The 72,089-nt window shown below is 36.5% G+C and overlaps 1 protein-coding gene and 1 long non-coding RNA gene across 3 annotated transcripts; both read left to right on the top strand.

Annotated features, from left to right (window-relative positions):
- The first annotated feature begins 5,887 nt into the window (after nt 1-5,887).
- Nucleotides 5,888-20,389, top strand: LOC139148244 (uncharacterized). The gene is made up of 3 exons (XR_011555903.1): nt 5,888-6,302; nt 8,133-8,323; nt 20,226-20,389. It is a non-coding gene; the product is annotated as an uncharacterized lncRNA (long non-coding RNA).
- A 32,022-nt stretch (nt 20,390-52,411) lies between these two features.
- On the top strand, nt 52,412-59,789 carry LOC139148240 (BMP-binding endothelial regulator protein-like). 2 transcript variants are annotated; one of them, XM_070719567.1, is made up of 6 exons: nt 52,412-52,581; nt 52,882-52,929; nt 55,270-55,548; nt 57,504-57,745; nt 58,369-58,661; nt 59,202-59,789. In XM_070719567.1, exons 3-6 carry the CDS (start codon nt 55,425-55,427, stop codon nt 59,209-59,211), a joined length of 669 nt encoding a protein of 222 aa, XP_070575668.1. In that variant the 5' UTR covers nt 52,412-52,581; nt 52,882-52,929; nt 55,270-55,424; the 3' UTR covers nt 59,212-59,789. The 2 variants fall into 2 exon arrangements, with proteins under 2 accessions (XP_070575668.1, XP_070575657.1); XM_070719556.1 differs by having other exon boundaries at nt 52,882-52,946.
- Nucleotides 59,790-72,089: the final 12,300 nt, after the last annotated feature.

The raw sequence follows: 72,089 nt of genomic DNA, 5'->3' as shown, positions 1-72,089 counted from the left end.
TAAACTCATCTCCTAGGGTATTCTTTGCGTACAATTACTGATCAGAAGGGAATGACCATGCAAGGTCCACGAATATTGTAGTTGCTGCTAAGGTTGGATATTTGCACTTCTAAACGTACTTTGAACGTCAAACGTTATGTTGACTCTTTCAATTTTTTACTTCACTCGAGAAGTCAGCTTTCTCTAGGGTACATCAGTCTTAAGGACGCTCGTGACCGCAGGCTGGTGAACGTCCTATTAGTCCTGTTTCAAAATATCCTCCGATTTCTGTCCTAGGTAATATACCGGAAACAGTGATTGGTGTTTGCGGTCCTATAAGATCCGTTTACTGCTCACTGATTGGCTGGACCCTTTCTCTTCCGTCTCATTATCATGTAATGATCACCTCGCTGCACTGTGATTGGTTACCTTGTGTCCTCGTCTTAGCCTCTTTCTGTAGTGTTCCATGCCTCGTAATGTAATGTCCCATGTACTTCGTGTATACAGAATAGTACCCGACATAATGAAACTGTAGAAGTGCGATGCAGCCTCGCATTTCATGACCCTGATTATTCATCACTGACATGTGACGACGGAGAATGGCACCCAAGACCAAATCCGAAATGTTCAGGTAGGCTTTCAACGTTAACGATTTATTTTAATAAAGTAAGACTTTCGTCGACATTCTTCAGGGCGGCGATAGTTGATATGGAAAACATAATCATATCAACATTGCGAGGACATCTTGTCACTAGCTGATTTATTAACGAAAATACCACTTCAACTCAATTGCTAGAATAGCTTTCCAACTCACAAACGTATGTACACTGCTAAATCTCGTTGAACTTGACATTTGAGTTGATATCGACATTTCACTTTCCGCCAAAGATGAAAGATACGTGATTGCAACTAAACAACGGTCAAGACCGGAACCTTTGGGTTGACATGCGCTACGGCCAGCGTGGCTTTCAATACCCATGTGTACTTGACTGAAAATATATATGAGCTGTAGAACTCGTTAGGAATACTGTTACTGCAAAAGTTTACCATAAAACCTTACATTTTACTCAAAATTGAACTTAATAGCATTTGATTACGGTAAACAACATTTTTTCCTTTCAAGTATCCCCTGCTTGTCGCGATATCTTTGACATCGGGCCGGTTACAATCTGTTTCAGCGCATCTAGGTACGAATGGCAGGATGCGCAACGTTTCTGCGCAGCGTTCAGCCTTCATTAATCAAGTACGGTAGTGCAGTCGTCCTGGCAACAGTCACGACAGAGATAATCGCTACCCATACTGGATTGGCCTTAGTGACACAAAGGTACGTGCAACGTGTAGTTCAGACCAAATTTTGGTAAAGAGGAAAGTTTATACATTGTATTGGTGATCTCCAAATTAACTAGGATCTCATCAAATCTTTTCGCAGATGCCAATTTTTCATCCGTTGCTGGTGTTAAATCAACGCAATATTCATATATCAAAGAATGTGGCGACTGTAATGTAACGATTTACGAGCTTTTTCACCAAATTAACAGAAAACCTGGAAACTGAATTATGGAATTTCATTATTCTCGCATTTCATATTTAAAAAAAGTCAAATGTACTTCTTTGCGATAGGCATTCTCTGATCCCATGAGGAATAACCAATGTTAACTGGAGTCATACGTTTCCTTTTAGGGATGCATATGACGGTGATATTTTCCACTATATTCCACACACAGAGTATTTCTTTCTTCTCGTTGCATTTTCTGTCTTCAACTTCCCGCCACTCTTTATCATGTGAAGGTAGCCGGAACCTCTTGGATGGCCTGGAACCCATTTCTTGTAACCCATTTTGTCTCCGTCAATCCATCGGAACGAACGCCTTTGCTTTGAGAAAGAAAAAAAAAACAAATTAAAGACAAAAACCAAGATTTTATAAGGTTAAGTTGGTGATGAAACTGTGTGCTGAGTGAAGACATCAATCAGTTTTATCGTGGAAAGTAAGAATGCTCGTAATTTCTACTATAATTTATCTGACCAGCATACTGCAAGTTTTATTGAAGTTAAAATTATTGAATAAGAAAACGTATCCTTTGTAAAGTGAACCCAGTAATAAACATAATATATCACAGTATTGTCTTTCTATCAAACATAATTTGCTCATTTTATATGGAAGATGACATCGCATTATTTTTGAATTTTCATGACTGTTGTCATGGAAACTTAAAGATATTGCACACACAATGAATTACGACCATTTAATTTTTAATGACCTCATTCTTGGAATTAAAAAAAGGCAGATAAATAATACTTGTGTAAGATTATTCATTTTACTTTCACTACCACTATCTACAGTAATATTTGATAGCATCGTGAAAAACATAGCAATGGTGTAGCTTTCACAAGAACATGTTCTCGGTCACGTCATAAATGAGTCGAATTTTTTGTGCCGGAAAACTTCCTGGTTCACTTCCTATAGTCATTAGATAAAAAATATAATCATTCCACGAGTGGCTGCTTGATTTTGTGCTACCGGATACGCAGAATATACGATGTGAAAATTTTATTAAGTATGTGATTATTCAAATACTTGAAACTAATTGCCACCTTATTGAAGATTTCTTTCAACTATCTAACCCTCAACCATCAGCCTTCCACAACACTTACAAATAGTTGTAATGCAAATAATTACCACCAGCCAACATCTGACAAAATCTAGCGACAGCTTCCGTCTTACATTTCTGCAATATGTGCAATTAGCTTCCCATTTGCTTTTACGATACAAATGTCTTACGTGGCACTGCACCTGAAATTGCTTGCTTGCTGTCAAACTATTAGCACTTCTACTGCAGATGACGTCACAAATATAAATCTTCACATCTCTCTAATGCATCATGTGGCAACCTTATCTGCATAATTATTCAGGCGGAGACATTACGAGTAGAGAAACCTGACGGTCAAGCGCGGCGGGATGCGTACGAGAAGGGCGTTCCCTGTCGTATGACTATTTTCAAAAAACTATGTTTATAAATTACAAAGCTACAAGGCCCCTGAATCTGTCCATGCATAGTCACTGTTCACATATACTTCGGTATTGGCATTCAGTCGAATACCGTATATGATACAATCAAATAGTTATATAATTCGACGGAATGGAAATTTGAAACGTACTTCTCCTTTGGACGAGAATTAACACTATCTTCATGGTAAAAATTCCCCCATAAAGTCGTCAAAGGAAGGAAAGAGAGGGAACACTGCGGTTACGTCGATTGAAAGGTCAACTCAAGTCATCTCAACTCAAAGCATGCTTCCACATGCAAATTTGGGGAAAAAAATCAACGTAGCGTGACTGGTCTACGCTATTGTTCAGGCTATTCAAAAGAATGATGTTCGGTGAACCAGATATGGCCTATGAAAGCCTTTAGTTCAATCTAGCCAAACCCTGGGTCATCTCACCTCAGGTATGCTTTCACATGTAAATCTGGCTACTTAATCCAGTGGCCTTGGCTACAGACTTACAAATACCTAGGGCGACTGCGAAATGTCCGTGTCCAGGGAACAATTCGCTTTTGTTGACATCAGATTTAAGAATGTGGCAGTTATCTTGACTTTGAGCTAGCGTGACAGAAAGAGAGTGTTTTGCCCCGACAAGGTAGGAATTATTATATTAAGCAGTCGTAATTAGGTCATTTAAGGTCAAATTGCAAATGTAATTGTGTGTGTAATTTTCCATGTCAACGTGATACGAATAATTTAAAGATGGAGGAAACTGCCCATGTCCAGTTTGCTCCAAATACCGGTTCAAGCGTTGACAAAATCCGTGATGAATTTGCATGAATGCACCATCGTTTTAAGGTGCATATCATTTATGTGGTAGAACGTGACATTATCTACTAATCCCTGATAATATCAAAACAGCCAATTTGAAACTCAAGGAGTTTTGACGTGGGTAAAGCATGTTCAGAGTCATTGAAAGAATGATTACTCTGAAATTCACTTTTACCAAGTTAATGAATCTAAAAATATGAAATTTTCAGCTCATCTTTCTTCTCATGTACGTGTGTGTGATTGTTTACACAAACACCCGCGCATTTACATTTGAGATGTCAACAAATTCACCGAAGTATGACGGAACGTGTCTTCAATCCGTACTAATAAAATCCAGACCTAGTACATATCTACGCTGCAGTGCTAATGAATGATGCTTCATTCTGCGCTCAGTTTGATATGTTCATTTTTATGATAATGGTTATGGCTGAAAACTTCTCACATTAATTAGTCATAAAGAAGAGATCTACCGTGAACAATGCAATTAATTATGTACGGCGAAAACGCTTGTGAATATGGACGTACTTTCAACCAATGATACAATGACTCTATGGTATAATTTCATCTATGGCAGTATTACGTTTAAACTTTAATAAAAGTTAATTTCAAACAAGAGATAACGAAGTTACCAGTGAACATACTACTGGTACAAATGGTAGAAGACACTCCACGATTTTTCATAAAAGCGAGTATGGTTTTTGTTCATTTCAATAGTCTATGAAACATGCTATTAATATCATAAATGGAATAAAATATTGTTTGTAAAATTTCTCTCGTGTTTCATTTTGAAACAAATGCAACTTGCAATGTCATAAATCTCCTCAGCTGTTTTACTAATGAACAATCGAGTGAACGCGCGTCTCAAAATTGAATTGAAAGTGCAAAATTTAAAATATGTTTAATATTTACTTTAACATTTGAATTTTGTAGTATCTTACGTTTTGACGCATTTTTGTCACAGGTGCAACGCGTCATAAGGTTTCATACATTCACATGTCGATTCAGACTGCAATTTATGATATCTCTGAGTTTATGGGGACATTGATGCTAATTCATGCTAAATACAAAATAGAGTTGCATTAGGCGCATATTGATTCAACTCAAATATTCCAACATATTTGTTTTAAACTTAGAAATGCAAAATATCTTATCATGATACTACCACAGTTACAAAAAAGACACTAGCTAAAGTCTTTGGAATGCTATCCAACAGATGAAATTGTCATCTATAAGCGGAGAAGAAGGAAATGATATGTGACTACAATCTTAATTTGCCTCCGTGTCTCCCAGATTTCTTTGATTTCTTCTCCAAAAAGAATTAATAAAATTATTCCTTTACACGATTTGAGGACAAACCTTTAAAACCTCGCAATGTCTTTAATCTCCTTTGCTGTTTCCACCAGACAAATTCAATTTTAAGGACAGATAAATTGTAATGATAACCTATTTTTAAGAATATTTCATGATGTCCAATGACTGTGATGTTATTACATTTCATATTTTATAAGCAAGACCACGAACTGGAGCTAAAGAATGTCATAAATTACTTTTTATCAATTTTTAAAGTGATAAAGTGATTTAAAGTGACGTTATTTACTAAAATAGCCAAATGGTGCTCGCCCATGGAGAACTGCTTTAAAACTGTGACTGAATTGATATGTTTGATCCCCTTTTCCTGTGCACTTCCCAACAAGTGCACACTACCTTGGTCCTATAGGGGTTGTGGAAAAGGCCAATGACACAGATCTTCAAAATGACGACATCAATCCTTCTTAGTCCTTCTTAACCTTCGCTTGCCGTTAAAACAATTGATACAGAAACTGGTATTGGCGGTGGCCTACTTCCATTAGTTTTTTAACTTTATGAAGACAACATCGTTAACAAAGTTTAGTTTATAAATTCTGTAAGGTTTTCCATAAAGTCTTGTTCATGGCAGGTCTGTGATCACCTGTCAACGAGCTGCCCACATAATGATTCATCTGCGCACATAATGATTCATCTGCGCAGAAAAAAAACGTTCTTTGTTCATTGTAGTAAACAACGGCTAGGTGCCTGGTGCCACCCAGGTCCTTTAGCCACTGCTAAGTGTCGCAGTTCCTGTCCGACATGTTTGTTGATGGTACCGTTTACAAATGATTTCTCTGGTCGTAAAATAGCAGTTTTCGCGAAAACAGACCAAGATGTCCGGAATCAACCCTCTACGTAGGTTGTACAACTATTTGTCTGAACGATTATCAGGAGATGATGAAAGGCAATTGCGAAACCTGGTACACAATAAGCAGATCGTAATTCGTCAACTGACAAACTGAAAAGCCCGGCTGATATGTTCATCAAGCTAGAGGAATCAGGTCATATAAGTGAAACAAACTTGGGGTTCCTGAAAGACTTGTTAAAAGAAATCGACCGCCTTCCATTGGTCAGTGAAGTTGAAAGGGTGGAGAAGGAGGAGTTGCGAGTACGCCGTTTGGAACGTGTCGACGTCAGCGATGAATCGAATGTCCAAACCACAGGTATGTTTGTCCAGTTGTTGAGCGAGTTCCGAGTTTCATGAATCAGTAGAACTTTAAATATGTCCTACATTTGATTTTACCGTCTCAAGCATACATCTAAGAAATTTGAAAATAACAGTTGTCATGCAATTCATTTTCCTTCTCTTTTGGATAAGACAGCCTTAAATATCCATTCGGCTCTGTAGAATTCGATAGTGCATTTGTGGGTAGACTGCACCTGAGGTTTCATATGGTAAACCGCTGTCAAGCTTTTTAAAATTGTCAACAAGATGCTTTGCAGAACCCTGCTGAATGAAATAGCTCCCGATTATGTTGTGTATGAGCTTTATGCGCTACCAAAATGAGTGAGAAGTGGATATGTTAGAGCACACCAAAGCACTGCTATTGAAGTATTCACATCAGATTCTGCAATTTTGACATCATGAATTAATGAAAATGTTCACGTTTTCCTTTTTTGTCGGCTTGATCTTTGACTGACATTGACACATTGCAAGTGGTTGCCTAGCCTAAAACATACGGCAAGTTGGCCACAAAGTTGCATATTCACAAAAAAATCATATACGGAAAAAATGTTTTACAGAATTTGATTGGAGACAATGCTCTTTTTTTACAGTTATTTTGTTTTTGATATACAGCAAGATTTGGGGATTTCAAAATGATCTCTTAATCCATTCGACGGTGATCTTTATTTAATTGTCCAGGGGAGGTAGGAAAAAATTATCATATAAATCAAATTTTTGTTCCCCGGCATCTTGTGTCTAATGTGTCTCTGCCATTGGAGGGGCTCAGGTAACTCGTGACTAGAAGGTTTAGATTTTCTTACTATTATCTCGCATTACTTGTTTTGCGGACATTTTGTAAATCACACATTTCCAATCGCGTAAATAATAAGCTTAGGCTCCATGCACTGAGAATAAACCAAGGTTCATGTTTGTTTGCACAGGCAAAACATGGTCGGGGGTGCGACTCCGCGGCTTGTCCGGAGTGTTTGTTTGATGTCGCTAATTCACATTAAATCAAACCCATTCACAATTTTAAAGACAGGACGAGTAAACAAAGGTATGGCTGGAGTAAATTAACATGTTTCGGGACATTATACGCGTAAAGATACTTGAAATTAGCGGTTTTCGTTTGTGCAGAATATGTTCCGTTAGAACATAGGGTAAGCGACGGGGTCACGTATAGCAGTCGGGCGCACTTACAAACAAAAAGTCGGTCGCGAGCCCCCCATCGGAGACGGGATATTATATTTATTAATCGCAAACACGGAGATAATTTAAGCAGAAAAATTAAACCAGGTGAATGTCAGAATAATCCGCAAGAAACTTACTAAAATGTACCTCATTAAATGCGATTGTGTTTGTTTATATTCACCTTTAGTACAATTTCTCGCGCGGGGGCACCGTCATTGTTAGGGTAAGCGAGAGTACACGGGATTTTGCGGGAGATTTTAAAAAATCGCATTTTTTATCAAAATTATGAATTTTTATCAACATATTTCTGTACTAACCGTGTTCCAGAATGTAAAGAGAACGTGTGGCCACAAAACAGGGTCTCTTTACGATCTGTGCTTGGAGAACGGGGCGAAAAAAAAGATCCGGGCGTAAATAGGTCAACCTGAATTCTTTTACTATATAGTAGTAACTGGTGCCTTTATAGTTAGAGATTTACAAAGGAAATGACAAAATCAAACATGAGTTACAGAGATCATGATTGGTCATTACAGCGGATCACAGACAAGCAGATATAACATTTCTAGAAACTAATTGTTCTCTCAAAAACCTGTAATCGTCAATCAATAATGTATTGGTTTTCTATCACTGACAACAGATTTGCGATTCTCGGTCGGTGGCGATATTACAGCCAGCAGTGAAATGAGTTCAAAAGCTGTACGCAAAGAGATGGACAGAACGATGCAAGATACTAAAGGTGACTGACAAGTCTACAACATCACATAGATAAGCACAGTTTGCAGCCAAGTCTTCAGCCACAAGCACAAGAACAAGCTGGTGACAATACAGGTATGGAAAACTGCTGAAATCTGGATATTGTTGATGATATGTTGTATCTGGTAGGTTCGGTTTATAAATAGATGAATGATACTGCAAGAGTAGTAAAATTCATGTTTCAAACAATAAGTAAGCTTACAAATACACTTTACATAAAAATCATTTCAGCCTACATCAACGAACCCTTTTCTCATATCAAGATATGTATTCTATGTATCCATGTGTGTATCTATATATGTATCTGTGAAACTCTGTATCTATGCATTTTGTATCTATAAACAATTATGTTTGCACACTTATACATGTACGTATGCGTGTTTTAATGTTTATTTCTTTATGCCTGGTCCTGAATTTACTTTTACTACTTGAAATCAACTCTTGCATATCTTAGAGATTAAGTGGGGAGACGCGTCGCGGGTTAAGAAGCTCACTTCATTAGAATGAAAATGAAAGTAAAAGTAGGCAAAAAAATACGATAAAAGTCCACGCAGAAGGTTCCCATAGATATTTGATTAAAATAAAGTGATTATTGCCACAACTTAGGAAATGTTGTCATATTCTACAAAGATTCTCTATTCAACACGATTGGAACTAATTGGGATAATTGGATGGTGAAGTAATCTCTTTAAAATCTTCAAATATTAGCTCAAGACATCTGCTTTTCTTTTTACGTTACACACTTGGTTTTATGAGTAATTTGTAATGTTGAGATATTTAACTATTAGGTAGCTAAACCTTTGAGAAATTTGAAAAAAAAATGAAAATTCAATTATCCCGAATTAGTTGCAATCGTTTTATTCACAAATCATGTTAAAGCACATGGTATAAATGTTTCTGTAAAATGCCATACTCAAAGTAACCCAGGTCATATCGAAAGAAACCCCATTGAATATTTTATCAAATTTTCATAATTATGGATCTTAGATGCAAAACATGATCTTTCAAATAGCTTTTGTTGTAATGCAGTGTTTGAGGTGGCAAACATCAGACGACATTTAAAGCCTTCTTCTCACTGGGTGCAACAACGTCGTCGAAATCTAACGTTGATCGGTAAACACACACGGATGACTCTTAATCCGTACTTGCGTCCATATACACAGTCAGTTCGCAGATGTTGTGGGCGATTCGGCACTGTAGATAAAAGCTGTATGATACGGAAGTATATGTTTACTTATGTCAAGTGTACCAGTACTTATACTAACTCTTCCCGATATAGCCTGAATCTGTCAAAATGTTTACCCAGCAGTTGATGTGTTTGAGGATTAAAATTGTTGCTCAGGACGACTTATCAGGTGTGGCTGGGTTTTTGTGAGCGGGTGATAAGTGATTAACTACTGAAAGAAAACTTGGAAGCGGGTGATAAATGATTAAGTACTGAAACAAAACCACAGAGGTGTTAATAGGAAAGAAGACCTGAAATATTACACACGACCTAATACCTGCGTTGTGCAAACTACTCAAAGAAGTTCAAGAAACCTCGCGATTTACACTACCGTCATAAGAACTTCCAGTACAAGGACGGTATATTATCATCAGATTCGGATGTAAATGTAGACCTAAACTTTGATTTTTCAGAGTTAGATGATTGATGATACATGGGTTACAAAAGGATTTCTTGACTCATTGACTGTCAGAGATAAGTCGGTCATCACCGGCTTGAAACACATTAGTATTTTGTTCGCAATCTATCCATAGACCGTACGCTCTATGATTTATTGATAATAAAGAATGAAGATAACTTGATAACCTCAAAAAAGTTGTTATTTTTCATGTGTAGGTGTGTGAGTGGTTTATGCATGGTAAATTTTTCCCTAAATTTGAAACGTGTCAATGTCATGGTGGTCTAATGGGCAAGTTACGTGGCCCGAAAACAAAACATTAAAAATCGTAAGCAGTGTGACACGAGTGATAAACGCAAGATGTGATAAGTCGATGTCATGGTGGTTTGATGGGAAAAATTAGGTTGCCTGAAAACAAAACATTTTAATCGTAAGCACTGTCTGTCACGAGTGATAAACGCTAATCCTGGCTTCCTTGGATTCCGCGCTGTCTGACAGGAGTGATAAACGCTAATCCTGGGTTCCCTGTTAGCTCGACGGCTATAAGTACGTTATCGCCCGCTTGAAACGTAAAACAACTCGGCTCCGCCTCGTTGTTTACGTTTCAAGCGGGCGATAACCTACACTTATTTCTATTGTTGCTGTGGTTTTTGTACGCTGGGTTAACTAGATCAAGTGTTACTTTTTTAGTGCGCTGAATAAAATGTAGCTCTGTTGCGTTTTTAACGTATAACAGAAGGCCATTACTAGCTGAAATAATAAATACGTCCTTGGGCGCATCATCCAAACACGACACTTTTTAACAATCATGAATGACGCCATGCAAATTAATTTAACTATATTGAGTTCTCAAACTTTCAAATGGTAATCAATCATAAAACAAGCGGAAACAGTAATTTTCTGAGTATATTATAAAACATTTCTAAGAAGAATTTATAGGTAGGAAAGCTTAGTGGGCTCGTAAAGCCTTATTTAAAACACTGTATTTTCCCATGGCAAACTTCAAAAACATACGCACATGGGGTGCAAAACAAAACTTTAATTTCGTGTGCCTCAATTAAGGCCGAACGCGAAGTACACGTTTTCTTTCCTACCAAACAAAATTTCAAATGACATTTTCTATGTTTGATATAGAATAATTACGACTAGCTTTCCGAGCCAGCGTTTGATTATACTATTGACAAGCGGAAAAATCACTCTCGTGAACTTTGACCTGATTGGCCTCTCAAGAAAGCCCTTGCAATTGAGCAAAACATGACGGCCAATCTTACCAATAACGGTGAAAATTGTTGACAGCTTTGAAAATTGCACCCGCTGATCCACTTTTACGCAGATTTTCATGAATGCCATAAATCGCCAGATTTTCTTCAAGTTAAACTAAACTTGATCCAAATATCCCGGAGAAGTCAGTTATATATTAAGTTTTGGTGCTTCCTGAATCGATGAGTGGGTGTTCATGTAATTTGCATCTACAAGGCGAAATTACAAGATTACGTTACCTGAATGAGTCGGTGGTAGAATTACATGATATAAAGAGAATGGTAAATTTGTCATCAACATACATTACACATGTTACTGCAGTAAAGCACCAAAGATTAACATTCCCCGTATTTTGTTTTCCAACAAAGCTAATTTACTATAATGGGCATTGTTACAGTTGACATCTGAATTTTAGTCGAGACCTAACTTCAATTTTTGATACGAATGATACTTGCACACATGTAGCTTTTCAAGGTGAATCATGATGTCATGATTAACAGCTACTGCAGTTAGTACACAAAACTCAATACTGAAAGAGTGGCCAAACAGTAGAGATAGTGATAGAGCTTTGATTATCATACAAGAGTTTGGATTATCATATTTTACACTTTATATTGACCTATTTCTACATATTTGAGTTGTTTATTTAATTTATTCATCGTAAATCAATCACCAGAAAACATTTAACACTTGCCCCCCCCCAAAAAAAAAAACAACAACAAAGAATTGCTTCCTACGCCCCCGGTTCTGTAGAAGAAACGATCGGAAATAGCGGAGTATCTTGGTACGACGTCAATGCAAGAGGTAGTTAACGTTTAAATAGACAGATTTCGTCGCGAGAGGGCGTTAACGCCGTAGTCAAGCATTCTCACGCACTATTTCGAGGAATTTGCGTCGGTGCGCTGTTCAGGGTCTGATAGCTAACGCCGGCGAAAATCTTCGCCGTTGCAGATTCGTTGCAAATTGTTCTGACACGTTTTTTTCCACGTATAATATGCACTTTCATTTATCAAAACAACGTTGTCGACACCAACCATTCAAAAGGCCTGTGTCAGAAGGCAGTGTTTTCATGTTTACAAACATCCCATTCTTGCAGCTAACAAGTTTTATAGTCCATGAGCCAGATAGGTTATTGGTACCATTTGGGTGGGCAAATTCCACCATACATTTTCTGAAAGCCCAAAATCTGAACTTTCTGAAAATCTTTGGTGGACAGGTCGCAGAAGTAGCTTTCTGTCTCAAAAGTCGTTGTCATGGCAACAATACTTACAATCTTAAAAGCTAAGAATGTTACATAAAACTGATTTTCTAGGGAACGGATAAGATATTTACTTGATTTCAAGACAGACACTGGTACCTCACATCATGGCCTTTCAAATGACCCCATGACCTTGAACATTCTGGGTCAAGGTCAATAGGTCATGCCCATAACATCTCAGAATTTCGATAAAATAGAGCATTTTTCATAAATACTTTTCTGCTACATTAACATAAAATATGATAGAAACTCAAAACTTGTTCAGACATAGCCACAGATATGTGCTCTTTGAAAATTAGTATGTTATGTATTAGGGATGTTGTTGGTAGTGAGTAATTACCAAGGCAACCATCTGTGTGTTTTCAGTTATACATGTACTCTATGAGCCAGGCCCCAATTATGGTCAATTGGTACTATTTGGGCAAGCAGAGGGCAATCTCACACTTTATATATTTCTGAAAGTTGAAACTCTGAATTTTCTGAAAAGTTTTGGTAGCTTAGTAATGGATGAAAACCGTTGCCATAGAAACAAACATCTGAATTATTTAGAAAGTACAATTGTATACAAAAGTGAATATCCTGCTTTATGAAAATGTTCATACCAAAATTGATAACATAAATAGGATATGTTACACATTCTAACTTTCACTCAAGATGTGACCTTAAAGTCAAGGTCAAGCGTACATGACAAAATTAGGTCAAAGTTCAAAACTTGAAAGTTTACATTTCAGGTGGCTATGCACAGAAATAGTGTCTCTTTTGTTGTGCACTTTTTGACATTTTCAAGCAAGGTGCACTCTTGTCAGCAAAGATGCACTCTTGTCTTTTACAAACGATACATGTGCTTCTACCGGTATTAAATTTGACCACTTTGTCTGATGCTCTTTCCAAACCAAGGTCAAGGTCAATGAAAGAACAAGGTTAAACATAGAATAAAATGGTGATTTCTATGGTGTTACATGTATGTTTTTACACGGAAAGAGTATTTTATGGTACCAGTTTGTATTAAACATCATAATTATCAATGATAAGCAATATCAACAAGCTTATATTTAGCTAACAGCCTACAGCTATTAGCTATAGCTATACGTATTGGCCAATAATGTACATCTCAGAATTTTCATACTACTGTAAACAAACATGTGTCATTTTAATGTTTTTTCGAACGTTTACGTAAAAGCAAAATCATTAGTGACATGACATCTGAACTTTAACGTGACAATTTGAACAACGTACTGAGCCTCAGTACTTATGCCTTTATATGCGTGGCCCGCACCTGATCTAACAAAGAAATAGACCAGTCAGAAATAAGTTTTTAATGCTGCTGGACATCAGCCGTAAATATATCAACGAAAGATAACAAAATGAAATGTGTCTGATAGAGCTAATAATAAAACTACTGTTTTGAACCGCTTGATCAAAAGTAAATAGCACTAAATAAAACAAACATATTAACGTTCATCGTTAATTTACTAATTACAAATGACCAACGACCAATGTTATGTTGACTTTCTATGATCCTCTACGTTTTCCCTGGCATGGGTTTTATCAAAATACAGTACCAGTAATTCTTACGTACATTAGTCAACCACCACTAAAACACTATAAATCATTTCATAAGAAAGTAGTAATATCTACGTAACAATCTTTACATTGATCCTCATTATTATTTTCTTCTCCATCATCATCATCATCATCATCATCATCATCATCATCATCATCATCATCAGTAACCTAGCTGTTCTTCAAACTCAACAATATTTCCGTATGTCAGGAGATTATATATACCGGAGTATACCTTATTCCGTTTACCAGACATTGACATGGCGGAAATTTGCACTATTTTGAACATTTACATGCCTCAAACTCCAACAACCCTGGTATGCCCCTTATCGATTTGATTGACAAACAACGGTCTTCAATAACCCAACCATGCCCTTCATGAAAATTTAGTATATATGGATGACAAGCAAGGCTTCCTTTCCAGACAGCAGTCTGATAGTTTGCACGCAAAGCATGCATGTAAAGGCAATCCTCACAAGGTGGTAGTATATGACGTACTGATTTATGTAAAAAAGGTGAAAATTGCCCAAAATCACATTTTTTCATGCCACACCACCTTAAAGAGGTCATCAGACGTCTAAACGGTATTCTGGTGCTGTGAGGTAACAGCAGCAGAATACCGTATAGGCGTCGACGTACCCTACATCTGATTTTAATCAGATTCATCAGACAACCCGTTGCTGCCCCAGTTGCGCCAGTGGTTTTCGGATCGACATATTTCCTATAATTACATGTATAGGGCTCCTCGGGTTATTAACGCGGATTACTAAAAATGGACGCTCATCATGAAAATCGACGCCGAACAAGTAAGACAAGGGAATGCTGAAGAAAATGTATCAAGAGAAAATTATCAACTTTAAGCGATCTAGATCTGCGTGTGTATGCTACTCAGCTGTAGAAATTGGCGAAGGTTTAGACATTTAATATCTAATTTTACGGAACCAGCGGACAATGTAACCAGGGCAGCCTGTTGCTGACTGCATATCACGCGTTATATCATCGATATCAAGACATCAACTGTCAACCAAACGCTTGAACAAACTAACTGCACATCGACGTAATGTTTATCAGATATTTATCAAATTTCTGGTAACGTTGTATTAGATTTGTCGCTTTGGGTCTATTTTGATGGGGGCAGCTAGCTGGCAGGGCACGCGTACCCATTCCGGACAAGTGGTACCAAAGTATTTCGTGGTTCAAGATTACCCCATCGCTTTTGTCATTTTTTGATATATCCCTTGGACCTGGTAAATTTCTTAGTTACCTTGAATGATAATGATTATTGGACCTGTTTTGATGTCTGTTGTTTAGTAAATTAAAAATAAACGTTTAGAACCACTTGCATGGCTTCATCTCCTAACGGAAGCCTGGGTGGTAAATGGACAGGCTACACAAATTTTTCTGTTACCTAAAATGTGGCCAGATGTCATGCCCTGCTGTCAAAAGTCAGTGGAAAACTCTGAACAATAATAGTTCTGTTATTCAGATTCTGGAAAAAAAATCCAGCGTTAGTAATGTGCCAAAAAATAAAGACAGCTAGGTTGGTTTTTTTTAACTATTGTCCTGGGACATATACTATTTTGAGATGAGAAATAATGCCTGTCCATACGATTTAAAGAACAAAAAAAGAAAACTTCGGCGTACTTTTTACAAGAAAACTTGGCAGAAACGTCGACATATATAGCGAAGGAAGGAAATATTTTCTTCTTGGGCGAATCTTCGTCGGAACATATCCCCGACGGGTTTGGAAATGACGTAAATGGCTCCAGCGGAATCAGATTCACTGGCAGCTGAACGATAACGACCTAACGTCGTGTGGACGGCAATGAACGACTCTGGACATTACGACCATACAATCGAATTCCATTTTCCAAATATTTTGTTGCACGGTATCGGCTCTTTCCTTGACCAATATGCTTTCCTTGACCAATTTTTATTTATGTGGGGAAAAATTACTGAACTCTACAAGTATCTCCATCACAGCGCTGTATCTGAACTGAACTCCATCTTGTCACTTGTTTACGCCCCTGGCTGTCCTTCAGTCTTACATGATGTGTTCATATTAGCCATGATATCGAATATTTGTCGAATATTATAACAACGAAGCATAAGATACGACAAATTTTCCAGCTGCTGTCGCCAATCACGACAAGGTAATGTTGGTAAGGTATGCCAGCTATCAAACACAAGATCAGACTGTGCATTCTGTAAATCAAGGGTTTTTGTAGCAGACCCAGGCAAGCCTATGTGAGCCTTAGCTGGCCTGGGGCAAGCCTGAGAACACTTTTTCTCCGCGGTCTAGATTATACAATATGTAATACAGTTTCAAATTTGCAAATTTTGGTTGCTTTGAACAAACCTTTCCAAAAATTGAGTTCCCCGAGCTTATTAAGATGTGAGTCATAGCACCTTAAATGATACGTGGACGTAATATTTGCACATTTTTCGCCCGCTTGTTTTGATTAACATCCTCTGAAACATCCATTACGTTAGATTTAACAAAATTTTTCACAAACTCAATCGAGACAATGATATTGCGTGAAAAAAGAAATGCCACTTAATCTTTTTGACTTTATTGAAATATATATTAAATTAAAGATTATTTAGGAGGTGACTAATTGTATTTTAATCACCAAAGGTTAAGTGAATTTCCATGTCTGAAAAAATAAGTGAGTATATGACCACAAAACCAATAGGATGTACAACAAATGAATAGTACTCCCTTGGAGTACTAGTGAAGTTTAATTTCAAGATGTTTGATTTTATTACTTACACAACTCACTTTTCCAGTTTTATGAGAAATATCGCATGAAGCTGAATTATTTTATATGTTGATGGTTTCTTTGTTACTTAATTACCCTGATATTATATGCGCATGATATGTGTATTGTACATGCCTAGACAAAATTCAAAACTTTCAACAAAAGGCGAAAAGATAGATTCAAAAAAGGCGAACTGAAGTTGCAATTCTACTTGCTGTAGCAACATGTGTAACATTGAAACTGACAGTCATTAAATCAGCGCAACTAACTGGACCAAGATATTCACGACACAGCGATCATTTTTCAGGAATTAAGGTGGTTACGCAGTTTTTACCTCCGCTGTCAGTGACGTGGAGGCATATCAGATAGGTGGATTGTCCGTCGTCATCCGTCATCTATCAACAATTGTTTTATTCTCTGAAACTGCTGGTCTAATTGCTTTCAATACTGGTATGCAACTCATTTGGCTGAGTTCAGTTAGATTTGTTCAAATCATGGTGAAATTTACATATTTGTATTTTGGGGCATTTCTTCCTTTTTATCAACTTTGAAATGTGTTATGTGGGTTCCTAGGGACAACCTGAGTGAGGTTTATTCAAGTTGAGAAGAAAAGTTTCGTACTTGAAATTTTTGGGCCTTTTTTCGTTTTTGTTTGAAAAACACAATTTTCTCACAATTATCTTTAAAGGTTCCTAGGTATTACTTCAGTTTCTTCAAATTTTGCTGATACTTGCATATTTATGGTAGAGATGAAAAACAAGAGCCCATTATTATATAATAGTAATACATGCATTTGCAAGGATGTCCTTGTTCAGTGTTCCCAAAATATAAGCAGACGTATCAGTATTACAAAGTTTATTTACAAACAAAACCTGACCCTTTTTATTTTTAAGCAATACATAACAGCAGAAGTCTATCGGCTGCTAGGCCTCTTGTTAAAGCTTTTCCCATGTGACCTAAGCTCCGCCCAAAGGAAAATAACAACCAAAAGCATTTATCTGGAGATACAGGTTAGCTCAACATGAAGTCCGGAAAAAAGTTATAGTACATCGGTATCTCTTGAAATCAGACTACTTGTCTACTCGTTGACAAGCTTATAATCATCTCCTACTAACTACGTTGGTCCGACACAGATACTCAGTTTTGATAAGTGAACATGTTACTTCAATCATGAAAACAAAAACATAAAACTTTGCCAAATTTTGTTTTTAAACAATCAAACTCACTTACGTATATTTGCCTTTTGACCTCTTTTACTGTCGATATGACTTTAGTTGACATTGCTGTGTACTTAGCACACAAAAGTTATGATTTTATAACCATTAATATACATGCAAAGGTATGTCCAATGTCGCTCTATTACTGTATCTGAAAATGCATTGATGGTTGCTATGGTGATTGCCGCCCTGTCAACAAGGTATATGATAAAAAACAGTAGTATTTTAAAGAGATCGCATTAGCTCTTATAGCTAACTAGGTTTTCATGTTTGTACTTTTTGGTTTGGTAAAAATGTTGCAAAGCTATTTGCAAAAAAATCCCACAAACAATTTCTAAGTTGCTGAAGGCAATGCCTATTGACCTTGACCTACAAATCTAAAGGTCATGGGGTCAATTAAGAAGCAATGCGAACTATTGATATGCATCCTTAAATCAATCAAATATCTTTTGTCGTGTATTTGATAATCTATTTTATATAGTATGCTTAATTTTAATGCTTTTGAATGCTCATTCCACTACAAAAATATTTACACTGAAAGCGTATTCAGCAAACTGTCCAATGGAGATTTTCTCAAAATTCAGATTTTCAGGTTTAAAAGGCGGCTTTGTTCCCCACTTGAGTCAAATGGAAGCAAATTGACAAAATTTGGGGTCTGGCTCATAGGCTACATGCATAACTGAAAACACACATATGGTTGCCTTGGTAATTACTCACTAACGACATCGTCCCTGATACAAAACATACTAATTTCAAAGAGCACACATCTGTGGCTATTGTTGAGCAAGTTTTTGAGTTTCTATTATATGTTATGTAAACGTAGCAGAAAAGTATTTGTGAAAAATGCTTGATTTTACAGAAATTCTGAGATGTTATGGGCATGACCTATTGACCTTGACCCAGAATGTTCAAGGTCATGGGGTCAACTGAAAGGCCATAATGTGAGGATCCAGTATGTGTCATGAAATCATGTAAATATCTTTTGCTGTTCACTAAATAGTCAGTTTTGTATAGTATTCTTAACTTTTAAGATTTTTAGTATGGTTGCCATAACAACAACTTTTGAGACAGAAAGCTACTTCTGAGACATGTCCACCAAAGATTTTCAGAAAGTTCAGATTTCAGGCTTTCAGAAAATGTATGGGGGAATTTGCCCACCCAAATGGTACCAATCGACCAATTTTGGGGGTCTGGCTCACGGACTAAATACTGTTACTTACAATGAACACTTCATGTATTTCACTTTTCTGCCGTCTTGCCGTGATTTCTGTTTAAGTAAACGTGACTTAGCCTAATAAGGGTTCCAAAACACAAATTAGTTTTCCCTTTTATTATTTACAAAATAGGCTTCAATTGTACGTAATATCTTGTGTTTTGGCTGCAATAGTGAAACAGCATGGCAAAAATTTCAGTTTGTAAATACCGTGTTACCTCCATAATGCCAATCATGTCAACCTACATACGCGATTGCCCACTTTGCTCGCTGGATGCCTCTATGCTAGAACTAAATTAACGCTTTACGATTTTCACTTCTGATTTTCATTTCACAGTTAGTGTCTGGTTATTTGGCTTGAAAAAAACAAATGTGGAGGGACCATACAATCAGCTCTTTTTTTGATCAGGCACTGACTGAAGGTGTCAATCGGCCAAAACCAAACAATCCTTTCAGGGCAACCAACACCTGAAAAACGGTTACTATAAACAGCCTTTCTCAATCTATAAGGCCTGTTTGCATATCTTGCTCAACGCTAATAAATTAGCTGTCTATTTATCATATTTAGTGCTTTCAAAACTGACTTTAGGACACCAGTCCGGTCTCTCCAGTTTTAACAGATCGCATCTGCATACTTCACTTTATGAGTGCGATGATGTTTGTCGCAACGGCTATTCGGGGAGGGGTGTCCGTGCTTGCTTAGACATAAATATAGAAGGCATCTTCTGTACGCGACTTGGACAGTCACCCATGTCAGCGAAGTCAGGTCTTGTGATCTTTGCAAACATTGTGGTCTTTTGTTTAACTTGATCGGTAGTACATGACTCATGGAATGAAAGTCGATAATTCGCACATTAACGTACGTACATGGTCTGTGCCAGCAATCTCCCCATGTTAAATACTGACTAGCTTCATGTAGATATAAACATAGCTAAATAAAATTATAGTTATCAAAATGGGAGCACTGTGACATTCAAACTATTTTTTAAGTTCCTGGAGTCAAAATTAAGATACTTTGAAAATATTTACTATTTGTATTCGCATCACAGTTTGCCTAAAATTATTTATTTCACAATTGACAGATTCATCACGAAGTGGACGAAGTGAAGAGTCCACCATGCCCAGGTAGACAAAATAAACAATTCAGTAGATTCTTGAAGGGATTCGAACTCACAACGTACGGAATCCAGTCATCTACTTTTTATCAGTTACAGTCCCTCAACAAATATTGGAGACCACAAACCAAAATGCACATCACCTTGTCCTTGCCATACGTACAATAAAATACGTTTGCGTAATATTCGAGGCCATACGGATTTTGCAAAATAACAAGTTTCAATTCTATTTGTATGTTAAGCTCATTTTCATATTATTTTTGAACATTTATAGAAAAGTAGTCCTTCTTTTTCCTTTTTTTCTATTATTCGGAAAAGTTTTAAAAATCTCATATTATCAATAGGGTAACTTGGGCAATACCGATTTCACACATAAAAGAAACTTGCCCTACTGACTTGTCATATTCAAATTCGTATGGTGACCTCATTAATTTCACTTATTGTAGATGTTGAACAACTCAGTGTTTGAATGAGCACAAGTGATACGGTGTTTGAAACTACCTTTCGGGTTAAACGTTTACAATTTCGGTTGGTCACAATCACTTCAAAGTGTAAAGAAAATGATAACCAATAAGGAGATTTAACATTCACTTAAAATGATTAGGTGACTTAAACTGTTCAATTAAAAATTCCGCGTGCATACTAATGTGATCCTCATTCAATTTTGTAAACCAAACTAGTTTGATCAAATTCTAATAAAATTCATCTCATTTTGAAGACTCCATAGGAAAACTAAAGTACACAAAGTAAATTGGTATTGTTTGCCATGATCTGAAAATAAGATAGCGATGTGAAGATTGCCAACCTCGTCTTCATAGGCGATGTCATACCTTATTTCTAGCCTCATACGCTTGACGTGATGGTCACGACCGTGACCATTCTATGTCAGTTGTGTTATCACATTATTTCATAAAAACATCTGCGACATGGGAGGATATTGAAACGGTCAAAACAAAAAAATGCTTATTAAATTAATTAGAGCACTCACGGCAACAAAATGACTGACATGTGTGAGGTCAGTATAGATGCTGTCTTTGTGTATTTCCATATTGCAGATGTTTTGGTGAGCTGGGAACAATACTTGAAATCTCTCTACATGAAATTATCTAAGATTCTTCCATTTCCATGGTGGGACGGAACAAATAGATTGAAGCTTGAAAATGTCTACACTGAATTAGAACTGGAAACGGCCAAGGGAGAGAAAAGAGACTTTGATAGACGAGAGATCTTCTCATCAAAACAAGACGAAGAGAGCCGAAAAACTCCGAAAAGGGTACTGATTGAGGGCGATCCAGGGTATGGCAAATCAACATTTTGTAAACAGTTGATATATGATTGGGCAAAGGGAAATACTGAATATTTGAATTGTTTTAAGTTGGTGTTTCATTTTGAGATGAGAGAGTTGCTATATTCCAATGCGCAAACCATTCAAGATGCTATATTCGATAAGCTATTGAGGAATGTCATGGAAAAGAGTGAAAAACCTAGGCTTTGGGAATTTGTTCAAAACAACCAAACAAAGTATGTTTTTGTCTTCGATGGGCTGGACGAAGTGCCAACGAAAGCTTTGCCGCCATTTTTTCAAGGTATGATTGCAGGGAACTGTATTCTCCCAAACTGCCCTGTAATTGTTACTTCTCGGAAAATTAGGGATAAAAACTCAAAACAAATGTATGACACACAATTGTCGATCAAAGGATTTGATTATGAGAAAGCAAGGCTCTTTATTGAAAAACACATTGACGAAATGAAATCACAAGGTAAAGAGGCAAAAGCTTTAGACTTTCTGCAGGAACTGGGAAATCTGATCACAAGTCTGTTTTGATAGAATTCATGCAGAGTCCTTTGAATACCCTTATGTTATGTGACATATGGATACATACAAAGAAACTGCCAAACACACGTACAAAACTCTATGAAGAAATCATTATTAATTATGTTCTTAAAAGGTACAGAGAAAGTCCTAAGTGCGACTCAAATTTTGAAGAGGAGATTAATCAAGCTTTGATTTTAATGGGGGAAATGTCGTACAAGGGTTTAACGACTCGTGAAAGAAAAGTTTACTTCAGTGAAGAAGACATCTCTAATAATCGATATATACGTGAGTTAGGACTCCTAACAAAAGTATCAGAATTTCCATCAAGGTATAGTTTTTTCCATCTAACATTCCAGGAATATTTTGCTTCAATATATATGGCCCATCTTTTGACCAATGATCGATGCAAATTTATAGATGCAATCACCCCATTAAGTAAAGGAATTCGTTTTGGATATAACATCGCTCTATTCGCATTTCTAGGCGGCAAGTTGCAAACTAATGTTGATGAAATCTTCAAGGCAATGCAGCAAAAGGGCATCTTCCAGGGTAGTTATAGCTCATTTGATTGGAGAGAAGCTCTGTATGAAAGTTGTTGTACATCACCCGAAGTTCTTCAATATTGTGCAGATTTCTTGCCGGACCACTTCAGTGTTGACCTGAGCTCGATGGTTAGTTTTTCCGACAGTAACAGACTAGATGTGAACACTGCCATTTTGCAATGTCCACGTACAAGATCCAACTCGATTACGTTGGAACTGTCTGTAGTGAATACCGATACAGTGGAAGTGTTTCGTAAATGTTATGAAGCCATCCAAAAAAATGAAAAAAAGTTTAATTCTATCAACGTAGAAATAACTGTTGACATGAATGATTTAAAGGTAGAGGTTATGTTGACAATTTAACATTCATCAATAATACTGACCGTCATTCTTCCATAAATTAAAACCATTAAATATTAATGATATAACAGTTGAAATATCCAAACGCGTCAAATCACCAAACGCTTTCATCGATCATTATTTAACAACAATGCTACAAAGTTTATCACTGGTGTCTGCTAATTCGCTTTTAATTAACGACTTGCCTCTTGGGAATTTAGAATTAGCAAGAGTTGCGATTGGTTCCCTGAGTAGCAACAAGATAAGACGTAGAATTCATATGACATTTTGTGATGATTTTCCTAAATATTGGTCATTACTTTATATTACGGCGGTCTTTGGAAAGTTAATTGTAATTTTCAGAATGAATCAGATGGAGTTCAAGTTTGTGAATCTTCATAAGATGCTTTCAGCATTTTCATCTGCTGATAATGAGAAATTATCACTACATGTTAGCATTCATTTTGATTGTGATACAAAAATCGTATCCGATGCAAGTGATACATTTCACTGGCTTGGATCTGTCGATATCGATTGCCTATTTTTACAAATACATGGTTCAAGAGGTTTAAACAAGAAAGACATGTGTCGCAGTGTTTCCAAAATGGTGAAAGCTACGTCAAGGGTAACCGCTAAAAAGGTTGAAATTACAGGATTGCCTCCTGGAAATTTAGACTTAATAAGAGAAGTGCTAAATTATCTCAAAAGTAATAAGCTGATAAGGTCTATTAGAATAACACTGGGTGAAAGGCATTTTGTTAGCATTTCTGAAGGTTACACATATATTACAACAAACTTTGGAAAGTTTAATATTGAATACAATAGCAATGTAATGGAGTTGGACTTAATCGGTCTTCATACGTTGCTTTCATCATTTGCAGCTGTCGAAAATGCAAGCGTATGGCTAAATGTTGTCATTGATACAAATCTGAGGAAAAGAACGGAGTCTGACATGGTTGATGTACTTCGCAGATTTCAATCTGCTGATCTCGGAATGTTGTTCTTTTATCTTTGGAATGCGTATCCCGACGATCTCTGGTTAAACAAAGAGGAAATGTGTGAGCATATTCTAACCATTGTCAGAGGAATTGTCAAGGGTGTCCTGCCAAACAGCTCTACATAGAACGTTTACCTCTTAGAAATTTAGAATTTATGAAAGATGTACTTGGTTATCTCAGTAACAATGAGTATCACTTGGATTCGTTGATATCACATTTTTTGAGAATTTTCTAAGGTTGGAATTGGCGGACCTTCTCTGTCTGTTATCTTTGAAAGTTTAAGGTTCATTACAAAATTAATACGATGGATTTCAAGTTATCTGATCTCCATGAGTTTTTTTCCAACATCTGTAACTGGTAATGAGAGAGTTTCACCAGATGTTAGTTTTAACTGGTAGTATGTGCCAGCCATCACAGAAGCGCTTTGCAAGCTTGAATCAGTTGAAATCTGGACAGTTATTATTAAATACACGTTCTACTTTAGAGACTATGTTCGGATAGGAAGAAATCTACCTTCGTATTGTACAATGGTGAAAGCGCTATCACGAGTCTCTGCCAATATGCTTGTCATTCAAAAATTGCCTGTTGGAAATTTAGAATTCATGACAGATGTCTTTGGTTGTCTTAGCAGTTGTCAGTTACTGAAGTCTATTCATATGACATATAGTGATGGCTTCCACTATTTGGTTAGAGCCAAAGTAGAAATCTATGCAAGGTTTGGAAAGTTTCGATTTTTATCCGAATGAATAACATGCCTTTCAATCTCTTAGGTCTACGTCAGTCATTGACACAATCTTTTTCGCTGGATACTAATGGCATAACATTTAATATTAGAGTTAATCATAAGTTGAATCACTATACAGACATAGAGTTAACAGACTTGTTTAGAGAGTTCTTATCAGTTGATATTTCAAATATGTCCTTGCACATGTCGTATGGTAGTAACACTGAAATAAACGACATTTACTCTCGTACGTATGATATGCTGCAAATTTGTCACTGATCAACGCACAAACGTTTGTAATCAAAGGATTGCCTTACGGTAATATTGAGTTCATCAAATCCATACATACCACTCTTGAGAAAAGCGTGCCTGATAAAGAACGCATATATCCTTTAATCTACCGTGTTATCACAAATGCGAACTAAAGTTGCCTGAACACACGACCCTGACAGCTAAGAATCAAAAGCATACCCGGGAATTTGGCATTTGTAAATCAAAACTCGACATCGTTAGTTTGTATCAAGAGCTTCAAGAAGAACTTTCAATTCATGAACAAAGATTCCTCATGGATGCACAAATTCGGTGCACTTCAAATTTGGAAGATGACATTCAATATGTACTTGCCGGATCCAAGAGTATAAGGTTCAATAAGGTAGAATATGTTGAAGGATTACGTAATCTAGCACCAGCCATTGACGTGTTAGAGAAGTTAGCTGAAGTGAATACAAAGCGATTTTCATATAAAAGTAATAAATCTATCGGTTATAAATTACCAAAGTCAGTTGTTGATGCAATGCTACAATGTCAATCTGCGCAAACGGTTGCAATAACATCAGTTAAGCAGTGTAATGACATTGAAATATCAGCGAATATTAAAAAGCTAGTCAACGATGGCATCATCATCTATGGAGTAAAATTGTCTTGTAGAGGTAAAAAACTTGTCATACTGGTACGTATGCCGAAGAAGCAAACACTCTTTCAAAAACGATTGAAGTGAAATTTACTTTGAATCACAAGTTAGATCATACGTAACTTTGATGATGATGATGATGATGATGATGATGATGAAGTAAGCCGTGCCATACTGGATGATAGAAATGCCTTGACTAACGTGTACAAGAAAATATTTGATGGTTTGAAGAAACATTGTATCACACCTTTGTATCGAACTCCCTGTCATTTTGGCGACTGGATTGCAGACTTTTTATTCACGCGAATTAAGAATTGAACATATTCTCGACTTTGTTTTAGAGGTGCGCCACATGACAAAAGTTACCATTGTAGGTGGAAAGATCACCTCTAGTGATAACTCTTCAGAAAAGTGGACAGATTTATGTAGTAAAGAGTCACTACAGATGCTGACGTTCGAAGGCTTGTGATTTGAATAGTAGCTGTCAGTCTTTGATTGACAGTTTCCAGTAAAGCAGATGAACGCAGATGTAGCCAGCTAAAAATAATACTCTGTGATTCACTTTGTTTGCAAAACATGAATTTGTTGAAAGACGTATTATTGTCGAAGAGTTTTGACTTGAATGATGCGTGTGGGTCAGTCTCGCTAGGAGACACTGTTTTCTGTCTGGAAGGCAAATCTGTCAGTATTTTGGCCTTCTCATGCGCAAAAGCAAGCGATGACGTAACTTCTCATTACATGTAACACTGTATCTCTACATTTCTAGATAGCCATGCGATAAGACGTAAGGAACGTTTGCAAAATTTATTCGTAATTTCATATTGTTTGTTATAACACAACAGGCATTATTAGGGATTGCTGTAAGGGACAATAAAACATTAGAAGGGTGCAATTGATGGAAATATGAGCCAGTAACTGTACTGTAACTGTTTATAGGTGATTAAGACTTCAGCGTCTATGTGTTTCATGTAAATACGCGAACCTAATACAAACCTACACCATGTAAGCACGATTGGCAACATAAACCAGTGAAAATGGTTTGCGAAGACGATAAATATTTGCATAACTAATTATACGTAGATCAGATTTTAGTGATTCGATTCAAAGATATATATGCAAACCTACATGTGGTATTGTAACATCATTAGTGAATATTATATAGACATTTAAAGCAAAAATGACCTGTTTTACATAGTTGTAACCTTAACGTCACAGGGCAATTTACAAATGGTAGCGATATTTCTCTATGCATGAAGTTAAAGCTGATTATTTTATCAGCCTGGATATTCCACTAATGTATGTCTGATCAAACTAACTGTTAAGATCAAGTTTATATTCAATATAAGAAAATTACTATTTCCGATTTTGTAGCTCCGCAAAACATCAATGATAATGTTTGATCACGAAATGTATTTTAACAATATACCTACTGGGCATAGACGATGTCAGTGTGAATGTCCAAGTAAGAAACCTGCAAGTTCTGAGTGATGCCATACATTGTATCCAAAGTATTCTGTATTGAGAGATACATTCAAAAATGGGTGCTATTTATATACCATGTAGTATTACTTTGAAGCTTATACAAGGAGCGACCGAACAATATTGAATGTATTGTTTCGATTTTAGTAGTTGTTTATGTTTACTGTACCAGGTCAGGTACTTATTCTCCTTTTCCTATCGACCCTGGTTGGGTTCTCTAAAATCGTTCGATCATTACAAAGACTTTATATTTGTAGTTAGCAGAGTGTGTCATATTTTCACGTTGGGTTAAATGAATAGAAGTTGTAACTTTTACAATAATTTCATAGTTTTTGTTCTTTGAAACAAGTTCATTGCGTACGAAGTAGCTATAGTTCGGACCAACATCTAGTCATAAACAATGACATTCAGTATTACACATCAAATACAATTGAACTGAAGGAATAATCTTTGTGAGATGAACGATAAATTTCAATATACAAACAGAAAAAAACAGTGAAAAATACATTAAAAGTTACTAACTGCGATTCAATAAATATGTGTGATTTTGACTTTGCCTCTTTCTAGTTTCACTCATGGTGTTTGTGTTTTGTATTTTGTTCATTTTTTCATTAATGATTAATATCGAACGTATTTGATTTTCTATGTTTGTTGAAAGCAATGATTTACTACTTTGTGTGTTCATATGTTGTACGAACAAAAGAACCCGAGTAAACTTGTCTGAATGATGTCAGTACGTTAAACAGATAAAAGTCTTATTCCATGACCTCAAACTATCGAGAAATATTATTTGCACAAAAATTTATCTCTTTTAATTAGAGTATAGAAACTCCATTTGTCTTCATGTCATGATATTGCCATATCCTGGGTCAGTCGAGCATAGGAGTATATTGTTAAATATAGCATCCTTTCTTAACCAGGCTTAACTAAGAATTTTTCTGATTTAACAATTTGTATTGGAATGTGACAATGTAGTAGCATCATGATCTATCAATCCATTACACAATTGTTAAGGAATAATAAATGTTGTGAATAATAGGATGCGTTTGTTTTACAAGAGTGTTTACACTTTTCTTTTTTTGGTATATCTATAGTCATAAAATACTAGTCTTTTTGTTGTCACTGCAATTATCAAAAAACATTTGAAGCCCAGAAACACAATATAAAATCAACTAGTAAATAATATCAAAGTACAAAATGTTGAGAGATTTCATATATGTTTTGTCTCTCGAATGCAGGTATATTCAAAAGACATGCTCTTGATGTAGCTTGCTTTGTATGTTAATGTTGTGTAATCAATTTTGAGTAATTTGAAATGAATTTTGTTTAGTGTTTCATATTAAGAGAGTGTATTGTCAAATTATATTTTATGTTCAGGGAAATAAATTACAATCATATGACATGATACAATGTGTCATTGGTCTTCATCATTCATTGTAAGTCTAAAGATATCCAATCAGTCAGTGACCTCTTTATCATAGAATGATGTCAAATAGAGATGTATATCATTACCTGGATGAAAATATTATTGGTATTGGTAAATGTTGTCACTTTTACCCGTGCAACACAAAAGAAGAACAACCAAACATTTTTCTTTTCAAAACTATCCACAAACACTCAGGTTTTCAAGAATGACACTATGAGTCACTGGTAAAGTATTATTTCAAGATCTTTCAAAACAACCTAACAAATTGCGGGGAGCAGGAAAACTAACAAGTAGTCAGTTGTCTTTGCTCGTCTTCAACAGACGGAGGTCATAATTCTGTTATCCAAACGTATTTTCCCTATCTATCAATGTTTTAATGCTCTCTTGGGAAAACGATGTTGTCATTTTAGTCCAGAAATTTTGAAACAATTACATAGGGTTCTGCAATTTCCTCAAATTCGCAATTTGAGGAAAGTAGCATGGTAACTGTTAAGAAATATCTAAGAAATACTGATGGCGAGAACGTTTTGCGATATTCTTCATCATTATTTTGCAATATTTCCTACAAAAGGCCAGGGAAATACCACTGACTACATACTATCTTCAGTAATTCTCTAGGTGTTGCTTTTGTTTTGAAAGCAGAACACATTTTGAGAAATTTTCTTTCTTATATTGCATCCGAGCATGTCAAGACTGATTCTGTGTTTTTTTTCAAAACTGTCATAAGAGGCACGTACCTCTCTAGTAAACCTAATTTTGCCTTCGCCCTGTCTTTCTTTGTTTCCTCCACTTATGATATACATTTCCTAACCAAAAACAAACAAACCCTGTTATCTGTTGATGGAACTGTTTAAATCTTGATATCCTCGTTATATCAAATGTGTCTTTCAGTTCATGCCTCCCTAGAAATAGTGTTAGTGATTCAACTAAATATATGTCACAACTTCTGAGTCTCTTGCAACTCTGCATTTCACGTCGGATATGCTCTATCTGATGAATTTTCTGACAGTTTTTTTCAAAACTCAGACACTTGACTACTCAATGATACACCTGACATTTAAAATAGACGCTTTCAAAATATAAAAAATATCTACTGGCCAGAGATTGCTAAATGTGGTATCCAATGAAGCTAATGAGTATGGTAAATTTTAACTCAGGGCTGGTAAACGTGTTCAGCCATTGTTTGTTCTCCCTCTCTCTGAAGAGGCGGAAGGTATTGCTCTCAGTGACATTAAAAGGTAAAATATGTGCTTTCACAACGGAAAGGAAAAATACACAGATAGATTTCTATGAATCTTAGTGAGAGATGTGATGATCTTTGTCTGCATGTTGTATTCATAATTTTATTTAGTGTCTCTTACTAAATTTTGAGAAACTGCGTAATTTTTTTTCTCAGCATGCCTAAATTTTTTCTGATGATAAACTGGCATGTATAATGCTCTAATATTTTTTGCAATAAAAGGTTGGATTCAGAGAGAAAAGTCAGTAGAACTTCCATGTTCTAGCCACGAACTCTACATAACAGAAACAATAAATCATCGAAGACATAATCATAAGCATTCAGTCGTGCGAACATTTCTCTATTCGAAACATATTCCAAACATGCCCTTTGTAAATATATCCTTTTCTGCTTAAACTCCCATACTTAATAATAAGACTAACATAAAGTGACTTTATCTCCGCCGATGAAATTGATAAAGTTATTATGATCAATCAACCCATCAACATAACCCATCAACATTGATGACTGCAGTAACGATACCTATTTTATATTTTCATGTCTGTTTCGTTCACTTTTTGCACAGACGCATATTGTGTCGTGAGATAAAGCTATATGCATGGTTTAAGGAGAACAATCAATTGAATTAAAAACTCAGTAATTCTTGCTGATTTCAACACTTTTTTAAAATTATGTAAATTTCAACAATATTGTCATATGAAGGCGTGGGGCAATCACTTTTGCTTTGTTAAGTTGAACTTCTACCAAAATGAATGTTAATTGTTAATTACAGGTGAAATTTCCACTGGTCTTGAGTGTTCTGTAGGATATCTTGTTTTTCCGCTGCAGTGTTTACCTGTTGGGTTAGACACAAAAAAAACAACAACTGTTACACTGTCATTTCAGTATGAACAGAGGTGATGAAGGGCTTTTATGGGCTGGGGATAGGAAACTGGCGTTAACCTGGATGCATCTGGTAAACAGATAAGTGAAGACACTGACCGTGCCATGGCTGTAACATTTTTCATCATATTACGAAAGAAAGACAACATTTCTTTTTAACATTTCATTGCTTGAATTCCACTTCATTTTCATAAAAATGGTTCAAAAGATATCCTCATCTTTTCATATTTTAATTAAAAAATTCATCTTTTCGATATAGAACAAGATTATAACACATTCGTTCTTCATTATTCGGGCGAGGCTACGGAATCATTTGAATACAAATGAACGAACAATCTTTGAAGGAAAGGAATGAAAGGGGCCCATAAACATGATGCGATAGGAATTGAATAAAAGGTTGGCGTTGAATCTATTTACGATCTGAGGTTGGTCTAAAATAAAGGCTCTGCAGCAAATCACAGCTGATCCAATTGCTGCAATGGTCCCTATGACAGCTACTGTCACTAAGAGAACATCAACTATTATCTAACAATATAAATGAAACAAAAGAAAAACACAATTATCAGACAGAGAATTCATGTAAAATAAGGCATTATATTTATAGTGACATCAAGGTAATTGTTTAGATCATCTCCTATGCACATATATTGATATATAAATATTAAAATTGTATTTCTAATAGGAACTAAATAAGGGTCTTTAAACACTTAGTCTTCTCGTTCTTTATTATTTCTTGTGATCACACGTGACCTTTTTTCTTAGTCAAAGCATAACTCTACTTTTAGAGACGATTGATATCTAAAGGAAGTTAAGTGTTATGGTATATACAGACAATGATGCACACAATTTCTATACATAAATTTACATAAATCAACGACCATCGGCTCCAATGATGTAATGATAAAATGCCAGACGAACAGAAAGAATAATATAAAGTGTAACGCCCTTCCTGTAGAGATTTTATCTCGAAGCGTCCCTCAGATGGCCAAGGCGTGTGAAGGTCATTGACTCAGATCGCACGAGAAGCAGATATGAGATAGTGTGATAGTTTAATTAATCATTGGTTAAGATTTCAATGAGAACAATCGAGAACAGGATATTCCATGGTGTGATCTTTTTTAATCTTCAGAAACAATCAAAGACTGGGGGGGGGGGGAATTACCACGTAATAAAAATTGTAATTATGTAAGATTTAGAGACATATTTACTTCGTAGAGAACTTAGACTAGAGATATTACAGATCACACCTTTGACAGTGATCGACAAGGTCGCCATCTTGTAATAAAGTATACGGTTGTGTTACAATCTACATCTTGGTGTGTCAGCTTCAGTTACTGAAAGCATCCAAACTGGTACCTAAACTCGTAATTCCCCTAACTATAAGCGTGACAAAAGCACAAACAATTCTAATATACTTCTGGTCCTGGAATGTTTGATAATGTCTAGACGGTCATTATGTTAAGCCTCTAAACTTATTGCGACATTTTGTTGTCACGTGATGGGGTTATATTTTGTATTGATAGTCCTTTTAAGAGCAGAACGATTCAGTCTTGTGGTGGCGCTCCAGACTTTGCGAAGGTCAACCTGTAAGTTTATTTGGCTTGGTGGTCGTAGAGCCGGAAGCCCTAGATACGACTGGAATATTATTTTCGTCAACCGGAAGTATACTAACATAAACTACCCTTCGACTATTTTATTCTGCGCAGCTGTATCAGGGTCCACTGTTAAAACAAAAATCTGGTTAAAAGTGGTAAAACAAAATTACCGTGACGTGCACAGAAATTAACTACTTCACTGTGACTCATATATAATCTTTATAATTGAGGGAACGCGTGAAAGACAAAAAACTTGCGGTCATTGAATACCGAAATATCGGACAATATTATAGTTAGGGGCTATTTCAACTCAAGACACCCTATCATGCGTCATGTAGCAAATGTAACGTGGTATCATAAGCAAATTGTACAACCCCAACTAATTAACAGGCAACAGGTAATTACTAGGTTATGGAATATAGGTTTGTCAATACCAGTGACATAGTGACGTCATCGTTCCTGTTTGTTCGTGGAAATGACACCTGTTGTTACACAAACGAATCGATACAGTTCATGCGCTATTTTTTCGAAGTTACATTAAACATATAGTTATTTTATTTATTTATTTATTTATTTATTTATTTCCAGAACCAGCTCATCCACCAAAAAACATACAGAAAAAACGGGGGACTGATAAACTATAAAAAACTATAAAAACACTAAATCATGAAGGAAATTAAAACTGACAGACAGAGAAAACTTTAAAAGCAGTCGGAAAACAGTCTTTTCCAGAACAGGCTACCACACATAATATATGTATTGATAGCAGCACTAATAAGAGAATTTTCACTATTCATCAACCTCATATAAAATTTCGAGCGTAAAGTGCGCTGTTTACTTCGAAAGTCAAAATGTTGCTCTGAACAAAAGTGTTCGAGATACTTAATCTTTTGTCAATACCAAACAAGATTCTAAAACCGTTGTTATAAGCAACGCGAACATTATTGATACACTGATTTGTGAACTTACTCCAAAGATGTGAGCAGTCGGAGAGTACAATATGTTATAAAAGTCTCGTTTTGACAGAGTACGAACAGTTCCAAAACTCACGGATTAACATGTTAGCTCTGGCATAAAACAACCTCATTTGACGCTTAATATCATCATTATCATCGCCATTGCTGTTGAAAATGACACCAAGATAAGAATGCTTATCTACAAAAGAAAGCTCTTTGTCATACAAGTACACATGCGGAATCTTACAAATATTAAGCATATTAGGCAAAATGGCAAGACACTTAGATTTCAAAGCATTAAAGACAATATCATGGTCATTAGCATATTGAGTACAAATATTCCAGAGGTTGTTGATACCCTTTACACTAGGACAAATCAGTACTATATCATCAGCATAATAACAGGTGATTCATGCACTTTTCACCGAGGAAGCAGCCGATATTTTTCTTTACAAGTAAATAACTAAGTTTATCAACATAAACTGAAAAAAAGACGTGGAGAAAGTATTCCTCCTTGTCTCACACCATTACATGTTTTAAAATGTTTAGATAACACAGAACCCAATCTTACAGCAAATTCTTGATGCTATACCAATTAACCAACATACGAACTATAAAATTCGGAATACCTCTATCAATCAATTTGCGAAATAATGTCCAATGGTTCACTTTATCGAAGGCTTTTGTCGCATCAAGAAAACAAAGGAAAACAGGGGTATTATGACGCTTATAAAAATCAATTATTTCTTTTACTAAAAATACACACATATCAGTTGAGTGACTTTCTTTAAAACCAAATTGATGATCACTTGTGTACAGTAGACTATCACACTTATCAAGAATGAATAATTCATACATCTTAGAAATGGCAGTGGCAATAGCAATAGGGCGATAATTCCCAGAATTAGTAACGTCACCATTTTTATTCTTTACAAGTGGAACCAAAGTGGTGTCCATCATGCGAGATGGCAAGTAACCATGAATATGCGCTGCAGTAAGCATCACTGAGAGAAGAACGTGCAGGCGTGCATGCGCAAACTTTAAATGCTCAGCTGTAATGCCATCTGGACCAGCAGATTTACCACTGGCCAATTTTGCAATGGAATTTCTAATGGCAGTTGGAGTGACAATCATATTCTCATCGAATGAAACACTCGAAATAGAATCTTTCACAAAACACTCATTACCGTTGTTGGTGACAGAGGAAAGCAGACTTGCAAAATGGTCACGCCATAAATTAGCAATGTCATGTTGCCCATTACAGCCATCAATGGTTGATGAAAGAGGAGACTTCTTTTTACTATTAACACGCTTCCAAAACTCCTTGTTATTATTGTTACAGAGGTTGTCCGCTAAGGCGTTAGCTCTCATTTGAGACTCACTCTTTTTACAGATCTTAAAAACATACTTAAACTTAGCACGTGATGTCCTCATGAGATCAAAAATCGGACCTTGTCTGGGACTGCCAGAGTCCCGCCACAACAGGAAAGCATCACGAGCAATGGCATGATATTCTTTAACATGTTGATTCCAACCTGGAATTGATTTAGCCCCATTATTACACTCAATGTTAGAAGGAATGCTTTGCAAACCAGCATCCTTTAAAGCTTCAACAATATCATCATACAGTTTTGAAATTGATTGCAAATGAGAAGAGTTATTACAGTTTGAATTTCTACAAAAGAAGGCATCTTTACCAATGTTAATTACTCCAAGGTTATTACATGAAACTGTTGAGATAACTAACTATGCAATGATGTATAGTTATATAGTTATAATTAAAAAGTAGTTAAAAGACAAAAAACTTAAGAACGATATCTTTCATAATAGCCTCGCTTTCTAGCTGAGACCTCGTCACTTCGCCGGTGCAATTTAATAATCAAGGTGAAGTGCGCCGCTAGCGGTAGGGACAGACTTTGCGAGGATCGAGGGCTGACGTCAGATGTTAACATCACTCATTGACAACGATAAGAATCTTTGTAATAAGGCTGACCAATTGAATATGGTAACTGCCTCTTACAGGTGAAATTTACGTATCATTAGTAATAACTAATTATACAATATCATGCAACAAACAATCGCTTATCTGTTGCTCGATCGGCAAATCGGTCTGCTAACGTGGTATGGTATATTTACATGATATTCTTAAAATTCTCCCAAGGAATATCTAATACATGCAGAATTCGTAATCTGCTAATATTTCATCCGATATTGACTGTTCCTTATGGTGTAATTATTTACCAAGGTCATTTTAGTTGGTGCAGATAACGAAGTCTTCATTTGAAGAAAAATGTTTCGGTTTTAACACTCACCGTATCGAAGTCCCTTGAGTCCAAAAAATCGGAAATCAGAGCTCCGCTGGTCCGAACTAGTAGCACCATGAGTAGAAACGCAAGTACTATCGAGACAATCACGAAAGTTAATATCTGAATACAAAACAAGGTTAAATTGGCTGTTAGCAAGCGTTTCAGGCTGTTTTAAAGTTTCAAAAGCACGCTTGCACCAGTCATGTATTTCTCATCTATGTAAACTGAAAAAAAGATTATGTTTAACATTTATTTAATTCTCCCCTTAAGTTTTTTTTCTCAAAAAAGCACTGACTGTATCACTTCACTTACTGTGTGATTGTCTTTTTCGCTGCACAAACGAGTCCAATGACGCCACTTACCACAATCTGGAAGAAAAGTCAATTTAACTTAAAATAGTCGTATAAGCTAGTCGGTAAAGATATACGTTACATTATAAATTGACAGCTCTAAATGATAACGATTTCTTGGCAGTTTGAACCAACTTCTGTTATGAAACACCTTCTGTTCCGAATCACCCACTGTTGTATACAAAATTTGCTCGGAAAAAGATGCGCTGGACAAAGTACACAATGATTGTAATTGTGTAATATCAACTTTGTTTACATTCATTTTGTATATGCTGGAACTTTCCTTGTTTCATCATATATAGTTATCTCGATATGGCTTCATATGTAGAATTTTAAAGACGTATTCAGTAATTTTGCTTAATGTTAAGACAAAGTACAAAGAGAACACAGTGGTAAAACTTTGCTTCAGGTCCCAAAGTTGAGTAAAATAGTAATGTACGATTTCACTCACTGACATACAATTATAATGGAAAATCAAAATGCTTACGAAAGCGCCATATGGTATTGCTGCAGTGGTGACCACAGTAGGGCCTGTAATGTCAAGAACAATGCCAAGTATTCCCAAGGTCACGGTTAAAACCTCCAATACAGACTTGACAAATGCTGAGTCAGCGACGTGTACTATCATTAAAACCTCGTCTTGGTCCATTGATTGAGGTATTCCATATTACCATGGTTACCAATGAATCATCTTTACTTCTTGCCAACATTGTTGTTGTCGTTGTGACGGGATCCTGATGAGTGATCTAGCAAACAATGTTAAGTTCATCAGGCATGGAAAATAAATTATTTTTCAAACAATTTTGACATGTGTTCTGGAAATTCCGATTAAACTAATTTTCAAAATGTCACTTTGCTACTTTGAAAGAAATTACGATTTCATCGTGTTATATCCCTACTAATAATTTTGTAATAAAATTGAGAAAAATACTTACACATTTACCTTTCAATATTAACTGATAAAAATTTGCAAGATGTTTTTGAAACTCTTAGTTTGTAATTTTATTCAAATCATATTTCACTTTTATAGTGACTGCGGCATCACTGTTATCCGGCCATATAGATCATTTTAATGACTGGCGTAGACACAAGATATTGCAATGCATGTTTTTCATTTCATTTTACATGAAATTAACAAACCTTGCTGAGGTTTCTAGGTTTGCCTGCTTCCCGAAAGTCAAGGCTATGCTCCAGACCTATCATACTAACGGACTGCAATAAACTTGAAGTCCAAATTTCCAAGAGGTCATCTTTCAATGGAAATCCTCTGGCAGACACCAATGACACCGCTTTCACGATAGTGAAAGTAGGCAATTATGTTTCTTCCTTTCTCAAATCAATAAGTAAGCTGTATTTTGTTTCATTGATAACAGTCTGACATCAATCAATTCAAGTCTGTAAAACACATCCGTTATGTCTGATTCATTTCCTCCATCATAATAATATCCACTCTCAACATCTGGTGATACACTCTCATTTCCAGATACGCCATCTTGAAATCCATTTTATTCATCGTGTAAACTTTCTAAACTTTCAAAGTTATATTCATTATCAGTTCGACTAGTGTCAAATTTGAAGAACATTCTCACAGAATCTCACAATAAACAACATCAGTTACTGTTACTAAGACAACCAAATACACATATCATGAATTCTAAATTTCCAATAAGTAATCTTCCTATGTATAGTTCTTTAACGGACAACCGTGACAAAAACTTTAGAATGGTTGAAGTATGCAAATACATGTTTTTCTTGTTTGAAGCCTGGAGAGACCCACCCTGTAGATCCTAGGTCTATTATGGTTTAATCCTAGAATCTGTCGTCTTTAATATTAAATGTCCGATCGATATTGACCGATTTAAGTCTGTGAAGCATATCAGTCATGCCATACTTCATAAAACTTCCGGTTATATCAAATCACGGCCCATATGTTTCCTGTGTGTAGTTTACATAAATATGTAACATTTCGAGAAAAAAAAAGATGTCATGTCAATGTGACGATAGTGCCGTTGTATTGCAAACATTGCATTAATACTGTGCTTGAATTTCAATGCTCTTTTTTGTCACCTAGAAAATTACAAGTAATGGGGTGTACTACCAAGTCGACTGATTGCTATGTAAATTCTTTACATTATCATACAGCCTTTAGCTGCATTGGCTATTCATTTCTGTGGTTTTTGTAAAATCAAATCAAAATTATACAATACGTTCTTCCGAAATACCAATGCTGAAAATGTGTGGAAAATTGCGATACTGATTAAAGATGCATTGGCTGTATCTTTTGAAATAGTTTGAAATTAAGTGGAAAATATTTCCAATATTTACCGAAGTGTGACGACGGATCGTTTTTCAATCTTTAGTAGCAAATGCACAACTAGAATTTTCATCACTAAATAATTTCTGATTTTCTACTCAAATATGGCCGCCGCAAATGTAAAATTTAAATAGTGACATTTTTTAATTCAATGTGGCTTAATGACGGGAATCATTCATTTTTTTCGGTAAGTATATACCAAATGATACAGCTAATGGGGTTTTAAAACACACAATCTATGTATTGCTATGATAGTTTGTTCAATGTGCAGTGCTTGTCATCAAGAAATTTTGTAGTGATCATCGAGTGAAAGGGTCTCTAAAGGGGAACACGAAGACATAAGTTCTAACGTTGTAATTTGCCACCTCAAGTTCCCTTACTTAATATCAGCACAATGAATTGTCATCAATACGAAGCGAAATAATTCCAATACCTACTTTAGTGGTGAAACCGGTTCCCTCTCCTGCCCGTTTTCCGCCAACTGTGGTATTGATGACGTCAGAAACATCCCTAAGCATGAGATATTTTACATAGCGTAAAGCAGAAGTCGTATTCTTCTGGTTATTTCCTCTTCCGTCAAAGCTTGTCAGTATTTATTAAACTGTTTAGACTTTAAAATATTGCAATTCTCTGCATCCGAAGCTGGTGCGAACACATTCGAAACACGTAGAGATGATATTAACCCATTCATTTATTGTATTTCAGCAAATTTTCGAAAACCCTGACTGGGCCATCAGATTAATCACAAAAGATTACAGATGGTTTTAATTTCAAGTGTAGAGGAAACCGGAAAAGAGTCGACAGTGAAAGTTCTGGGTTTTTGGCCACTGTATGTCAATACACACAACACCGAATTAGGCAAGTATGCGCACTCCGCAAAAACATTTATCACAGAGGGCAGAACTTTTTAAACTAAACTCGTACTGCTTGGAATGATGCTCTAAGCTTACACTGCAGCGAGTCTGTAAAATATAAGTTCGAAGGTGTTAAATCTAAGACGAACTATCTAAAAGTTTAGAGCAACAAGTTGGAAAACATCGGTATGTGTGCATTACTGTTTGCAAACTACTCTGTGACTCAGCATTTTTGAATTGTATCGATTTGCCAACGTTTTTATAGACAAGCATTGTCGGAGGTGTCAGTAGATAGTGATAGATGAATTTTAAGGCCCCATTAGCAGTATATTGTGTTGCAACCTTTTTTTCAATAAGATGGTTTAAGGTGAAATGCAGAAAATGTTCACATTGGTATGACCACTGAAAGTTTTTCACACATTGGTGACAAACGCATAACTTAGATTGTTATACTGGTAATAAATACTTATGAATAAATATGAACCCGTAAAATATATGCGTGAGCGTCCGAATTTAATCGACCGAATCCATCATAATGAGTGAAACTGTGATATTTACAAACACAATGTGGCTAGATAACGGGAAAATTAAACATCTCTCTAACGAATCGAAGGTATTCTGATTCTGAAATTCTAGATTATAAATGTTTTCCTTCCTATTTCACTCACTGTCAGCGCTTTGTTTATACTAGTGCTGTAGATGATTCTTTTGCCTCGGATGACAATGTCATAAATAATGACGTCACTATCGACACGCAAAGTCACCTTGACATTTCAGTCAGAAATGTCTAAGCTTAGTTAGAAAACTGATCCCATCTGTCAAAATATTATTGTAATGCATGGTTGAAAATTAATAATTAATCATAAAATTGATTAATCAACCAGCGAGGGGATACTATTGTATGGTGATTGATCAGTTAAATATCTCCAAGCTGTTGTCTTTCAAATTCAAGCAAGGGGATGTGGAAAAGATAACTTACTGATCACTGTTTTGACAAATGCGAAGTCTTTTCTCTCAAATGATGACTGCCCGCTGTGTTCTGGAAAAGTGCAATGGTTTATTCTGGTTCTCTTTTTACCGGCTTCGCTTACTGTACTTGACATTGCAGACGACTTCAAAGAAGGCGGATTTAACATATCTACTTCCAACTTTTCTGGGCAGCGGCAAATTTTACAGGACGGAATTCCTATCCAAGACTGGCGGTTCCGTTGTCCAAATCCCAGGGTGCATCACGACGTGTCTACGTATTTCTCTGCGCTGACAAGTGTCTGCAGCGTGGAGAGAAATGCCAATCCTTCGATTTCCAAGCGTACCACCGAGAATGTGAAATATGTCAAGACATGGCTTCAGACGAGGACACTCAGTTGGAATACATACCTGGATGGGAATATGGAAGGAAAGAGCAATATGAACTGGTTAAGGCGAGTAAAGTATTCAAGTATAACATTGTTTCATAGATATTGTAAAGTAAGGGCGACGATAATACAAATATGTCGTTAATAATGCGTTCACAAAATGACCGTTTATTTTCCTGTGAAGATCATTGAGATTTTATTTTATTTTATTTTGGAAGCATACAATTCCTCACCATAATTACAAAGCTTTCGTTTCTTGATATTTGTCACAATTTCCTTCTGTGTTGAATAATCTAAAAACAAGAGAAATTTTTTTTGAGAGTGAACTGAAGATCACAGTACCTTTTGTCCAAATTCCTAAAACTCGTCAACATATTCCACTGTAATTCTGATTTTTAGACAAGATTCAACTTTAATTTTGTTCAATGGGTAATTGGCACGGAATTGGACCCTCTGCCCGAAGGCCAACTTGCAAACCTCTAAGGAAAAGTTGTATTTGAGGAAATATCTCCTGTCGTAGATCTTTCAAAATTGATAACAAAATTTACGATGTTGCTCAGTTACGATAAGCATAAGTACAACTTTCTACAACGAATGCAACTTTATGAACACTAAAATGTACAAAACGTCTTGATTTTCTTTTGAAAATTTTTTTACTATAAAGTTTGTTTAGCATCAACATTGTTTTATTCAGGGCAAATGCAAAACTAGATTAAGATTTTTAAACAGAATAGAATCACGACAGTTACAATAGAAGGATTTTTTTTTAAAGGATACAAGTACGAATATTTGTTTTTAACATTTCCATGGGGTCATTTAAGTAAATCGAGGGTTTTCGTGGATAGTAGAAGTTTTGGTTTAGGTATACAAATTGCTAAACGATCTAAAACATCAGAAGTAACCCTGGAACTAAGGCTTTACGATGGAGAGTAAACAAAATATTTGCAGAAAGAGGGGGAGGGAGGGAGGAATGGGACATGTATGGAGAGATCATTGATGTATACAATTGTGTTGAACAATAGGGTTCTTCAAGTCTCTGTGCAAGCAAATCGTGTTTAAACGAAGGATTCTGCTATTAAGATTTGGCTGACGGAACTTTTGTATGCAACTACAGGGTTGGAAATCGTTTCATTGGACAGTTATGCAAAACCAAGTGCAGCCAACGAACAATGCACTTTCAAAGGGGTCTTTACTATGACAAGATATATTGTGCATGACAAAATAATATGAACTGACTAATTTTAAGTCATGAGTGTAATTAATTAGCTGTTCATAATTTGCCCTCCCACTGAAAATTTTTCGACTTACCCTCCCGCACTCAAACTTCATTTTACCCACTCCCCACTTATTTGAGCCTGTTTCCCCTCGCCACTGTCAATTTTTGAAGCCCCCAGCCCTGAGGCGAAAAAAACCTGCCGATTTCCCCTGCCCTGCAAATAATTCGACTCAAAATTTTGTCATTCCATTTCCCCTGCAGACATGAAGCTACCCTACCGTGAGATGAAAAATACTGTCAATTTTCCCCTGCCCTGTGAAAAAATTTCCCCTGAAAATTAACATTCTCCTGCAGACATGATACAGTACTGCAATGGCCTTCTATTTGGTTTCCATCCCGAATGATATGCTTGACTGGCTCCTACATACGTCTCCTTTATAACACGACACCCCAGAAAATTTTATTTGATTTTCAATGCATTTATCCACAAAAAAAGAAAATAAACATTTTATGCCATAGAAATAAATGTTCAGATCTTTTCTCCACAAGTTTTCTAAAAAGGCGCCCTCTATCATCACAAATACCGGTATGTCGGCATACGTGTCGATGTTCATAGAACAGTCCCCCTAGCGAAGGCCTTGCTGTGTCCAGACTTTTACCGGTTCACCTACATGTAATGTTATTTTCATTCATTTTTTTGGGTAAGAAATTATATGAAAATATTACACAAAGATTGCCAAAAGTCCTATTTAAGTTACCTATATTGCATCGTTCGAAAACTCCAATTCTACCTGCACATTTGGGGTAAGTTTAGTCACAAGGCACTGATCATGAGTTTAATTTTGTAAATCAACATTTGACGAAATATCTTTTATTATACAAGAAGGTGAGTAAAATACTGTGCAATACTTGTGCTAAAATCAATAGATTGAACTATCCTTGTGAAAGTTATCATTGAACTAATCTCTACAATCAGGACTCAGTTGCACAAGCTCTTCATTGTTTGGTACTGTTCTATTTTTGATTCAAAGGAAATTTGCAGAAAATACGAAAGGTTTGCAAACAGTCAAATATGTCGAAGAGAGATATCGTATTTATCTACCAGCCTGTGATACCGACCAAAGAGCGTTGAATTTAGAGACAGTCTACTCTGGTGTAACCTTGATTAATAGTTTGTAAGAGAGATGGCCATGTCTCTCTACAAAATCACCATATGAACTGCATGCTCTAGCATATCGAATAAGCTGGAAATGTATACCCCATAAGCTGGTGGGAGTGGAATATTACTTATGAGGTGTGGGATATTGACGATACTAAAGTTGAAAGCATCTCTGTTGCCATATAGCCTAGTAGAAAGGTGACCACTAATGTGTAGTTAAGGAAAATATCTAGATATGCTGTAGAAGAGGCCGTTTCTGTAGTTCCTTTAATCTTCAATCATGAGGATAAATCATAGCGAGATAGTCCCTGAATTTGGCATTATTCATTGAAATAACATCATCTACATATCTAAATGTAAATTTGATACTACTTATATTGTTTAACATGTTGAAAGATACTGAATGAATGGGTGACCTTGCATTTATTCGACCCTGGTTTTAGACAAATTAAATGAAACCATCGCAAAAATGAATTAATGGTCATGACCATTAATTCATTTTCGCGATGGCTTCATGTATCGTGTCTAAAACCGGGGTCGAATATATGCATGGTCACCCATTCATTCAGTATCTTTCAACATGTCAAACAATATAAGTAGTATCTTGTATCAAACAAAATTCATGAAAAATGGCCGACTTTGTCCCTTTTATAGATGTTATTTTGAAATATCCCGATTTGTATTGATGGAGAACCTGTTGAACAAGTGACCTTTTTCAAGTACCTTGGCGTAATTCTCGACAGTAAACTTTCATTTAGTCATCATACAACAGCCCTTCTAAAGAAATGTCAGCCGAGGTGCACGTGCTCAGCAGGCTGCGTTCCTTGATGTGGATTCACATCTGTTACTCTTACTATATCGGAGTATTAATTGAACCACTTTGACTTATTGCAATATCTGCTACTTTTCGTTGCTCTCTACCGTAACTCGCAATACGTTGTTAAAAAATCTCGCAAACTGCTGCTAAGATAATTGGTAGACACCACTCCGTCCTTTCAGTGCTCACGGATAGTGCAATACTGCGCAAAGCACGATCATCACTGCTGACGTAAACCATCCTTTGTATTCCTCTTTTGAATTATTGCCTTCAGGAAGGAGATTTCGCTGCTTGAAGTGTAACAAATTAAGGTACAGAAAGAGCTTTGTCCCATAGCCATTAAGAGACTCAATTTCTGAAGTGTATTTTTTTTCGTGTGTTTTCTGACTTAGTCTGTGTTTTGTTTTTTTTTGTTTTTTTGTCTGTCAGGTCGTTTTTTTATCCTCTGAGCTGTAAGGTGATTATCCTTTTTAGGACAATAAAGTAAAATAATAATAATGATAATAATAATAGAACTTGATTTCAAATTATCCAAGAGTTCCTAAGATATATTTTAATATCCACATTTGATTTATACCACTCCGAGAAAAGACCACATCACAGTATGATTGAAGTCTCCGTTTAACGGTACAAAGAACAAAAGTCAGTATCTCCGATCACTCTGTTGTTGAACATTCTGAAAAAGATGCGATAAGCCTAGCTTTGTATGGTGTTTTGTGGAGTTTTGGTATACAGTATAAGCTAGGCAACTTATTTCAGTCATCTTTGTCGACTTCTCCTGCTGAAAGTTTTCTGCCTTAACGTCGACTCTATTCACAGTGGTGTAAAATGTTCCATTAAATCTTATAAATATATAAACCTATTTGCCTCGCACGTAAACTTTCCTAAACTCGCCAATATAAGTCTTTAAGTGAGATCAATCGCAGCATGATTCGGAGCAGACTCCCGTCACACAGCCTGAATGACACATGAACGGGGAAAACAAATCACCGACGGATAATATTCAATGGATCAATATAATCTGATCGATGACGCAATCGTCCGACTCGTCCTCGGAGACATTTTTGGGTAGGAAGCTGTTACACAGCACCGTTTTTGTGCAAGAGGAGTAAAGGAGTACATAAGATTGAGTGGTTGCTCCGAAAGAGTCTGTGCAGCGGTAAATGTATCTTGTGCAAACGTGTACCTTCCCAAATAATGTAATGGGCATATTTTCATTATAGCAGAATGGTAGGGGATTAAACTAGTTTTATATTATTTATTGCGGGATTTAGTAATTTCTGCAGGCTCGCAAAACGCAAAATAATAACAAGTTGCCTCTTCAATGGAATTTTCCGTACGAAAAACTAACGGAAACGTGGATAGGTGTGAAAGAATAGCCATATTGGGCGTTTTTTTTAAATCGGTTTTGGGAGCCACAGATGGAGATCACGTCACCAGAGGACGTAACGACACAGGAAGGTCAGTCAATAACAGTAAACATCAGAAATGTGTAACCTATGAAGGCAAGTCGTGAGATTAAGAACTTGATGAAATTTGCTGTAATATTCATAAATCCGCGTAATTTTCAAGCAGAAAGGAAATACACCTTATGCTTAATTAACCGTAATGATAACCACATTTACATAATATATATATATATATATATATATATATATATATATATATATATATATATATATATATATATGTATATGTGGGTGTATGTGTGTTTGTGTTGTGTGTGTGGTGTGTGTGTGTTTGCGTGTGTGGTAGGTGATTATTTAATCTGGTACATATGTTCTGTATGTGTCTCTTGTACTGAATCTGCGTTTTGTACAATACATCCGAATATTATGTACACCTTAACATTTTTGGGGTTTTTTTGTTTGTTTTTTTTTTTTTGTTTTTTTCCAGAATCTAAGTGGTCTCCCCAGAATATTTTTACAGGCCTAAATACTGCTGTATTATGTACAAAGAAATTTATGCGAACGTGCTAAATATCATATTTGATGCACGGAAAATGAGCTAGAGAGCTATTATGAATGGCACGAGAACAAAATATTGGTCAAATAATTAACTAAACAACGGTGAAATGAAAATGGACATGGGCAGGTAATTCTTGAATACAGGAAATGACTCTCTCGGCTTTGCCATAGTTACACTAGAACTTAAGATGGAATAACTTGAAGACCCAGATATTCGGTTCAATTTTACACTTACAATATGATTGAGACACCAGGACTAATGATTAAGATATGAACTACGTGAAACTAAGATAATAAAGTGTTGTCCAGGACTTCATGTCAGCATGTAGCCTCCAGGCTAGGACCCATGATTATCACCTTAAGTAGAATGTTTGATCAGTATGAACTGTATCTGTAAGGGTATTTGACATGTGTCCAAAGCTTAGCATGCCTTTTAGAGTGAGAACAAGTAATGCTAGACTATCGATTCCTTATAATTGTATCTTGTGGCACCACCTTTTAATGGGGTTCACTTTGTAAGGCTATCATTTTTATATAAAAGAGAAAATCAGTTGGTCTAAGTAACGTGGGAAATTAGAAAGTGTCTTTACACCAACGGTATAAAAGAAAGAAACATGACATCGCATAGTCTCCCGAAAAACTGGTCGTCTAGCCTTCATCAAGGTAGCTCAAAAGTAGTATACAAGAACAGAAAGATTAAGTGGCGCTATTACAAATTAATTGAAGCTTCTCTCGCCGTGCATGTGAAGCTCGGTCACAGTCGATGGCCGTCTTTGGGGTCTATTGCTGGTATTCGCGTTCGCTTGGTCAAAAAGTATCACAAGCAAATAACGCCATAAGAAAGAAATTAAATGTTTCCCTGACATACAATACAAATCAAGTGTAGTCTAAGGCCATAGGCAGAGTTGAAGTCGTGTTCGAATAATGCAAAAACATGTTGAAAAATTATAAAGAATGTGCCTCTTTGCTATGGTTTGCTTTGTGTTGAGGAGGAATTCGACATTAAGTAATTTTTTGTGCAGATCGGAATAATTGTTTAAATGGAAGACATTTGTGTTTTCCTTTTAGAAGTCTTTTACAACGTTTGTAGTTGTCTAAAGGAGGGAGATGAGTTGCGGTCAGAGCATTATATGAAAAACTGTGACGGGATCCATCCAGATGATTGAAAGATATCGCATACTACTTGATACTTAAAAATATGCTCCCTGCCAGCAGATTTATTAGAAAAAAAGTAATCCCACCGTGCATGACTGGTGGATGTTTTCTATGAGAATACCTGAAAAGACCTCTTAAAACAAGTGAGTTGAATAGTCGGTATCAGAGAATGGCAAATCCATCGGAATGGGCCATTGAGAATATAGAATATCCTTACTATTGAAAGAAGTGTGATAATATGGGGTATGTAATGAGCCGCCGAAACGTTCTGAACCCGGTTAAGGATTTATAGTGGTCTTTTATAGGAGTTTTGCCTATCAGATCAATGATGGAAGATCTTTTCGCCGAATCAGTCTTGTTTACAATTCAAATTACTTAAAGAATGTGTTTAATCTGATTAATGAGCTGACGAAATTTAAAGTTGAAATACATAGAAAACAGTAGAGTGATGTAATCTTTCCTAACTAGGCCAATACAAGTTTCTAAGTGAGATCCATCGCAGCATGATTCGGAGCATACTCCAATTTAACAGAGCGTAGAACATTCATCGACAGGACAATCCTCCCGTCACTCAGCCTGAATGACACATGAAAGGGGGGAAAAACCAATCACCGACGGATAATATACAGTGAATCAATATAATCTGATCGATGACGTAATCGTCTGACTCGTCCCCGGAGACATTTTGGGTAGGAAGCTGTACCGTGTTTGTGCAAGAGGAGTGAAAGAGTACATAAGACTGAGTGGTGCTCCGAATAGATGAGACGAAAATTCACAATTATGTTTGGTAGCTTGAAAGAGTCTGTGCAGCGGTAAGTGTACTTTTTGCGAACGTGTACCTTTCCAAATAATGTAATGGGCATATTTTCATTATAGCAGAATGGTAGGGGATTAAACTAGTTCTATATTATTTATTGCGGGATTTAGTAATTTCTGCAGGCTTGCAAAACGTGGATAGGTGTGAAAGAATAGCCATATTGGGCGTTTGTTTTAAATCGGTTTTTGGGAGCCACAGATGGAGATCAGGTCACCAGAGGACGTAACGACACAGGAAGGTCAGTCAATAACAGTAAACATCAGAAATGTGTAACCTATGAAGGCAAGTCGTGAGATTAAGAACTTGATGAAATTTGCTGTAATATTCATAAATCTACGTAATTTTCAAGTAGAAAAGAAATACACCTAATGTTCCATAAACAGGAATGATTACTGAATAACGCAGTTAAAGAAGAAGACTCCTGGAAAAAGTCATTTAAACATTATAGAATTTGCTTGTCGGCAACTTGCAAAAACCACATTTACTTATATATATATATATATATATATATATATATATATATATATATATATATATATATAATATATATATATATATATATATATATATATATATATATTATATTATATATATATACACACATACATACATATATACATATATATATATATATATATATATATATATATATATATATATATATATATATATATATATATATATTATATATATATATATATATATATATATATATATTATATATATATATATAGCTATATATATATATATACCGTACTCTCTGTGCCCAAGTTCAGAGGTTGCCATAAAGCCATTATGGTGATAACCGGGAGGGCACATTGTATACATTTTGTGTGTGTGGTGTATATATATATATATATATATATATATATATATATATATATATATATATATATATATATATATATATATATATATATATATATATAATATATATATATATATATATATATATATATATATATATATATATATATATATATATATATATATATATATATATATATATATAAATATATAACATATAAACACATTAAAAAAACTAAACTAAAAACACAAACTAATTGTTTTCTCTGCACAGCAAATTTTGGGGCTTGAAAAAATGACCCATGTAGGACTTGAACCAACTGTCCCCCGAATTCAGTTCGGATGCTCTGTCAACTGAGCTAACGGATCAGTTCAAGTTGGTTTGACGTGCGGCGTGAAGAGACACTCAGATGTAGTTGTGTGTTTTTCAATTTAGTTTCAACATTAAATTTCCACGCTACACAACACTGGGAAACCTGTCATATTTCAATAACACGTTTCTAGTTACATATTAACGGTTCCTTAAAACATGGGTTCAAGTCCTACATGGGTCATTTTTTGAAGCCCCAAAAATTTGCTTTACGGAGACTCTCAGATGTAGTTGTGTGTTTTTGTCGGTAAATAGGTGAGCGAAAAACAAGAAGACAAGCTTCTATCCCACACGATGAATCCACAAGAAACTACATAACACCCCAGCAACAGCAAACGTTGTGAACAACGTGCGTACATAACTAACTGGATACAAGATGGGCCGAACAAGAATCACTATACCAAACGGTCTATTTAAAGGCACAATACATACTCAAGAGGGAGAGTTACAGTATCAACACTGTGCCATGCCTCAACACCAAAAAGTACACTACAAACAAACATAACAAACATAAAATTACTTAAAGGCGGAGCCTCCCTTTGAAAGGTTGCGAAGCTATGGCGGCATTCATGGTGCAAGTGGACACCAAACAGGCAACACGCGAGCACACGCTCCAGAAAATGCCACTTTTTAGTTTTCTCCGGCCGCAAAAACGTAGACAGAATGCCATGCGGTCAGCGCGAAGCTGCTGCCAATCGAACTCTGTGGTTATGTTCAAATTCTAACGCGACTGGAAGACGATTTTTTTTAAAATTCGAGCGTTGGTGGTGGGAATCAATGACCGCTTGCAATTTGAACCGACCGTCAATCAAACGCTTGTATAAACTCTGTTTGCAGGATTAGAAAAAAGGTGCCAAAATGTTGAGATCAGTTTGTGTAATTAGTGTTATAGAAATCAAACATCGTACTGGCCAAGTGTTTGACTTGGAGGAGATCTCCACTAATGCGAGATCCTGGGATTGAAAATTGCGGCTTTAGTAAATAGAGGAGGTCAACATCATAAGGTGACAGAGAAAAAGAGAAACAAATTATGCATATCAGGGCAACAAAAATTTCGCATTACACGAGCACAAACCAAAATGAATATCGATACACATAGCAGCCTCGAATTCATCTGAATTTTCCCACCCAATACGATACATCTCGTGTCCAATGCATATCATCGAGAATTATATCAGAAAACGATGAGATACCAATCAAACCGTGACATAAAGGAAGCGAAACAACATTCTATACACTAATGGTAACATAATAAGGAAGCGTCAAAATACCAACCGGTGATTCCTATAAAAGTTTACAACAGACAACTTAACACACTGAAAAATAATTGACAGAAACGCACAACATAAACCATGATGGCGACCACATCTCTCAATCTAGTAAACACAATATGAACAGGACCTTGAACACAAAGAACAAAGTTAAACATCCTAGCTTCCAGAAAGAACAAATTTCCACTCGGACAACATAGGAATACATACAATCTAACAATATACCACGCAATTTTTCCTCTGAATATGGACTTGAAGAAAGTCTGGCAAACTGTCGAAACATAGCGTTAAAAGGATCGTAGAGTCGTACGCAGCATCTTAACTCTGGAGTACAGTCTGCACTGACACGCAGATCACAGCTGTGTCTCGCCTAATCGGTTTTATGCACAAGACAGTGAAACAAAAAATACACTACCATATATTGAACGCAAACAACTAATATATGAACGATGTGCGGAGTTGCTTTCCCTTTACTTAGAGACTGGTCAGTTTCTTCGGCCTGGGGTGGCGGTCGATTCATGGGGGTCACCATGTTTTTGACTTTGGTGATGGGGGTCAACATGATTTTGAAATGCCAAATAGGAAGGGGTCAGTGTGTTTTTGAATTTCAACACGGGCTCATGCTAAAATGCATCGTGCCAATCGCAAATTCCATCATTCAGTTGTATTTTTCGGCGCGTCCTTCGGGCGTATAACTTTGATAATAATAATAATAATAATAATAATTAATATATTTTTCAGAGCCCCTCCAGGCGCGAAACTTCAATATATCAGACATATATATATATATATATATATATATATATATATATATATATATATATATATATATATATATATAAACTAAAAGCAAATTTTTGGGGCTTGAAAAAATGACCCGTGTATAAAACTTGAACAGTTTATATTATATATATATATATATATATATATATATATATATATATATATATATATATATATATATCAGAGATATCTTATGTTTAAAAATATATCAGAGATATCTGGATATTAAATATTTTTCGGCGCACTCTTCGAGATATATGTCAGAAATATCTTGATGTCTGTAAATTGAAAGTCTGTTTTGCAAAGTGTACTAATCATTATGAAATTTGCAGTTCATATGAAAAACATAACAAGTTCCTGATACTTTTCTGTTTTCTCTATGAGAATTCAGTGTTAGAAAGCAGCATGCACTAAAATTTCACAATCACATTTTTCTTACAACAGTTGTGGACATCTGCTTTAAGCATAAAAAGAGTGGAGTACATTCACAGCTCATTCAAAATACTGTATTCAAACTTTAGATTTGACACTTTTAAGTTCCTACCTTACAACTGACGTGACAACAATTCCATTTAAACACAGAATAACTGAATGTTAAAAATATACCCGAAAATTATATATATATATATATTATATATATATATATATATATATATATATATATATATATATATATATATATATTATATATATATATATATATATATATACTGGATTATCAAATTTATATTCCATCTTTTGTTTTGCCTTTGTCGGGCGCGGGGGTTACCCTGTTTTCGATATTGTTTGAATAGGGGGATCACGTTATTTCGAAAGTTGGAATGGGGTCAGCAACTTTCTGACGTCACCCCCCCCCCCTCAGGCCGACGAAACTGACCAGTCCCTCTGAATGAAATTGCAAACTCATGACAATAATGTCACAGAAATGTATAAATTTACAGACAATTGAAAATGGGAGCATTTTCAGTTGATATCTGGTGTTTGACTGCGTCCTATTGAAGGTACACATGATGAATAATTATGTCACTGACAATTATTTCATTGAAAACTGCAAACTCGTGACATTAATCTCACAGAAAAGCGTCAAATTACAGATAACTGCAACGAATACTTAGACACGGGAACGTTTACAGTTTATACATGACTATACGTCCACAAATATCATAAAATGTATATTACAGACTGAGTTAGTTTCATAGGACGTTTTTGGCGTTTTAGCGCAACTACGACAAAAATGAAACCACTGACTTACGGATTTTACAAAGGCTCGTTTTATTTTATGTCTTTTTTCATCAGTATCTATCCTACCTTATCTCGTTATTTGTCTCTGCTAGGGTCGTTGTTTTTTCGTCTTTGCTTCTGTTTTCTTGTCCAGTGGTGCAGATAATATACACAATTAAAGACTGTCCAGTAAGGAGAATTTTCATATCATCGTTTGAATTCCAGTGCAATAGGAATATACATTCTCTTGACTTTGTATTGTTTCAGAATTTCTCATTGAAGGGTTACTTAAAAACATAATATATTCACACTTTTTATTGGTTGGTTTCGAATTTCAACGTGGCACGATTTGACATCGCAGAATTCAAATTAGAAGCATTAACTATCGTCCAATAGAATCGGTTGATACTGTCGCCTTTATACCACGTCACCATCGGCACGTGGCTCTCAATAGTGAATTTAAGGCGATTTCCCTGCCTGTGCTAAAAGTGTACTCTTCCAGATTGTCAGATCAAAGGACTTTTCATCACATCTTGCTAACTGAACAAGAATTGCCGTTGCAGAGGCGTGTTGAAGATACGGGTTTTGAAGATGAAACCACTTTTAAGTATCGTCGCTTTTTCGATTGCCCTGGCGTCCGTAGGGGAAGGCATGGTAAGTTAGATGAATGTTGTGATATAAGATTTGTTTCAAGGCAAATTCTCTTTGGAAATTGATCTCTGAAGAGTCAATCAGCCCATTCGGTAACTTGCAAAAGCATCTGTATGCAATAAAGCCAATTTGTCACTGTAATTTATAACTTCCTAGCTCAGGCCCATCCTACAGGGATCACATTTTCTCCTCCCAAACTCATAAATTGTAGTTTTTGACATGCTGGCCAAAATAAAAGTGAAACAAAGTTCTTATTTCTTCAAACTGATCCTTTTTATGTTACCGTTTGTTGCTACACAACAGAAGCTACCGGAAGAACAAACGTTGACTAAACGAGGTAAGAGAAACTACGTACATAAAGATAAACTGTCTGCCATTTTTCCCACATTCTCAGAAAAGTATTTAATTTCAGAAGAAGGAAAAATAATACGACGTGAACAGGAGAGCTAGACGGTTTGACGTTACAAACAGTCCCGTCATGAACTAAGAAAAGATAATGGTGAAAAAAATATTGATGTGATTCTTCCCATGTGATTATTCATGCAAAGGTTCGCATTTTTCGCCCACACGATATTATTCTACTCCTGCTGTTGTTGGTCACCCTCGTCTGTCTTTGTATTATTTTGCCTTTGTCTATTTTGTTTGCCATTCTGTGTTTCAAGTGGAAGACGTAGTTGCTACAGAGGCATATTCAAAAGTTTGGAGACTCAAAAGATTCAAAATGTCTACTATAACTTCACCCTGCGACTCCCTGGTACTCAGAATCAAGCTTGAAGGAACTATTGCCTGTCAATCGACATAGCATTGTCTGCACTATATACTGGAGACCTAAAATGCACAGAACATCATCTGTCGCAGGTTTTGTTGCAGTGACAACACTTCAGTATCACTTCACTCAGTAATACAGTTCCGAATACAATTAAAGTCATCTCAGATCAGTATGACCAGGTTCACCAGTTCTTGAAAATAATTCAATACCGATAATCGTAAATGTTGGCTGTTGATAAAACTAATTATCAAACGACGCAATTCTTTCTTACGATAAGGGGCGATATTAAAGCCGTGTTACTCATAGACACTCAGGGGAAACGCGTGAATACAGTATTACTTTAAAAAGTCGTGATTCTGAAATTTTACATAGAAAGGTTATTTTACCCGAAATTGGAAAACAAAACCAATTTCCCTGACAAAGGTCCATTTGAAATTATTGTCATAAAGGGAATTGCGCAAGAGAGTTTGTGTCAATTTATCTCAATATTAATCTGAATATGAAAGTATATGAACCAAACCGACAATTTTGTTTTACGTTATTTTCTCGCCCATCGCGCTCGCATTTTTCGGTAAAGTTAAATCGCTAATAAAATCGTTAGCATAATTTAAGGTGTCAATTACTCCGGCTTCGATCATTTTGAAAGAAAAATGCCGTTCTTGTGTCGGTATATATTCCATGGAAAGTGAAAATGGCGATTCGGACCAGCCAGAGCGGAGGTAAATTCTTCGATGTTTTCAAAAACGTCTAGAGACGTGTATGGAGAAAAAGGCTAATTTACACATATATCGATTTGTATTTGAGGAATAACATTCAATATGTGTTTCTGTCCCTAAGGCTGTCTATGTCTGTATGTCTGTCTCTCCGTGTATATACAAGCAGCTTGAGCTGGGTGGTTTTCCGAGCCAAACGGTAATATCTTGCAGCCTAGAATTATAGTAATGTTGCATTGTTATGGAGCTCCCAGCTGTCGTGGTGCATTAAATTATGTGATGTAGTGCACGCGTTATGTTATGTAGTCTTTGTGATGCAGTTTTGTCATCATGCCATGTAGTCTTTGCACTTTGTCGTATTGACGTGATTATATTCTTTATTTTTTGCGTTACCTCATTTATCAGTCGTTCAGGATGGTCCTACTTAATTTGTAAATCTATAATGTCCCATGGACCTGGTAATTTATTACCTTGAATGGAAATTATTATTGGACCAGTTTAATGTCATAACTTGTCATTATATGCAGTTATTCCATTATGTGGTGTAGTCTTTCTATTATGTGGTGTAGTCCTGCCATTTTGTTAAAAACACTGCCTAATACAGTTACGGTGTTCCATAATTGCAACATGAAAAGTGGCTATAACCCAGCGACAGAAGTTATCAATCGCGATACAACATAGAAAATTACAAAATCCAATGAGAAGGAGGCGTATTTAAAACGATCTATGAAAGACGTTAGAGTATTTTTTACATTGCGGCTGTGTCAGTGAATTTCGCTGAATGCATTTTCAAGGCAAAGAAATACTTTTGATAGATGAGACGGGATTGAGTAAAAATAACTTGGAATATACTTAGACCTCAAACATGATAAAGAGGACGTATAAAACAGAAATTGAATTCGTCTTAATATATATGGAAAGAAATATTACAGTAAACACAATTTTTTCCATCACGTTCGTTTCTGATAACCGTCTAGATTCAATGTATAGTACATGTGCTGATATCTTAAATCTATATAAGCCTTCCCTGTACTAATCGCTCTTTAAAATACAAATCTTGTCCAAAAACTTTAAAATTTTGAGAATAATCCAACGAGAAAAACAAATTGAAAAGCGATCAGAATTCAAGTTTTGAATAACAGTGGCGATAATTAACCCCTCAATTTCTCATTTACTAGTGATTTTCTAATTTTCTAATTTTCTGTGTAGGTGACGACGACGACAACTGGTCGATCAGTGCTGAGTGGGATACATGTGCGACAAGACACATAAGGGTTACAATCTCTGGCATCTCTGCTTCGTCTGTAAGGGTCAATATTAATATTAGTGAAACAGACACTGGGGAGGTAAGAGTCGTTGAAACCATGAAGATTAAAGCCCCAGAGGGGTCTGAAAGCTTTGAAGTTCCGTCCAATGCAGTCGATTATACCATCGATTGGGAAGATAAGAGAAATCAAAGCAACAACGGACGCTTTGAAGTACGCAAATGTGAGTACACTGCCCTCTCTCGTCTATATAATGTATGTATGTATGTATGTATGTATGTATGTATGTATGTATGTATGTATGTATGTATGTATGTATGTATGTATGTATGTATGTATGTATGTATGTATGTATGTATGTATGTATGTATGTATGTATGTATGTATTGTTACGGTAGAAATTACCACACACAGGCAGTGAATACGAGAAGCGCACTATGGAGTTCAATAGTAACCAATTATTTAATAGAAACTAAAATACTCACAAATAATTCAAAATTATGGGGAAAAATTACCCTGCTTGGTCGAGAGCTTTGAGTGTTAACCAGTCCTTTTCACAAAAAGTCCGCGGAGTGTGGTTTCAATCAAACCGTCCGGTCTTTAGTGTGACGTGGCATTCAGTACACAGTCCACAACTTCGTGTTGACGTTTGCAATAGCGGTTTTCCTCTTCCTCCGTTACTACTGAAGAAACAATCGTTGATTGCCCTGTTTGATTGCCCTGCGATATCTGCCCTTTCTTCTGTAACCTCAAGTTCTCTATACAGTCCGTTGTGCAGCATACGTTCAGATCAGACAGGCGTGTACAGCAATCTCAGTCAGACAGGCGAGCTCCTTTTAGATGTTGTGCAGTCTCCTCATGTATTTTGAGAACGTGTTATATATATTCGGTATACACCTGGTCGGCAGCAACATTAAAATGTCCACCGTATAAAATTTACATAAACTCTTGGAATACAGGTGACGACGTACTGATAAAGCTCTCGAGCCAAGCTGTCAACCTCTCTCGACCAAGCTTACAAAAAATTGAATATGGGGCATCGTAACAGTATTGTATGTATGTATGTATGTATGTATGTATGTATGTATGTATGTATGTATGTATGTATGTATGTATGTATGTATGTATGTATGTATGTATGTATGTATGTATGTATGTATGTATGTATGTATGTATGTATGTATGTATGTATGTATGTATGTATGTATGTATGTATGTATGTATGTATGTATGTATGTATGTATGTATGTATGTATGTATGTATGTATGTATGTATGTATGTATGTATGTATGTATGTATGTATGTATGTATGTATGTATGTATGTATGTATGTATGTATGTATGTATCCGGTGGTGGCAGTCCCAAGGTTGGTTGGTACCCATGCGCGTTACCAAATTCACGGAAAAGGGGGTGTTTTTTTCAGTCATCTCGGAGATTCTAGGTCCGTGAAAATCGAGGAAAAAGGGGTACTTTTTCAGAGTAACCTCCGAGATTAGGGGTAGTCCTTTCATAATCTCCCTAGGACACTAAATCTGGTCTAGGCTCACTCACAAAGAAAATGAAAAACAGTACCGCACGTTTGTATATACATATGACGTATATATTGATTATGTATGAATGTGACTAAAAATCAGGAGAGGACAAACATTTGTGATGTATGTACATGTATACAAATTTACACCTCCAGGGTCAACCCTGGAAGTCAACATACTATTACCTCCTAGATTTCGAAATAAGGGTATGTTTTTTACAGCTAATTTCTCCCAGATTGCCACAAATAGGGGTGTTTTTCTCAGAAATATTCTTTGAAAGGGGGTACTTTTCAAACTTGGGTAACAAGCATGGGTACCTACCGGGGTATGTATGTACGTTTCCACGTATCTATCTCTGCATTTTCTATCTATCCATCCTGATATCTATCTTTTTAACTATGACTGATTCACTTTTTAGCAATTTGTAAAATTTATACTCCCCAAAATAGATCGTAAGCTCAAATATTGTTGACCACCCATGTCACCAATGAAAAATGAATTCTCTGAGTATTTGATGTTGCGATTTCTGCAAGGCGATACGATGAATATCAGGTGTACGTTACACATATCATATGATATGACGTTTGATTTCCATTTACACTAATAGTGATTAACATAATTTCAATCTTGAATTCCAATTCAAGGCGGTGGTGGTTGGGGCGATCCACACATGCGTACGTTCAGTGGTGCGAAATTCAATTTCCAAGGGCGCTGCAGGTACACCCTTGTGAGAGACTGTCGGACGAGTGCGCCCTCTTTTGACATTTCTGCAGCCTTTCGTAGGCGCGACCCGGATCAGATTGATTCCCCAACCAGGATGGTAGAAGTGACTGCCAGAGTAAAGGGAGGAAATACTTACACGTTTCTGGAGGATAACTCTATTCTTGTAAGTGAAATGAACCGACATTTATGAACCAGAAGACATTGACGAAATATTTAATCCAATGTACATTTAGCTGTATACGTTTGATACATTATCCAGTGTAGCTGTTCAATTGGTCCACAGCTGTGGTGTTTTCGGACGGGATTTCTGCCTTTTATGGGCTGGTTTTGTCTTTTACGTTTTTAATCCCGCCACCACAGATAGTGTGGCGGGGATAAAAACGTAGAAGTCAAAACCAGCCGTAAAAAGCAGAAATTCCGTCCGAAAACGCCACAGCTATGGACCAAGAGCAATATCCGTTGTTTTTTGTAAACGTCGTTTGTAAAAGTCTTGCTCTACTCACAAAATCGTTCGGAAATGTCCTGTATTTAGGTCTCAAGGCGACATGTATGTATGTCATGTTAAACGGTATTGGTAACGACTGAAATTTAGTCTGGAATAGAATTCAGTCGCGAAAAAAATGTTGCTTGTCTTTCCCAAGCTGTTAAATAACTTCTTCATTGCCACAGAGTAATTTAAACCTGAAAGCTAGCTCAGGGTTTGTAACAAGGGATTGTTCTTGTATGATCTTTATTAGTAATATAACGCTGTGAGGCATCTTCTTCACTGCGTCTTCTTTACTTCAGGTCGATGGTCGCCAAGTTCATGAAAGGGCAATTTTTATCGGAGACAACCACGGACATATTGAGGCTGACGGCCATAGTGTGAACCTACATCTAAAGGAAGCCGACCTGGCTCTGACTTGGATCGGAAAGAAACATGAAGCATCAGTATCCATCGGCAACTATGACTTGTCTGGGAAGCTGTGTGGCATGCTGGGAGACGGAAGCTCAGTTAGAGGTCATGACCTTGTCAAGTCTGATGGTACCAGGACTTTCAACACAACTGAGTTTGCAGAGAGCTGGGTGATTCCAGGAAGGTGTGTTAATAATGATAATTACTCATTGTGTCCGCTAAAGCAATGGCGCTGTTATGAGCCTGGCGCGTCCAGATGAACCAAATAAGTCTCACTAAATCTACTCACTTCGAGATACTCTACAATAGGCGATCTCTATTCACGGACTGATTGATTTTTGTGGGCTTCGGCGGCGGCTGAAAACAATTGAACGTATGTGACGAAAATTGCTAGAAATTGTTGTGCAGCCTTTCTGATTTTTCTGGCTTAGTAAAAAATCAAATAATATTCATGTAGCCAAAAGTTAGAATAGAGTAGAATTGTAGAAGCATGCTTTCTCCGCGGAAACTCTGACAAAGCCAACTGTTTTGAAAAAAAGAAAATATCTACTTTCTCAATCTAACTGTCTCTGCGAAATAATGTTGTGGTAAAAACCATCGTGTGTGTGACTGACAAAATGTTTAAAACTTGAAAGCACTAAGCGGCGATTCCATATGATGCTACATAACATTTTCTGAAGCTCAAATGATCCCGAGATTTCCATTGTGTCTTTTTTCATTGCAGTTGTGAGTGAGAGAAAAAGAACGGATGACGGTTCCGCGATGCCGCGGTGGACTCGACAACGAAATTTGAGGCGACCATATGAACAATTGTTCAATGCTGGATGCAACCAGTATTATATATTCAATTCAACACAATTAATTCGGCTCTATTCAAATGCTTTATTGTCTACTCAATTGGGGAATAGTTACCTTAAGGCTTATAAATATTTGCACCAAGATCTTATGATAACACTGAGTACATACAAACGTGTGAAAAATTATAAGCGAGTTATTAAACGCCTTTAAAAAGGACACAGCTGTTAGAAGAAAAAAACTGCCTGAAATGACCTTGCCGAGCAACCGGGACCATATAAATTATGAATGTGTCTTTCACTAAGGGTTATGACAATCGTTTATTTAAGTAGTCTTTCTAGTCACTACGTTATTGATAGAAGATGGGTCGATATCAAATATCTCGCAAAATTTGCTTTTTAACTTGCCATGAGTGCGGCAATGCATGACCTTTTTATCGCTGTGGTCTGTAATTTACACCTGACGGTGGCACTAAATATCAAATTAGCCTATTAAAGTTGCATCTTATCCCTGCCAATGGTCGTCATATCGTACCTTACTCTTACAAAAATCAGATAGTTTTAATACTGGTTTGTTTTTGCACTTTGCATTTAATGGTCCATAGCTGTAACTTTTGGCGATTTTTTACTAGTAGCTCACGTTTTCACACACGTGAGCTAATGTCGTAGCGATGTCTGTCTATCTGTCCGTGTATGTGTGTGTGTGTGAGTGCGTTTGTGTGTCCGTCTGTCGCTTTACACGATAACTCAAAATCACCTGAAACTATTCAAGTCCGATTTAGTAGACAGGTATCATATGCAAATGGCAAGAACTGATTAGATTCTGGTTAGTGTGGCTTGCATATCAATAAAAATATGAAAAATTTAATTTTTTGATATAACGGTTTCTTATGGCGATAGTAATGACAGTGTCGACATACTGCACAGAATTTCATAATATTATTTTACAGATGACAATTTCAGAACATTATGTTGACATTGAGTGTCATGTCAATCATCTGCTCATTTGCATATTTAATGAACTTTTGTAAGTAGTGATATAACTCCGAAATTCCTACATCAAATTTGATGATACCTTCTAAAAACATTTAATCTGATAGACATCTAATTTTACGGATAAGTATTGGGCAGTACCAAGTCAATAAATCGCTCATTTGTATATTTAATTAAGTTTTGTAATTAGTCATATAACTCCTAAATAACTGCGCAAAATTTGGTGAAATCTGCTGGAGATACTGATCCAACATACATATGACGTGTTGAAAAGCATTTAGTAGTGTGAAGTTAATTAAGGGTTCACTTGCATATTTAATAACTTTGTAATTATTGCTATAATTCTAAAATTATGGCACCAAATTTGGTGAAACCTGCTAGAAATAATGATCTTATACATATCTAGTTTTCGCGTGAAGCACTGAGCAGTGTCAATTAAGGGTTATTTAAGGGTTATTTAAGGGTTATTGCTTATTTAATGAATTTGTATTCAGTCATATTACTCCGAAATTACGGCATTAAATTTGATGAAACGTGGTACAGATGTTGATCTGATAAACATCTAATTATCCCAAGAAGCTTCTGGCAGTGTAAAGTTAATAAACAGGTCATTTGCATATTAAGTGAAGTTTTGTAATGGGTGATTTAACTCAGAGAGTACTGTGCGAAAGTTGATGAAACCTGCTACATATAATGATCTGACAGATATCTTATTGTTCTGTGAAGCGTACTACTATGTAATGAACCTGTCGTAAACCACGTGAGCACATTCTGTTTACATCTGGTTTTTTAATGTCAACAACAGTTTCTGCTTCTACTTCTCACAGCTTGTTGAAATACGCAGTATTCAGCTTGTCAACTCAGCCTCCAATGTGTAGGTTGTGTTGTCATTGTTGGTAAGTGAATTCTGGTGCGGACTAGAATTCAAATGTAAATAACGACATGTATTTTACAGTGCATTCTACACATATGGACGTTGTGTTTACATGCCAAATAGTGGGTGTTTCAACATGCTTGGGCGAGGGGTAGAACAAGAACTTGCAATTGGCACACAGAACAAGAATAGTTTTAAAATATTATCAAATGGTAGAGCTACTTGCACTTTAAATATTCTTATACTTTCTTACTCTCTTATTTAGCTGTCGTCGTCAGATCAACTAACGCTTGTCGGGTGGTTAGGAAATTTCTCGAGAATTTGTAGCAGAAGTCTTTCCAAGACATTATTGGTGTGTCCTATATGTTTGGTGTCTGTTGAGTGTGAAAGTCAATCTTGAGTCACAGAAACCATGTGTTTCAGCTTGACCTGGGTTAAAACACCAATGGAACTTCATTGATAATTTCATTGGCGATAAAACATCATGTCTGTTTAAATTTGTACAGAATATACTTTTGAAGAAGAAAATGAACACTTTAGACATGTATTTCTATGGAAATGAAATAATCACAATCATACCAATCCATAATCCAATATCACTAGGTCAAAATTCGTAAATACACAGTCAATTGTTATAAACATAGACACAAAACAGCACAGAACAGACAGTAAAGCACCGGTACACACAACACAGTCAAATTCATGATAGAAAGATATATGGACCTCTGGCAAAAAGACCAAGATATGATGTCAGATGTTTCGAAAATAATGAGCGCATTCTGCCCCACATGGCACCCGCCATACATCAATCTGTAAGTCAAATAGGTAGTGGTCACCAACTAAGGCCCAATGTCACCGATGCCATCAGCGATTATTTGTCGAAGAGAGATATCGTATTTATCTACCAGCTTGTGATACCTGCCAAAAGCGTTTGAGTATAGAGACAAGTCTTTCTCTGGTGTAACCTTGATTTAAAAGTTTGTAAGAGAGATGGCTATGTCTCTCTGCAAAATCACCATATGAACTGCATGCTCTTGCATATCGAATAAGCTGGGAAATGTATACCCCATATGCTGGTGACAGTGGAATATTACCGATAAGATGTGGGAAATTGGTGATACTAAAGTTGAAATCATCATTTCTCTTGCCAAATAGCTAGTAGAAAAGTGACCATTAGAGTCGAATAAAAGAAACATATCCAGATATGAAGCAGAAAAGTTTCATGTAGTTTCTTTAATCTCCAATTCAATTACTCATTGAAATAACATCATCTATGATGGAACATGCAGTAAAAACATCAACGTCCTACGTTGATTCGAAAGTATTCCGAAGACATAACGCCCTCAACGTTTTACCTGTGTAAAAGTCGCGGAATCATTGTAAACAAAATGGAAATCGCAAAAATTATAGCATTATGAAAATCTCACTTTTTGGTTTCAGTCATATCAAACGTACACTCTGTTACGCTACAATAACAAGTAATACAATGGCCTTGCCGCAAGCAAGACTTGTATCATATCGTTCTGACGATATTCATGTTATTTTGAAGCATCCTGCATATTACGATCGGTTTGAGATTTATCGAATGGCACACTGGTAGTGGGGCAGAATCTTACTCTGTTAACAAACTCCTGCATTGGCCTGACGCAAAGTAAGAACTGTGTGGTTCTGACGATGTTCATGTTATTTTAAAGCATCCTGTCTATTACGATCGGTTTGTGATTTATAGAATGGCACATTAGTGGTGGGGCAGAATCTTACCCGACATAATGGAACTGTATCAAGTGCGATGCAGCCTCGCGATTCAAGACCCTGATTATTCATCACTGACATGTGACGACGGAGAATGGCACCCGATACCAAATCCGAAATGTTCAGGTAGGCTTTCACCGCTAGCGATGTCTTTTAATAAAATAAGACTTTCATCGATATTCAACTAAATTGCAGCTTTCCAACTCACAAACGTATTCACCCTGCTAAATCTCGTTGAATTTGACATTTGAGTTGATATCGACATTTCACTTTGTGCCAAAGAAGAAAGCTACGTGATTGCAATTAAACAACAGTAAAGGCCAGACAGAACCTTTGAGTTGGCATAAACTTACATCAGACTCGCTATCAATACGTGTACTTGACTGAAAATATATGTGAGCTGTAGAACTCATTAGGAATACTGTTACTGCAAAAGTCTATCATAAAACTTAACTCAAGATTGGACTTAATAGCATTTGATTACCGTATACAACATTTTTTCCTTCCAAGGATCTTCTGCTTGTCGCGATATCTTTGACATCGGGCCGGTTACAATCTGTGTCAGCGCATCTAGGTACGAATGGCAGGATGCGCAACGTTTCTGCGCAGCATTCGGTGGTTCACTGATCAAGTATGGCAATGAGGGTAAGCATGCAGTTGTCCTGGCAACAGTCACGGCAAGAGATAATCGCTACCCATACTGGATTGGCCTTAGCGACACCAAGGTACGTGTAGTTCAGACCAGTTTTTGGAAAGAGAAAAATTGTATTGGTGATAAACAAATGAACTTGAAGCTCACCAAGCTTTTTCGCAGACGCCACTTTTTCAGAAAATGTCGCAGATCAGGTTAAAAGATTGCTTTAGAATTATAGGGTTATGAAAGCCAATACTGAGATAAACGTAAAATGAATTATCCTAGACAATTATTGTTATCTGCATTTTTTTTAATTTCAAGAATGAGGTCAGTAAAATTTAAATGATTGTAATTCTTTGTGTCAGTAATATCTTTAAGTTTCCATGACAACAGTCATGGAAAATTGAAAATAATGCGATGCCATCTTTCAATATAAAATGAGCAAATTATGTTTTTAAAGACAAGACAATACTGTGATATATTTAAATAATAACATATGAGAGCGAGGGCAATATCACGATTTATTGCCTGCCCAAGGGATGGTGGTCATGATCATAATATTGATGATGCCCGAGCCGTAGCCGATGGATTGACGGAGACAAAAAGGGTTACAAGAAATTGATACCAGGCCATCCAAGAGGCTCAGGCTGCGTTCAGATGACAAAGAGTAGCGGGAAGTTTGAAGTCAGAAAATGCAACGAGAAGAAATACTGTCTGTGTGAAATATAGTGGAAAATATCACCGCGATATGCGCCCCTCACAGGAGATGTATGACTTAGGTTGACATGGGTTATTCCACATGGGATATGAGAGTGTCTATAACAAAGACCTATGATCGACTAATCAATTTTCAATGCGAGCAAAATAATATTCCATAATTCAGATGCTATTAAAGTAATGATGTGGCACAAAACGTATTCATGACTACATCACTGATTATTTGGTGAAAAGCTGTACTTTAATGTCACTCAATATTGCTTGTTCAACTGTGAGACTCTTCTGGGAAAGTAATGTGGTTGCTGCAAAGTCCAGCCACACACGGTTCTTGATACATTAGTCCCGTTAAACACTGTAATTATACACAGTCCCTCCACTCACTGTGCTTGATACACAGTCCCTCCACTCACTGTGCTTGATACACAGTCCCTCCACTCACTGTGCTTGATACACAGTCCCTCCACTCACTGTGCTTGATACACAGTCCCTCCACTCACTGTGCTTGATACACAGTCCCTCCACTCACTGTGCTTGATACACAGTCCCTCCACTCACTGTGCTTGATACACAGTCCCTCCACTCACTGTGCTTGATACACAGTCCCTCCACTCACTGTGCTTGATACACAGTCCCTCCACTCACTGTGCTTGATACACAGTCCCTCCACTCACTGTGCTTGATACACAGTCCCTCCACTCACTGTGCTTGATACACAGTCCCTTCCACTCACTGTGCTTGATACACAGTCCCTCCACTCACTGTGCTTGATCCACAGTCCCTCCACTCACTGTGCTTGATCCACAGTCCCTCCACTCACTGTGCTTGATACACAGTCCCTCCACTCACTGTGCTTGATACACAGTCCCTCCACTCACAGCGCTTGATACAGAGTTAATTCATCATGAAGACGTTTTAATCCATATCAGTTTGAAGATGCGTTTCAAAAGTTCAGGCAAGGTCACCTAAAGAACAACTAGTTATAGCAACTGAGTTTAATTATCCTTTTCAAGCGTCGTATTCACTGTATTATTTCAGTGCGTATGTGTGTTAAGTAATACAGGTGTCAGACCGGTTTAAAAATATTAATTTTCTCTTCGGGTTTCTCAAGTAAGTTACAAGAGCACGCATACACGCATGGACGGATCTCAAAAGCTAACCATGCCTTACTTACATATTGCAATGCGACAAAAAGGTCATAATTACCTTATTCCCTCGGCGAACTTGTAACAACTAACAAGTCACATGAACGAAGAGGATCGAATATGATACCACGACGCCATACACGTGACCCTTAAAATGTATATGATTATATTTTCCAATAGGTTGCTCAACTTTACAAGGTGATAGTTCTCTTTTTTCATTAAAGGTATACTGTCACCTGTTCCAATTTTGCCACAGTTACCATGGAAAGGGAAAATCTAACCAATCACAGATTTTAAGCGGGTGGCCGCTTTTTAAAAACAGCGCCCTCACATGGGCATTTTGAATACCAAGGAACGCCCCTTTGACCATATATGGGCATATTTAGATTACAGGTGACTGTATACCTTTAAAGACATTTGTGTCATTGCACAAGTGAAGGTCGTAAACAAACTCATTGTGAATTCTTGATCACGTGATCCTTAGTCTAGACACACGTACGGAACAGGTAAAATAAATGACTGTCGACATACACAAGCTATCCGAATATTATGAAGTGTTTGTTGAAAAAAAAAATTTCATCTTTCTCCTTACCGCAACTGATAGGTTGGTCGTTCAAATAGATAAAGCAATTTTTTCAAGAATTATTAAAAACATACTCGTAAATGTCTTCTCAGGGAGCACTTATAACCGCTGAATCCTTATCATTAGCTGATGTGAAGAATATGGTTAAAACACAGGTAGCACGTAGTTGGCGAACAAATGCATAAAATACACATAAAGCACTCCATCCAATTCGATTAAATTTATGCTAGTGCAATAAGAATAGGAAATACCATGAATTGAAGTGGATTCATTTACAATAGAACCTACATTTTTGGTCTGAAGCTCGAGTTTTGAAAGACGATCACGATTCTTCACGCGGTTGAAAAAAAAATTCAAAATATATGACCATAAACATGTTAATGTCATGTAAAAGTGCGATTCTCATGAAATTATTTTTGAGTGTCCTCTACAACAGTAAATGTAATGTATACCTTATTCATAGCATATGAGAAAGCCGCCACATTTTTATTCTTATTTAAATTAGAAAACACACACCTTTAATAAACGAATGATTTATATTCATAAAGTGTTGTTTACTTTTTTACATATGAAAAAAAGTTTAAAGTTTACTAATTTGCATGGGAACAAACAGGCCATTGTGGGTTATACGGGATAAATGCACGGTAAGAAAAAATGGTCATGTGGCCAAGAATGGTATGAATAAAATATTAGATCATGCAAACGGTGGAACAGCGTCGACAATGAGCACAAAACAGTTAATTTAGTCAATGCTAAGGAAATGCCAGGTCTATTTAATCTAAAAGAGAAAGGGAAATTAAATCGATTCAATTTGTTACATTGTTATGTCTGGAGCGAAGGGATAATATGAGGTTATTAAGAAAATACCGCAAAGGATGCACGAGGACATTGGCGCAGCGTATCGTCCGACGCTAAGCGGATTACGATGCGCGGTGCCAATGTCCGAGTGCATCCTTTGCGGTATTTTCGTAATAACCTTATTATTATACATCTTACATTCCTGACTGGGGCGTCAAATTGTCAGAATAGTGACGACCGTTTTCGTGCAATGTCAACAATTTTTCTTCCGATTTTATCGCGCCAGTGTGGAACGCTATCTCGTACGTGCTTCTGCAAGTTCTGGATAGTGTGTGTGCACTACACACGTACGTACAGAGCGCCGCGCGAGACATGTTCTGGCACTCGTCCAATGAGTCCCTAGAAACCGTTCAACAGTGGACGCGAAGATACAGCCGCAGGGGATAGGGCGCCAGGAAACCGTACGTGTTACGGAACGGGCGTTCCGTATTGCTTTTTAGCGAACGCAAAATTCTATTGTTCTCGAAGGTAGATGTATAATATAGCTGTTATTCTTAATGATATTTTGATATTGTCTCAGTTTTTGTTTCAGGAAAGAGGTACATTTCATTTCTCCCCTCCGGTTTTAGGAGTTGAAGGAAAGAGTATATTTTTTCAGAATGAACATGAAGGGAAAGTCAAGGAATATGTAGCAGACGGAAATTTAATAGTTAATTCACAAAGATGTTATGGAGATACTATTGACAGATTTAGGTCGGCCATCATACTGGTTTCAGGATACGCTTAGTAAGGATATTTGAATTTGACAAAACTAAGAAAATTCTTTGTTTTGCGTTCACTCAAACTTTCACAAGATAAAGTTAAATTCACAAACACCTCTGGAGGGGGCGGGAGATTTCGGGTGGGGGGCTTGAAAAAATTTACAACATGCCAGGTGGGGGTCTGAAAAAATATGACATTACGGGGGCTTGAAAATTTATTGAATATCACATTCCTTTTCAAATGCCTTCTGGCATTTTCATTTCCTGCAATGTCCATTTTCGACTCGCCCTTCGGGCGTAAGTTTTAGGGTATATTTAACAGTTTATTGATGGTCCAGCAGCAACCTTGAGGCGAATGGTTTCAGGTTGTCATGATTTCTACTTACCCAACCCCTCTGTTGTGCAAAAGCCCTCTATAGTGACTAGATGTTTCAACTATAGTGACTAGATGTTTCAACTTAAACTTTCAATTACAATTTTGGAGATATTTTATGAAATCAGGTAAGTGATTAAGAAACACAAAGAAATTAACACGGTTACATTTTGCCTTTATTTACAGTTTTCTCTTACAACATACACATTCCTCTAACGAAGTGCCTCTAGAGGGCACCATTATTATGACAGCAAAAAACTATTCATGGAAAAAGTCCTGAAGACGGGATATCTCTAAGAAACAGAACGAAAATCATTTAATATTTTTGTCTGAGATACTTATACGTCATCAGGGGTCAGGGATCATGCGTCAGCAAAAGAGCTTGAAAAGTACGCAATTTGAGGAGTACACTTAATTGCAAATGACTGTAAATGAATCGGTGATTCCCCAAGGACGTAACACAATATACAGATCAAATTGAAGTGTTAATTATATTTACCCATTTGTTTGAAAAGGGCCTACAATTTAATCTGCAATGAGAATTTACTAATTGAATTGGCGGAGTTCAAGCGTGTTAATAACAGATGAGGAATACTTTTAACGTCGTTTGGAAATCTTAAACCTAACGTTGCACATTGATTAAACCATAGCAGGTACGCTGTAGCAAATAGTATGCATATTTGCTTGGCGAAGATGTTGCTCCACCAAAAGTGTAAGAATAAATTGAGTGTCTATGTATATCGCCTACGCTTACCATAATTGATCATTAATAATGTTATTCAACTAATGCATTTTATTTCTTTTCATTTCTGGGTTGTTGTAGACAAACCTGAAAGGGATCAAATCTACAGCACAGGTTGTTCAAGTAACCATTAATTTTGCAAAGCCAAAATATTGAATTAAAATGAAAAATAATAAAAATAAAATGATTTTGATTAACTTAGGTTACATCCTTGACGATGAAAATGTCAATATTCTTTCTGTTTGTGTTCAGCAACCTCAAAGACGTTGATATAGTAACGAAGCGAAAATGTAATATTTACAGAAATGTCCTCGATGGTTTCAAAAATTTACGCAAATATAGGTAAGTGCTTTTCGGTCTGCGAGTTTTGCATGATTCATGAAATTTAATCATTAATTATTAAACTGAGTATTGGGTAACGCGACTGTTCCTCAGTGATCTTTTGCTCACCTGAAGAAAGTAGGTCACACCAAGTGTATGGTAGAAATTAGAATGTACCCCGGGAACAGATATTCGGACTCCCGAATTTATAGCATTAGGGGATGACTGCATTAACTTGCATGGTACCTGAAACCCGAGTCCTCGCCTGATAGACTCGGGTGACAAACAGAAGACTTTTAATCCCTCAAGGTGTGAATGTTTCATTGTTATGTTTATCTAATCCAGCTGGTGCCATTGTAGTGCCATTGTAGGAAAGGCAGGTCTGTGAAATAGATCCTCATAGGGAAGTAGGGTATTCCTAAGGAGTCTACCCGTAATGAAACACTTTTCTGTTCTGTTCTGGTCTGGTCTTGAGGGATTCATTTAACACAATTGGAACTAATTTGGGATAATTGGATGGTGAAGTAATGTCGATTTAATCTACAAACGTAATTTTATCTGCTTTTCTTTTTATATTAAACTCTTGTTTTTGTGAGTGATTTGCAATATTGCAACATTCAGCTATATGGCACCTAACACGTTTGAGAAATTTGAAAAATATGAAAATCCAATTATCCCAAATCAGTTCCAATCATGTTTATTGAAGCTGTTTGAATAAGGAAAATTTTTACCATCTTCGTATCGAGAAAATCGAATTTTTTTCCCGTAGAGATAAGACATAAATTAGCGCCATTCGATAATTTGGAATTTCAAATACCGATAAATGTGGCACCACAATTTGCACGATGACCCCTGATTTTAATTTTTGGACTGGTAAGAGTATGGTTGAAAGTTTCCTAATGGAAAGTTTCAGAAATAGTTAAGAAGTCTCATAGTTCAAAGGCGCGTACTATCTTAGTACTTGTCAGGGTGGCTTTAATGATATTCAGCATACCTACCTCTAAGATTTGTGACAAGTACCTCAGCCTAGCACCTGCCAATTGTTCTCCAGATATGACCTTAAGGTAGTACGCACCTCGAAAGTGAAAGACTTTAACTTTCGCTCTAACTTCCTCAATGAATCTTTCAATCATTCTCTTTCAAAATCAAGAATAAAAATAGGGGGTCACCGTGCAAATTTTGGTACTAGAGATACAAATTGCCCAAGATTTACCGATATTAGAAATTCAAAATGGCCGCCATCCCTGTGTTAACTCTATGGAGAAAAATAAAAATTTTCGAATTTCGAGAAACTAAGCCAGTAGAAAGTTTTCTTACACCAAGAGCTTTAAAATGAACCCCAACATGTGGTATATCAGAAGAGAATTGTAAAAGTTTGAGAGTCCGAATGTCTGTCCTCGAGGTGCGTTCTACCACAGTCCCTCTATCGTGGATAGAGGGACTGTGGTTCTCCAGATATGACCTTAAGGCAACAAATACTATGGTTATTTGGTTTGCTTGTTCAACACGACTCGTTAGTGAGCAGGTGGCAAGTGTAGTTGATGATTGATGGTTGCAACTTCAGCTGTTTGTGAAGTTGATTGGTTTTTTAAATGAACCGCCGGTCAGTTGCTGGGGAGACTGAACGGAAATGCTACCGGCTAGAAGCTCTTTTCCGGAATAAAAAGACACGATCTCTTCGACAGTGCCAGCACGCCAAACTTATCACGTGATGGCCATACAAACAAACCCATGTGTACAAGCGCGTGTGGGTTTGTTTGTAACGTGGTCCATTCAAATTCCAGGTTTAACCTGTTCATCCGAGCATTTTTGGTGTGTTTGTTTGGTCGTTATTTGTTTGTCGCTTAGTTTCCTAATTAGCAGCAAACTAAAACAAAATAAGCCGGTTGGACAGTCCCCTGAGTCAGTCAGCATAGCAGTCGGTAGGTAAGGCCAAGAAAAATAAAAAAATTGTTTCGCAACCTAGACATATTGTAAAAATGATGCGGTGACGGGGGGGGGGTTCTTCTCATTTTTTTTTATTCTTCAACCTACAATAACATGAACACGACAGGCGCAAAAAACATGAAGCAGTGTTGCTTTAGTATTTTTGTACAGCAACAGTTCTGTGGTTTGACTTTTAGTTCGGCAATGCAGTTTTGACAGCTTATATGTAATATAACAGTGACATATGTTTGTGTACAGTTCTGAATGGAATGTTAGTGTCAGTTATTTTGTTTACAGTTCTGTTTTATACAGCACTGTGATGCACTATCGTCGCGTATTTTTGCGGGATTTTTAAATTTTATTTTCTCATGAGCAGAAAAAAGGTTGATGCGGCGGGTCTGAATTGACGCGCGAGAGGATGAAAACAAATATTCTTATTTTTTTGGCCTAAGTCAGTCGTAGTGAGTTTGGACAAATTGTTCGGTAGGAAGATTAACATTTGGTTAGTTTGCACATTGTCTGGTCACTAGCGCAACATGCAGTGACTCATGCTCAGTAGTCTTCATACTGTAGCTGATTCACTTCAAGCCTGACGCGGAAGGTGTCGATGAAACATCACAAACATACTCCACTTAATTACAATATTGATTAACAATTTCCAAGAAGATTTGCTCCAGCGGACACTCCTCATTCTGCTATGAAACCCAGACATGACGTTGCGGTTTGTGTATGTGTGTCTGTGTGTGTGTGTTTTCTGCAGTGCTACCAATTTCACTCCCATGTTATTGTGATTAACGTGGCAAACGTTAAGATAATTATCAGCGCAGTGGCATGATAGCCAACTCAAAACCTCCTATGCAGATTGCTCATCACTGAGCAGATACTCTCCAGGTTTCTGTACAGCAGCCTCATATAACTCGGTGGATGTTATGTAATGAACTACTTAAGGTAGAATGCGCCTCGGGGACAGATATTCGGACTCTCAAACTTTTACAATTCTTTTCTGATCTACCACTTGTGGGGGCTCATTTGAAAGCTCTTGGTGTAAGAAAACTTTCTGTCGTCATAGTGTTTTGAAAGTCGAAATTTTTTTGTTTCCTATACAGTAAACACAGGGGTAGAGCCATTTTGAATTTCAAATATCGTTAAATGTTGCTTTGTTTCTCTACTGCCAACTTCTGTATGACGGTGACCCCTGATCT

This window comes from Ptychodera flava, chromosome 2 (genome assembly GCF_041260155.1).
Source record: "Ptychodera flava strain L36383 chromosome 2, AS_Pfla_20210202, whole genome shotgun sequence".
NCBI lineage: Eukaryota > Metazoa > Hemichordata > Enteropneusta > Ptychoderidae > Ptychodera > Ptychodera flava.
Note: the sequence above shows the minus strand (reverse complement) of the source record. Positions and strands in the feature narration are given on the sequence as shown.

What these genes read in the sequence shown, in the direction of transcription:
- LOC139148240 (XM_070719567.1), top strand. Translation starts at nt 55,425, where the DNA reads ATGAAGATTAAAGCCCCAGAGGGGTCTGAAAGCTTTGAAGTTCCGTCC. An exon ending in ACGCTTTGAAGTACGCAAAT is followed by an intron (nt 55,549 to 57,503) that starts GTGAGTACACTG and finishes TTCCAATTCAAG; the next exon opens with GCGGTGGTGGTTGGGGCGAT. An exon ending in TGGAGGATAACTCTATTCTT is followed by an intron (nt 57,746 to 58,368) that starts GTAAGTGAAATG and finishes TCTTTACTTCAG; the next exon opens with GTCGATGGTCGCCAAGTTCA.